The sequence below is a fragment of the Anopheles marshallii genome, chromosome 3 (assembly GCF_943734725.1).
Source record: "Anopheles marshallii chromosome 3, idAnoMarsDA_429_01, whole genome shotgun sequence".
In the NCBI taxonomy this organism is placed as follows: Eukaryota; Metazoa; Arthropoda; class Insecta; order Diptera; family Culicidae; genus Anopheles; species Anopheles marshallii.
In genome coordinates this window covers 15,183,436-15,248,544 of record NC_071327.1, presented here as the reverse complement: position 1 = coordinate 15,248,544, position 65,109 = coordinate 15,183,436, and the positions used below count along the sequence as shown (strand labels likewise).

At 45.2% G+C, this 65,109-nt stretch overlaps 10 protein-coding genes across 11 annotated transcripts; all 10 read left to right on the top strand.

Moving 5' to 3' along the window:
• The first annotated feature begins 10,254 nt into the window (after positions 1–10,254).
• LOC128711306 (protein timeless) lies at positions 10,255–17,684 on the top strand. Its single transcript, XM_053806173.1, has 14 exons — positions 10,255–11,125; positions 11,249–11,592; positions 11,646–12,178; positions 12,264–12,405; positions 12,751–12,969; positions 13,068–13,136; positions 13,234–13,457; positions 13,597–13,795; positions 13,867–14,488; positions 14,572–14,772; positions 15,011–15,125; positions 15,989–16,051; positions 16,339–16,572; positions 17,591–17,684. The coding sequence occupies exons 1-14, from the start codon at positions 10,255–10,257 to the stop codon at positions 17,682–17,684; spliced, it is 3,930 nt and encodes a 1,309-aa protein (XP_053662148.1).
• Positions 17,685–41,113: 23,429 nt separating this feature from the next.
• Positions 41,114–43,864, top strand: LOC128711068 (uncharacterized). Its single transcript, XM_053805933.1, has 2 exons — positions 41,114–41,218; positions 43,016–43,864. The coding sequence occupies exons 1-2, from the start codon at positions 41,114–41,116 to the stop codon at positions 43,862–43,864; spliced, it is 954 nt and encodes a 317-aa protein (XP_053661908.1).
• A 1,213-nt stretch (positions 43,865–45,077) lies between these two features.
• LOC128711772 (trypsin-5-like) lies at positions 45,078–45,890 on the top strand. The gene has a single exon (XM_053806659.1). The coding sequence runs from the start codon at positions 45,078–45,080 to the stop codon at positions 45,888–45,890; it is 813 nt and encodes a 270-aa protein (XP_053662634.1).
• A 1,037-nt stretch (positions 45,891–46,927) lies between these two features.
• On the top strand, positions 46,928–47,701 carry LOC128713467 (trypsin-1-like). The gene has a single exon (XM_053808328.1). The coding sequence runs from the start codon at positions 46,928–46,930 to the stop codon at positions 47,699–47,701; it is 774 nt and encodes a 257-aa protein (XP_053664303.1).
• Positions 47,702–48,354: 653 nt separating this feature from the next.
• LOC128716001 (trypsin-1-like) lies at positions 48,355–49,110 on the top strand. The gene has a single exon (XM_053810923.1). The coding sequence runs from the start codon at positions 48,355–48,357 to the stop codon at positions 49,108–49,110; it is 756 nt and encodes a 251-aa protein (XP_053666898.1).
• Positions 49,111–50,347: 1,237 nt separating this feature from the next.
• LOC128715999 (trypsin-1-like) lies at positions 50,348–51,172 on the top strand. The gene has a single exon (XM_053810920.1). It carries the CDS (start codon positions 50,348–50,350, stop codon positions 51,170–51,172), a length of 825 nt encoding a protein of 274 aa, XP_053666895.1.
• A 1,530-nt stretch (positions 51,173–52,702) lies between these two features.
• Positions 52,703–53,527, top strand: LOC128715997 (trypsin-1-like). 2 transcript variants are annotated; one of them, XM_053810919.1, is made up of 2 exons: positions 52,703–52,774; positions 52,826–53,527. In XM_053810919.1, exons 1-2 carry the CDS (start codon positions 52,703–52,705, stop codon positions 53,525–53,527), a joined length of 774 nt encoding a protein of 257 aa, XP_053666894.1. The 2 variants fall into 2 exon arrangements, with proteins under 2 accessions (XP_053666894.1, XP_053666893.1); XM_053810918.1 differs by having other exon boundaries at positions 52,703–53,527.
• Positions 53,528–54,800: 1,273 nt separating this feature from the next.
• LOC128716000 (trypsin-1) lies at positions 54,801–55,625 on the top strand. The gene is made up of 2 exons (XM_053810921.1): positions 54,801–54,887; positions 54,939–55,625. The coding sequence occupies exons 1-2, from the start codon at positions 54,801–54,803 to the stop codon at positions 55,623–55,625; spliced, it is 774 nt and encodes a 257-aa protein (XP_053666896.1).
• A 706-nt stretch (positions 55,626–56,331) lies between these two features.
• LOC128710941 (leucine--tRNA ligase, cytoplasmic) lies at positions 56,332–60,080 on the top strand. Its single transcript, XM_053805805.1, has 3 exons — positions 56,332–56,346; positions 56,435–59,795; positions 59,872–60,080. Exons 1-3 carry the CDS (start codon positions 56,332–56,334, stop codon positions 60,078–60,080), a joined length of 3,585 nt encoding a protein of 1,194 aa, XP_053661780.1.
• A 634-nt stretch (positions 60,081–60,714) lies between these two features.
• On the top strand, positions 60,715–61,235 carry LOC128710983 (thioredoxin-like protein 4A). The gene is made up of 2 exons (XM_053805849.1): positions 60,715–60,792; positions 60,885–61,235. The coding sequence occupies exons 1-2, from the start codon at positions 60,715–60,717 to the stop codon at positions 61,233–61,235; spliced, it is 429 nt and encodes a 142-aa protein (XP_053661824.1).
• The last annotated feature ends 3,874 nt before the right edge of the window (positions 61,236–65,109 follow it).

The following is a 65,109-nucleotide window of genomic DNA, read 5'->3' as shown; positions in this document are numbered from 1 at the left end:
TTTATATTGAATTTGAGGAAGGTGCGACTAGCGTGCTAAGCTTTTACACTCAGATAATGTACACTCAAGAAAGATTTTGACCTTTAAACATATTGGTACCCCATCTAAATATACAGAGTTGTTGTTGTGACCTTCGTGGGGGCGGACTGGTACTGCATTGGTATCGGTGCCAGTTTGCACATGATAGACTCAGTCCAAAATCCCACCTGGACCAATTCGCCGTACGCTGGACTTTTGATGGGTAAATGAATTCAAAGAAAGCTAGCAGATGGCAGTCCTGTCTCTAGACCTCTTGAGGTGGTCTTGTGCCGATGAGGAAGAAGAAGTAGTTATGACGAAAATCTCACTAATTGGTATGAGCTTGTGAACGTGATCTCAACGTGATCTTGTATCCAATCAGCTTCTCCTTCCCATCGCATTAGTATATGTGTGAGTACAGAAGGATTGGAACAGATCAACGTGCGCTCTCTGTGTTGCTTCACGATTCAATTAATCAGCATTGCAAAATAAAGATTGCGACACCCGGGTAGTGCCCCCCACCACCACCGTGGCTAAGAAAGACATTCTTTTGCGTTCAATCCGTTCTTCGATGGCGTGAAAAGATATCCAACGCCTATATCCGTTCCATAATGCATAAGGCTTCGATGGAGCGCATTCTATTATCCTTCGTTGTGAATGAAACCAAAGGAAACCCTCCACCAAGCGGGGCAAAAATATTGTTCCTTTTTTTTGTTACGATTTGAATGCGAATTCAATCAACCGTCGTCGGCATACCGTACCGAGAACTCGTTACTTTTCGTGCTACAATCTGTCCTACCGTTCCAATGGCGCTTCGCGATAATAAGCCTTTTTGTTCGTTGCGCATCTTCGCCGATCGCTGGCTTGCGACGAACGGAAATGAATCCTTCCAATTACTAACCCAACCCGATACATAACTCCCGCGTGTATGGGTGTTTTTTTTTTGTGTCCGCCACCAAGGTACATTCGCGTGATCACTACAGCCAAGCCAGTCCTGAGGTGTTGTGATGTAACCTGGGTGTAAGTTTCCCAACGTGAAGTGCGATAGGTAGTGCAAACCGTAGCGAAATGATGTTTACATTCGTACGGAGCACTCGTCCACACAGCAATTCGCACACCGGAAATAGGGAGTGGAGAGACAAACTTCAGCGACAAACGACTACGGTTTTAACCCCGTTACCCCGTTCTACCCTGCCTATGCGCGCGTGGTATCGCAGATGGGACGCATGTCGTCGACCGGCATGTGCCCGCAGCATGGTTCGCATGCTTGGGCGATACCTGGCGAACCGGGCGGAGGAGTGGATGTCGTTGTTTATTTTTTTTTCACCCATCTTCCGACGCACGTGCGTTTGTGTGTGGCGGGTTTTAGCCTGCCAACGATAGGTATATAGCCCGGATAAATGCCTACCGCACTGCCGGGCTGCTTAAGCGCCAAAGATGCAACGACTACAGCTGCGACTACAGCACAGTAGACGTGTGTACGCTCTCACTTTGCCATTAATTCCATTGCGAGGGGGAATTTTTTTCTGTTGTTTTGCCCCATTCGATTCCGATAGTACCGTCTGCCAATCCGCAACAGGACCCGGAGGACGCGGTACGCAATGGAGACGGTTTTGGGGAACATGAACTGGCCCGATCGCACGTTGCCGGCCCACGTGAAGCGTTCCAACGAGCAGCGTCGTTCTGGTGTTGGTGCGAGCGAGCGCATTAGTGGTAGCGGTTGTGTTTTGTATACGAGAGACCCATTATGTATAAGTGCCACTGCCCGGCATCTTCAACCTACTGAAATGGGAATGGAATTATTTTTGCACACTCGTACGACTAACAAACAGTCGGGATAAAAGTAATATTAATCTAAATATTTCATTTAATAGTTTATATTATTCCAATTTTTCAGGTCCGCTAATATAGCTTACCTGATGTAAATATAAAAGAGATGTACAATTTAAAAACTGTTTATAAATAATTAACAACAAAGCATATTCTCATACTTGAAAATACGAGACACATTTCATATTTAAATTGGAAATGTTTGGCAACATGCGATGCGGTGCGTTCGCCTCCATTAGGTAACGACGCGCGGCTGTTGCTTTGCTTGTACATAGGGAACGCGTTCCCGCTCTCTACACACGCTCGCTCTTTCTCACTCTCAAGCGTTCCCCGCACACGGGTCGCAGGCGCCCGCGCACATCTTATGCCCGCGTTTATCATCCGGCAAAAAAGAAGGTACATGCTGTTGCTTTCTCTTTCGTGCGCCGGAATTCACAGGATACACATCCTGCTGGATATACACAGGGCACAGCATCCACGCTCCGGACAGCACACGAACCAATTCCCACCAGCAAGTGGTCGGTAACGGTTGTGCTTGTACGGCGGTTCGTATCCAGGTTGCTTCCTTCTGACTATATACAGCACGGTGCGTATCAGCAGTCACACCGGCACGCAACCACACCGTTCCCAGTTGCGCATCAAGGGTCGCTAGAGGCGGAAGTTAAAACTCGCTACACAACACAGTCAGTGATCAGCGGTCCTCCTAGCAGGAAGGTAACAACAGTACAGTGTGTGCGTGTGTTGTGCGGTTAAACGATCGTCAAAGTGAAATAAATATAGAAAAGTAATTTCACCAATTGGAAAAAAAAATCAACAATTAACAAGTTTGAATTAAAGTTTGTTGCAATCATTCCATCACGTGGTAGTGCACGTTAAACGGTCTATACAAAGTGAACCACTGATACGTATTGTGTTGGGCAAAATGCGGTGTACTTTTATACATGGCAAGTGCAATAACGATACACGGTCCAAGGTTAACAGCAGCGTGAATAGCGTTCGATCGCGATAGAATTTGTGCATCGCTGTGTACGTGTGCATTGCTTCTCCACTTGAAAGTTCGCACCAGACCGACGACGATCACACTGATAAGTGGATGTTGCCCAAGTGCGTAGTGCCATCGGTTTGCAGTGTGCCAAAGTGTCAATGTAGCGGCCATAGGTGATAAACAACACAAAGAACACCCTGTGCAAAAGTATTTGAAATCGTAACAAAAGATCTCGCTGACACATTTATTTCGACTAATTCTTACGGCTGATGCGTTATCTGTGTGTTACAAGTAGTGTGTGTGGTTGACGTTCTAACACACTCCCCGGGTTGAGGCACATCACGTTTTTCAAGCCGCGCTGCATCGTGAGTTGGTTGGCCCGAGTGCGATCAGATTCCCACCGACAGTGGACGGCGTATCGGTGTGTGAATAATATGCCCCTCGTCGAAGCCCTGCCTTAAGCCGACGGCACCAACAGCGCGAGGGGGTGTACGCGGTAGTGACCGACGGTGAAGAAGATTGTGCGCTGCTTGGTGGCGTGTAACAGACCGGACAGCGGTAAAGCGGCCGAGTTCTAACGTCATCACCGATTGCACACACACACACTCGAAGCAGTTGGAGTGAGCGGTTCCCATTGTGACTGTGGCAGGGGCAGCTAATGAAGGTAAGTAGATGCACATGCACCGCCCGGTGCCAGCACGTTATCGACTAATAGTTTCGTGCGTACTTGCACGAGAGACTGGGGTTCCGGCGGGGACTATGGGGTTGTGTAACCGTTCTAAGCACTATGAAGCGATCCTGGGCAGAAGGGTGAATGGAGTTAGATCGCCGATCGGTACAGGGTGTACGATAATAACCCGCTCGGTGTGCGGTTCTTCGCGAGCTTTGGTTGTTTTGCCTTTAAATGAGACTCTTTCTTATTGCACACTTCTCAATTCTTCTACTGTCTTTTCTCACATTCAAGGTTTGTAATGCTCTTTCTTTTGATCTTCTGCGTTTAAGTTGATTAAAAAGGAGCTATTCCGTATTTTCAAATCTGTAACTCCCTCCCCCTCAATAAACCTCATCTTAAGAGAAATTGCCAATTTCAAACGTCGAAAGTCATAAGATGCTTAATTGAATCAAATCCGCTCGTTTCGTTTTCCACCAGAGCATCGCTCGACACTTTAATATCCTTGAATGTCGGGAAGTGATGGAAGAATAATCGAATTGAGTTAAAAATCAATGTTTAATGTTACAATCTGCTCGTTTTATGCCATTTTAGGAGAGAATCTTTCGGCATTTTAATATGCTTGCATGTTTAGCACTAATTGTAGAATGTATTAATTGAAGTTACTACATTTTACTAAACAACGGCCTTATACAGAAAACAGTACATTATCGAATATCTTAGGGTACTTTTAGTACATGAATTCTTATTGGGCACATTTTTTGTAAATTTTTTACAGTTTTCCCAACAAGGCTGGATAAGAGTTTCCCAACAGTACACACAATTTTTCCGACTCACTGATTCAACGATAAGACACATTACAAGATTGGTAGAAAGAATTCAAATGACATTGTTTTGAACGTGTCCATTGGCAGCGAAGTGAGGTATCTTGACGCACTTATCGATCTAAAAGTGTGAAATTATCAATTATCGTTAATTCCATAGCAAACAAGACGTGAACGTTTCGCTCCAGGTTGTAACGCAGCAAGCAAACCTTCATTATGTAAATTACGCATAAAAAGGTTTGTGTTTACTTTCTAAATCTTTAGCAAAACAACGTTAAGAATCGAGTAATTTGTAAAGGGTACTTTAGGATGGAATCTGCCCAGTAGAGAGCCCAAAAAAGTGTGTCAAAAAAAATGCGAATAATGCTGCCATAAAAGTTCTTAATTAATTTTTTTTTTAAGCCATACCGTTACGTGAAAATATAATATTTCATTTAAAAAATCGAGAATTCAAATAACACTTTAGCCTAACCATTTTGCATGTGCTTCTACATGCAACTGGGGCACAATAAAAAGACAAGATTGGTTTGGTTTTAATTATGCTTCTTTTGTCTTTAAATATCCATATTGAAAAGGGAAAAACCTCAGCGAAAACCGATGCAATGTAATTAAATGCTGAAGGGACTCGCTCTTTTTCATGCATTCGACACAGTTAACCACACAGCAAAATGGTGCTTCAGGTTTTACCCACAAAAAGCCATCCGAAACCCATTTATGACAGGACGCGCAATGTGCAACCTCAATGAATAGGGTTTTCTTGTATGAGTTCAGAACATTTGTATGGGATTTGCTGCAACCATTTTTCCACCGTCGCACGGCTTCCACGGAAACTGTGTAATCAAACGCGTCACCATCGTTTCCTGTCCTTTTGCAAACAGAACATTCCATTCCGACAACTGGAAGCGAAACCCTGCAGCAAAATTCGCACTTCGCTCGGCGAAAGCGAAGCAAGCCACGCCAGCAAACCTAACCGAAGGCATCGCAAGTTGACTGAAGCGATCTGTACTGGGTTTTATCCACACCGCCATGCCTCCCACAGAAGTCTAGCAAATTCGCAAACAATCCAACAACTTGGGGCAGGATTTAAAAATAAATAATATTTCCCTCACAACAAGTCGTGGTTTTATGTTTCTTTCCCGGGCTGTAATGTTGTGCAATCTTTGCTCCCACTCGAGACGACTCGAGAAGCCCCAAGGGATTTTTGTTTGCGATTTTTATCAACACGTAACGAACTGCTTTTTTTATTCGTAAATACCATTCTGTGCTGCTTTACAGACCGTAGGTTAATAATAGCGATTAAAAGTTTCATACCAGACCGGATAAAAGTCTGCCCGATTGTTTTCTCGGGAAGAAGAGTGATTCAATTAATGCGTGCCAAAATAAACGTACGATTAAATATTTAATGAAGTCGTTTTGGCGAAATGTCACCCGAAAAACCCCCACCTATCGTTCGCTTCTACGACGAAACGTTGGTGAACCGATAGAGAAGTTTGAGAATTGTTAATTCGAAGTTTTGCTTTAATTTACACAAAACATTGCAGCCCATAAAAATGTGCATAGTAATTTCTATTCTAACGCGGACTAACTTAGAGTTAACATTTGTCGACGCATTAATGAGCGGTGTCTTGTTTGAATTGGTTGTAGCGAATGAAACAGTGAGAGAGAACGAAACCATAAGCATTATGGAATCGATTTGAACATCTTTTAACTCCTCCGGATTGTCCGAACCAAACCGACAGCTGTAGCGAAAACGTGACACACTTCCACAGCCGCTGGTACCTCTGCCCACACGAAACACTTGCCCTTGCCAGTGTAGCCGCAGCGTTACGCATGAATATCGGGGACTCTCCAAGAAATTGGTTTGGAAAAGAAAGAACCATGTCCCGAACGAACAAGCACTTCGAACGGGATAAAATTTGAAAACTATTTTTGAGTCGCAATTGATCGCTACCCTGAGCTGTGTGTATCTAGCATAAGCAATCTGTCTTCGTACCTTTACCGCCACATAGCCTTCGGTGACTTTGGGGTTATTTGTAACGCACTCGATGGGCATGCATATTGCATATTGCTAGTTTCGAAAAAAAAGCCCACCCAATCGCCCATTGATGGATGAAACCGGCAGCATCTGAAATTCAATTAACGCTTTAGCAATGCACAACACGGCGTTACCAATGCAAAACTCCATCCCTGTCCGCGTCATGGAAGTGTGTCTCAAAACATCCCTGGTTGGATTTGGAAATTAAAGTAACTTCTTGCGTGCGAGAGTGGAATGCTTTTGTTGAAAGATGCTTGATGCATATATTTGAGCAGAACAGTCAACGGTACTTACTGTAACAATAACATATTTGGCTGAGCAAAACAATGGAAACGCCCAAAAGTAACATTGTACTTCCATAAAAATCATCCCACATGTCGCTTGGAGGTTTGTTTTTTTTTTTGTGGGAAAAAGGTTTATTTGTTCATGAAGTAGCCTGATTTCACATGACTGTTTGCTTACAGCACAGTATCGGATGTGTGCATTCCAGCAAAAAAGGTTGAGAATATATCATGTACAGTGGAAAGGATGTACACGAGACACCGGCAAACATCCTTGTTGCTAGAATAACATATCCTTCCCCGAAGGTAGTGTGATAAGTGTGATTGTTTGAATTCCATTGAAGAGCAAGAAATGTAAATTCCAATGCACTTTTTTATCAAGTATTTTGAGTAATACAATTTAATATGAAATTCAGAATAATCAAATGATCTTTTTGATAATATTGAGCTACTTGATGTCTGCGCGCATAGTAACGCATGAATTGCCGACAGAGGGCGCTATCGTCGGGAGAAGGGGAGATAACATGTCTCTAAAAAATTGTATAAGTAATAACACATCTTTTTACAGTTAATATCCTTTTTTTGGGGCAGTAGGTGTTTTTTTTTTAGCAGTGGCTTGTTTGCAGTGGCCTGTTTGCATCAAATGACATGACTAAATTGACATTGAGAATTCCATTTCAATCTGTGAAAATACAACAGATGCATCCTCAGAGGAACCTCCCGTGATAACCTGTCCTTGTGCCGTTCTAGTGCATCGGTATGTAACCAATTCAATCACACTAGGTGGATCGTTTTGCGAGAAAATTGTAATATAAAATCCACCACGAGTCAAAATAATAAGTTAAACGTTCAAACGCATAACACATCTACCGGCCGCTTCGTTATGGCAAAACATTCCGCCTGACTGGACACACCAGGCCAGCTTGCATGGTTGCAGCGGAAATAACACATTCACACTGACCATTGTACGTAAAGCCCTACAGCACCCAGGTCCAAAAACCGAAATAGTGCCATACTTACCACTCGTAGTGCTCGCCCTATTGTTGAACGCAAGTTACTTTTCTTCACAGGAATTCCATCTCGAAGAAAGGTTATTTCTGACCCAAACAATGCACTATTTACAACACTTCTCCCCAGGGTGTGCGAACCGCATTTCTATGAAGCTCCACCTGTTTTTGCTATTTTTCATCCATCAACGTGATCAGGTCGGTGTTAAAAACGAACTCAGCGGAAAAAAAAAGTTTTGTGTTCTAAAACAGAACTTCTCCAGCTGCCTCGTGAATCTGCTGAGTAGTGAAAGTGCAGCAAAAAAAAAAAAAAAAACATCCCCGGACGAAGCCTTTTCCCAAAGTTGTGGAAGAATCTTTATTTGTTCGGTTTGTTTCGGTCTCACCCCCTGAGCACTGTGCAATGTTGTGGCTAATTTCAACACTTGAAACTTTTCAACAATGGTCGTTGGCTGGTCGTACGAACACCTCCATAAGACTCGGTGGCAGAAACTTTTTCAAAAACACCTGACAGAGTGTGTAAACTTCGTTGAAAAGATCTATTCTTCCTCCGGAGCTCCTTCCAATCTCCATTGCGCAGCAACTCACAACAATAAGGTGAAAATGTAACACAGTGAAGACAGATGTCTAGTACATTCCTGTTCGTGGCTACTACTTCCCGGCCATGTCTGCACGTGTTCAACAGAGTGTTCACTGCGTGGTGCGTGTTGATACGGAGGTTGATCAAACCACGAGGTTGACATTTTGTGTGGTGATATCGGTGGAAAATTTTCCACATCCCAATGCTCCCTTGTGCAAATCATGGCGCGATGGGTTAACGAGACATCATGGAGAGCCTCCCATGGGAGTTAGTGAATGTAATAATCCCGATATCGATTGTTGCTCCAATGATAATCCTCCACAACGCCATAATTTTCTTCACCACTTTCATTAGCCGAGGTGGAATTGGAGACGAACCCGTTGGGGTGGTGCCGAACGGAGTACTTTTGGCTCACGTTGCCATCGCTGAACTTGCTCGTGTGCCACGGGACCCGTTAAGGAAGAAGGTTAATACATTTTCTTACAATTTCTCACCAGCACCAGCAGTGTTTGTGTGGGAGTGATTATGTACCGAACCTTTAACGACCGATACGGCAACGAGACTACACAGCAAAACCAGAAAACAACTCATACATTTCACCCACCAACACAGGAAACCGAAACTGGATTAGGGCCCCGTCGGTCGCTTCCTTGTTGGAAGCATGTCTACGGCTTCGTTGACTCACATACGGTGGACAGTGGAAAAGCCGGAAAAGGTCACCGTGCGCTAACGTAACTCACTCACGAAGCACGCTCGACGCCAGTATGCCACTGACCGCTGTCCAGCGCACGGGAATGTGTTAATAAAAAAAACCTACCCCGAAAAGCATCCGGTAAGTGAATGTATGTGCAAATCCAGATCCTATTATATGTCTGCAGGAGGTGGCACCTCCCACCCTCAACCGTGTCTTCAGCTAAAATGCTGCCAAACGCAACCCAACATGTGACATTTCGGAGGACGATCCACGGTGGCGGCCGTAAGGGGGCCGTATTTGAATTTTCGGATTAACATATCTGATCGGAATTTCATCTTCATCTATCTCAACCGATGTCCGAAACGATGTTGTTGCGTTCGGTCCCTTTGGACAGATGGGTTTTTGGACGACGGAGATTCCGTGGCATGATGGCAGTGACATACATACCACCAAGAAGCTAAACATGTCTGCAATGCCATTTTATCTCATCTCTTTAGGAATGAGCTGTGTAGAGGGATATTTCAAAGACATGGAGACATGGATTATGACATAAATGTACTACCACTACCAGCTTCTTAATTTCGGTGACGTTAGAAGATTGTGTAATAACGTAACGTGGCGTGGCGCTTATCATTACCGTTTGCCCTTTTTGGCAAAAGGTTGGGAACCATGGTGGGTGAACGCGGTGACTAATATGTGGCGGTGGCGTGATAAATATAAACGTAACATGGTTCCACGATGGGCATGATTGAGATGGTTGGCGAGGATGTTTATTAGGCCATAAATAGCATTAAGGAGGAGTGCGTGAAGTGATACAATTTATCACGCCATTTCATTGCCAATATGTTTTCATTTCATACAAGTGTTTCTATTTGTGTGTTTGTAGTAATACTTAAAATCATAGTACTCTTGATATCCTTTACACTACAACCGGACATTTGTTTTTAGTCGCATTTATTTTGTTATTCATTTCTCGTCTTATGTCTTTTACTTTCATATCTCCACTCTTCTTTTTAGCAAGCGATTCCAATGGATACAAAACCTCGTTTCATTCAATCAGATCCTCGCTCCCAAACCAGTAATCTTCAAACGCGAACAGATTATCCTTCAAAGGACACTTAAAGAAATTCGCCCGCACAGTACAACACCTGTCGCTTGGATACTTTAGTCGTATTTTTTGTTTCGTTTTAACCCATAAATCTCCTCGTAAAAGACCATCCAATTAATTTCGAATCCCATCCACCACCCATCCATCGAACGTATTCCCCACAGTCCGTACGGGGGAACCTTTCGGAAGGTAATTCGTTGGGAGCGAGCCTAGGTTGGAAGCATGGAATGGCTGCTAGCGAACCCGCAGATCAACAGCACCTTCGGTTCGCTGGGCACGTTCGAGGACGATGTGTACCACGTCAGCGAGGACTGTCTGGTAACGCTGGAGGAGATCATCTGTAAGCTGGCGGTGGAGGATGCGACCCTGCGAACATTTCGCCGGGCGATTGGGTTCGGGCAGAACGTTAAGAACGACATCGTGCCACTGCTGGTGAACGCGAAGGATGTGAAGATCATCGACACGACGATCCGGTTGCTGGTGAATCTGACCGTGCCGGTCGAATGTTTGCTACCGGTAGACCTTGTGTCGAAGTCGGAGATCGGCCGGCACACGATCTTCGAGCTGAACAAGCTGCTCATCACCAGCAAGGAAGCGTTCGTCGACTGGAAGACCACCAAGGCGGTGATCGACCACATGAAGGGTATACTCGAGCGGGACACGAAGCTATCGATCCAGCAGTGCGACAGCGTTAACAACTGTCTGCTGTTGCTGCGCAACATCCTGCACGTGCCGGAGATGGGCACGGGCGTGGGTACGCATGCGGGCAGCTTCCCGACCGCCGGTCATAACACCTCCTTCCAGAACCAAATCATCTGGAACCTGTTCACGCAGAGCATCGACAAGCTGCTGATCTACCTGATGTCCTGTCCGCAGCGTGCCTACTGGGGCGTCACGATGGCGCAGCTGGTAGCGCTGATGTACAAGGACCAGCACATCAGCACACTGCAGAAGCTGCTGAATCTCTGGTTCGAGTCGACGCTGTCGGAGAGCTCGGAGGACAACGAGAGTAACACGTCGCCGCCGAAGCAGTGCAGCGGAGACTCCAGTCCAATGCTTACGTCCGACCCAACGTCTGACTCGTCCGACAATGGTGAATGTCTACGCCGGGAACGTACCGTTTCCGGGCAGCAACCAACCGAACTGCGGCACAAGCCGCAGCACCAAACGCAGAACTTTGAACCAGCCGGACTTATGAACGCTGTTTGCATTTTAGGCAGTGGCAAAATGCCATCGTCCATGAGCAAGGAATGTTCGTCCGAGGCGCCGCAGGTCACGCGCATGGTTGCCGACTACCCGACCCAGATCATACTCTCGCGGGCGATCAAATCCCACCAGATGTACCACCAAACGCTGAAGGCGAACGCGACGGACGGGTGTATCTTGGGCGGGACGACCTGCGGAAGCTGCTGCAATGGTGGTGGTGGTGGTGGTGGTTGTGGCGCGAGTGGCAAACCCTCCTGCAATGTTGCTGGCATGCACCATCAGCAACAGCAGCTGTGTGATCACCAGAAGACACCCGCCTGTGCTTCCGATGGGCAGGAAGTTAGCCGAAACTTTGTATGTTCTTGTGCACTGTGCTGGGTTTATAATTTATTAACTTTTTCTTTCAGACCAAAAAGTCCAAAGGTGGCTCCAAGGTTTTTGAGTCGTCGGGCAGCAGCGGTTCGTCGGGCATCTTTTGCAAACAGACGGTGGCGGCCGCGGTCGCATCGGTCAAAGATCAAGCAATGAAGGAGTGCAGTAAGCCCCATAATGGGTCACAGTCGTGTCAGCAGCAACAGCAGCAGCAGCAGCAACAACAACCGCAACAATTGCAATCACCTCCAAAGTCACCAACATCACCATCCCAACAGCAACAGCAGTCACAGACGCAGCAACAGCAATCGCAACAAACGCAAAAACAAATACAAGTGTCGCTGTCGGAGAACTCTGACTGTGGTTATGGTACGCAGGTGGAGAAAGAGTCCATCTCCACCTCGAGCAACGAGGACGACAGTCCGCACCAGAAACCGATCCATCAGAAACCACCCTCCAACCAGAAGCAACGTTTCAATGCGGCCAACAAGCAGCGCAATCCCGTGTCGGTGCAGGAGAAGAAAGAATTGCGTCGGAAGAAGCTGGTAAAGCGGGGCAAGAGCAACATGTGAGTACTGTGGGTCACCCATTTCGACACGATTACATTACGGCAAACGTTTTCACACTTTTCCTTCTGTTTCATGTGCCATCAGCATCAACATGAAGGGTCTCATGCATCACGTCCCCACCGACGACGATATATCGCACATCCTGAAAGAGTTTACGGTTGACTTTCTGCTGAAAGGATACGGTTATCTGGTGCATGAGCTGCACACGCAATTACTGTCGGATCTGGTAAGTTTCCGGAGCAAAGTTTAATTGATGTGGTACAGCGTACGAGGTGGGCGTACGATGGCCACACACATGAATGCTTGCGGTGCGATTTAATATTCAGTTCGGTTGAGTGGCACCGTGCAACACTTAGGGTTGCTGGAGTACACCGCTGCTTGAGCATGCATCGTAATTGCGAAACATACGCCTCAAATCTGGTGCTGCTCCAAGATGATGGATGAAAATACGTTATACTTTAGCTTTCCAATAAGACAAAAAAAGTACATTTGTTGAATTTCATGATTTCATGATGCTAATAATCCGGGGCGTTTTTCTTCATTTGTTTCTCGCCGTTTGGTCGTTGCTCAGCAAGTGCAAATCGACACGTCACATTTTTTCTGGCTGGTTACGTACTTTCTGAAGTTTGCCACCCAGCTCGAGCTAGACCTGGAGCACATCAACAGCGTCCTGTCGTTCGACATCATAAGCTACCTTACGTACGAGGGTGTGATGCTGTGCGAGCAGCTGGAGCAGCTTAGCAGAGCTACCGAAACAGACATAAAGCCTTGTTTGCGAAGAATTCATCTGGTAAGCCACAGCATTCTGCAGCAAAACATTTCGAGTGGCCCATTCTTATTCTGGAACGATATACCGTCCCGTTTATTGTTCCTCCCGCCCCATTGCAGGTTGTAACGGCGATTAGAGAATTTCTGCAAGCACTTGATACGTACAAGAAGAGTACACATCTGACAAAGGTAAGAATTTGGAGGATCTCCTCAACTGCCCACATTCGCTGGAATTCTTATTTCTATTTACCATTTCCTTGTGGTTCACACGTAACCCACATTACAGGAGGACAAAGAGAAGCTTAAGCTGCTGCAGATTCAGATCAGCTGCACGGAGGATTTGCGATGCCTGTTTGTGTTGTTGCTTCGGTGCTACAACCCAAACATTCAAAGCCGCCAGTACCTGCAGGATTTAATCGTGACCAACCATACGCTCCTGCTGCTGCTCGACGGTGTACGAGAACTGACCGCGGATGGCGTACCGGGCGACATGCTGGGCCACATCAAACAGTAAACGAACACACACAAACCATAGCACAATTGAACCACCAATGGAAGGCCGTTTTCCGCTGGGAAACATTTTCCCGACTCTAACCGATTGGTTTTTTTTTCTTTCTTTGTACGTTTCTTCATTTTGCGCTGATTGCAGGTTCGCAACGGTGGAGATAATGCATCAGTACGGGTTGCTGCTGGAAGACTTCCGCGAGAACGGGGCATTCGTGAACGATTGCATCTTCACGATGATGCACCACGTGGGCGGCGATTTGGGTCAGATCAATGTGCTGTTTCAACCGAGCATCCTGAAAACGTACTCACAGATATGGGAAACGGAGTACGAGCTGTGTGACGTAAGTAGATGCGTGCGTGGACAATGTGGGTGTGCGTTGTAAATATTATCAGTAACACATCTGCATCACAGGATTGGTCCGATTTGATTGAGTACGTCATCCACAAGTTCATCAACACACCGCAACCGGCACCATTGACACTGTCGACAACACTGCCGGAGATCAGTACGCAGCTGCTATCGAGCAATTTGCTCGTTACCTGGACACAGGAGGAAAAGGACTCGCTGCACTGGTACTATGTGCAGTGCCGTCAGAGCAAGTGCGTCGTGGCGGACATTTTGAAGCTGTTCCAGGAAAATGGTAACCAGCAGAAGACGCGCCTGTCCATCATCGAGCAACTGCTCGAGCAGAACATCATCACGCTCATCCAGTACGACGATCTGATGAAGGTGGAAAATCCGGACTACGAGCGTAATGTGCAGACACCGGCCCTATCGGTCGCATCGGCCGACTCACCCAAGCCGGAGGACGGTGACTCGAAGTCATCATCCAAGGCGGTGGACGACATACAGGTGTTGCGCGACCGGCTCCAGAAGGAAAACCGTGGCAAACTGATCGCCTGGCTGCAGAAGAGTTTGCTCGACTGTTGCTTCGTCAAGTTGAATCTGCTGAGTGGCAACGTGTACGTGACGGCAGGCATTGGTGGCAATATGGGTGTGGTCGTGATGGAGCCAGTGTCGTACCATTGCATCTGTAAGAATTAGTTGGAGTAGTTAAGCTACGTCTGCTATTTATGCTCACATCCTCGCCGACTGTTCTCTCTCTCTCTTCTCCAGTGAAAAAGAAATCCATCCCGGTGGTACCATGGAATCAGGACCAGTTTGCGATACTGTCCTACCAACCGTTCATACTGCTGCTTCACAAGCTCGGCTTCCATCTGCCGGCCGATGCGAAGAAAATGTTTGTGCGGATTCCCGAATTCTGGACGGCGGACATCCTGTACAACATCGCGCTCAAACTCGGTCCGCTGGATAAATGTAAGTACGGATGGCTGTGGGCGTTGGCGTTACGACCCACCGCCGCTCTATCGTTACATCATTCGCAATTACCCCGCATTTCCGGGGCTTTTCCACCCCTTTTGATGAAGTTGTCAATAAACGTCTTTCTGTTTTTCTCTTCTTCTGTGTTTTTTTTTTATTTACTGCATACCGGCTGGTGGACGCACGACGCTTCTATCTCTCTCTCTCTCTCTTCTCTCTGTTTCTTCCCGTACAGCGATTCTTAAGTTCGATCTCAAGTACCTCAACAAGGTTCTTTCGATGGAGAAACAAGCTAAGGCCGACCCTTGCCCGCCGAACGATGCTCGGTTAGAGAACTTTGGATTATCAAGGTCCAGTTAGCCAAGTCATACACCCATCAGGTTAACTACTTTCAGTTGATGTTTTAGGACCGCGTCAGGGGGAGCGCATGGCTCTGTCTTTTGAGAAGGCGGTGGGGCGGGTTGGTTTCGGGGACGGTGACACGAGCGAGCGCAACTTCTGACCACGCGGGCACCTCGCAATACCGTGGTACGCTGCGCACACCGTTTGATCCGTGCACGGATCGGACGGGTTGCGTGTTCGCGCACGGTTGGGCTGGTGTCTGCGCTTAAAACTATCATATTTTAGTAGCATCTTAGGTTTCTCTTGTGTTCTTGTTTTGAATGTTAGCGTTTTGTTTTTCACGCATCTCACGCATTAGATAAGTGTGTAGCTTTGTTTGAGTCAAAAGTCGTCTAAGAAGAGCTAGGTTTAGCGATGTACAATTCATTCCAGCGCTAGCAAATTTCACACACTGCATGCATCCTTAGTAATAGTGCCCAACTCGTTTCTTGCTCTTGCTTCTCCTCATCAGCTGGCTTCTCTTATTCGACGCGTACGATGGATTGGTGTCATGATAATAATCAAATTTCACTACCTTAAGCCATTCAATTGGCATTATGCACAAACTGAAATGAAATCGAGCACCTCGCCCGTTATTGAATTTGGAGAAGTAATGACTTCACTAGATCATTGTTAATTGCCCAACAAAAACACAAGTAACATCTATCATCTTTGGCAAGTTTCGACAATCCCGCTCGCCAGGGACAAAACTTCCAATCAGACCACAATCCATCAAACCAGTCAGTTTAGTGTGTTACCAGCTGCGAAACTGTGTACCGACTAGCAACTGCTTCGACTGATAGCGTTCCTTCCCACTCTCATCCCGATACAGATTCAGCCCTCAAATCACAACTAACTGGCTCGATGTAGTGATGCGCAGTAAGACTGTGCAGAGGTAAGCAAAAACCCGAGAAATCCGTCCGGAAAATACTCATTAGCGTAATTGCTACCAGGCCGCATGTACGACGGTGGCCCCCACATAGAGTGTGTTGATTTCATTGGGGAGGGAATGTCAGAATACAGACACATCCAATCGTTCCATCCGCGCGGTTCCATTCATGATGCTATCTTCCGTGCAAATTGTTTCGTCCTTACCTTCCATTTTTGGAAGATAGTAAAACGGAAGTGGTAACGTTCGGCCAGTAGTACAACCGTATCTGTTCGTTTTGTATTATCCATCAGCAAGCGTAAACTGGATCTGCCCGGTCCGTCAAAGGTTATCGAGACGGCCAACGCTACCCACCCGAGTGCGACGCTGAAGACGGGCGGAAAGCCACCGGTACAGACGAAAATGCTGCACGACCTTTCGATCATTGTCGAATCGAACGATGACGACGATGACGAGCTGCCGGCGGACGAGGACGATGGGCTGGACAGCTCCGAGGTGCCGGTGCTGGAGGAGCACGATGTCGTCAGGTAGGTGGTTCACTTACCAGCGCACTATCAAACGGTGGCGAGCGGATAAATTATTCCGTTCGGTCAATTTTCCAGCGCGAATCAATTTGTCCAACACTCCGAGCGCTTGTCGTCGTCGTCCATCACATGGGGTGGTTTATGCGAGCGCATAATGCTTGGGGACATTATACGGTTTGTGAAGTGTAAGGTCAGCGAAGGCGCGGTGGTACGGTGTATGCTAACATGACTTTGCTTTCACATAATGTAATACATTTTTAAAACGGGCAAAATGCAAGCTTGTTAGATGATTGAATGAGGCGGACAAATTATGCCACTCGAAAGCGACTGGAACATGTGGCACGAAACATGGGTATGGTTGTGTCTCTGTTCCAGGGGTTTTAACAGAGGTTTTAAGAGGATGCAAGTTTATTTTTCAAAGTTTATGAAGAATAAGTTGAATGCAAATATAAGGCAAATAAATTTTATGAGTGAAAAACTACTCAAAATCATCAGGGATTACTTTTTGTGACAAGTAAAAGGTTTAACTAGCTTGAAAACCCTGCGGAACGTACCTTCGTTTGGTCCTCCCGCTCTAGAAATAGAATTTCAAAGCTCTCGCACTAGGACTGAAACGCTGTGTGGCGTCGAATAGAAATGTTCATTTAATGGTGATTTATTTCCAATAACCATCGCGATGCTAGCGACCGCATATGAGACGTCATTGGTCTCTCTGGCGTATAGCACGATTCACGACCACAAGGTTTACCATTGCAGCTGCGGTAATTGATTGCCCCTACGGCAGTGACTGTGGGCCCTCGGCAGGAGAGAACGTACGCCCGACGTCCTCCAGTGTCGAGGTGTCGTGCCGCTGGGTTGTGATAAATCCCCGTGTAATTGAGTTAGAAACCCTCAAATTTGTATCGTTTAGTTGAGTTCTAGCACCTAGTAAAAGTGAGTTAATTATCGATCTATTAATAATCCGATTTTTTTTGTCTTTATCGTTCCCGCTTCGTGTCGATATCCATTCTGTTCTGCGCAGTGCCTGTGAGACCGCTTCTGTCGCGTCGGATCTGACCCGCATGTACGTAAGCGACGAAGACGACAAGCACGACATTGTGCCACCGATTTTGTAAGACAATTCAACCACTAAAACGTAACGGCAACAAGTCATCGAAGAAACTCATCGACGAAACGTTATTTAGCACCTAGTACACACCATTTCCCGTCATGTTGTCTGTTTTACTGTCGGATATTAGTGATTTTTCTGGTTTCATCATCATCATGCATCACTTTTTCCGAAGTGCAAAAAAAGATTCTTTCTCTCAACATCCAAGTGTGTCCAATATATAACGCACACACTCTCAAAAACACGTACATATTATCAATCAAATCAGAAGCTTCCTAGAAGCCAATTAACTCTCGTTCATCCAAAGCAGCGGACTACTTATCCAACTCCAGGAATGTCAAACCAAAGTTTTACGCAAAGCAAGAATTCCGACAGCTAAATAATCCATACCACGTAGAGCGCCTGCAAATAAAGCTTCAATGTTGAGTGTTTGTTCGCAGTTAGTAAGATTAGATGCAATTCAATTGCATTCTCCATTATTTTCTGAGGCGATGGGGGATGGATTGATCCGGACCAGTGTATTGTTTCCTTTGCTCTATTATTGAGCAATGAAGGTGATGAAATAGATGTAAAAAAAAACTTACAATCCTACACAAGGACATACAGATGTACTATCTTCATGTTGATCACTGTTGCTCTCGATTGGCTGTAAAATTTCAACGGGAAACAAAATGGACACTCTCACCCGCTAGGGTGCTGGGGGGATAGAAGGGAAAAAATCGTCTAACGATACACCGAAGGAAATGATGTTAAAGTTAAGTGTGTGTGTGTGTGACACAAAGTCACTGAGAGCCGAGAGCTTGATGGGGTTTAAACAGGAAGCGGAGGTTTATAAGGTTACCAACTACATTAGGTATAGTGTTATTTTAAGGCAGATGCAAACTGCGCATACCCCTCCAAATCTGCATTGACGTTTTATGTCATGTTGTTTTCCATTTGTTTTTTGTTTGATTATTGTTTCAACATGCCGAACCTGTACGCGTCCGTGATGATTGCCGGCCACGCCCGGAGGTGACAGCATGTGTGACAAGACTGCATAGGAACCAGGGGAACCAATCAAAGTGCTACTTGACAAACGTTCGACACACGGTACAAATCGTTTAGCGCTAGGAGGAAGAAAGTGTGTAGTGAGTGAAGAAAAAGGAATGGTAGAGAAATTGTTTTGCTAAAAGTGTTCCCGATCGATCACTGTTTTGTGTAGCAGCAGTGGTAAAACTGGTTCGCCAACAGTACCGGCCCGGTGTAGAGTGAGAGAGGAACGCTAAGGCAAAAAGTCTTTTGATAGAGCATCCGCTACGGATTCGCTTCTCAGAGGCTGTGCATGAAACAGAGAATCAAACAAAAAACAGGAAAGTAAAGATAAATCGTACTAAGAGCTTTTACTAGTGCACGTTTGCATCTGGACACCGACGTGTGTGCCAAGTGCATTGAATAGTTTATGTACAACTGGTTAAAAATAAAAGATGAATAAATGTAGCTATTTGTGGAAGCAACGGGAGTGGTAAATACGCCAAAGAACTGTTCCGAAATAAGCATCGATAAAGGGAAAAGTTGGTAAGTACAGAATTGTGTGTACATAGTTGTGAAACCTCACAGTATTATCACATCAAATTGCCTCACGGTAGAAACGCTGTAGATAATTACCTATTGGGTATTTTTTTTCATTATTTTAAAAATAAGTACTAACAATATTTTTTTAATACCACTCAAATTGACAAATTTTTAAAAATTTGGAAAAAAATATCATTACATTAAATCACAGCTTCGCGAAAATATTTGGTGCAAACACGTGAACACTCACCTCAGCACCAGGTGCTGACGAAGCCTCATTGTCTCATCATGGATCCGAGGCTCGAGGAGACATTCTACTCCACTAAGCACAAATTTTATGTCCGGAGGAATAAAGGAGACAAAATTCTACAAAGTTTGCCCAGAAATACAAGATTTGACAAGCGATCAAATTAAATAGTGCTCGTCCGTTACATCGTTCGTCAGTTCTTTGATACCGGGATTGTAAGCTGAGAGATGCAAATCAATAAATGTCTACAGATGCGCCTACTTCGTCTGTAAAAACAATTAGAGTGTCATACTATCCGCTGGTCTGATTCAACCTTGTGCTTTGTATTCATTTTTTTCCTCGAGTGACACAAAATCAAGTAGCGTACTTTCGCTCCTACTTACATTAATCCTTCAACCGCGCTGGAATTAAAGACCATCAAAACAGGGCCAAGTAAGCACCAGAGAATCATTCCTAGGAGCTCAAATCTTAAGCAGACATGAATGAAATATGAGTTTTCGTACAGAAGAATCTGTATTCAGAAGCTGTATTTAGAGAACATAATGTACATATTTAAGCTTAATGTGTGAGCGTACGGATATGGGTTTAAAGTTGAATGAAATAAATTTGCCATGAGCTTACTTAAGGGCTGTATTGAAATAACTGAAAGTTTGAAAAGCATCGATCACGCAGTTAATCTTCTACAGCATTTCGACCGTAATGAAATTTGATATGGGACACCCTTTATTCTAAATCCCAATATAAAATATGTCTTTGCTGTTGTAGAAACATTAAATATCTATTTAAAGTGTTAAGCTTTAATCACTGTTGCGGTTTGTCTACAACAATCTACAATTATTTCAAGAGTAAAAAGCTGGTTTAATCCGTGTTTGACAACACTGATACGTAGGCATACGTAGTCTGATGATCAACAGTTGTTATAAATATTTTAAAAACTTGTTTGTTCATATCACAGTATAGCGAGGTGCGAATTACACCCCAACGACAATGATTAACCGTCGTGCTAAAAAAAAACGCCTAAGATGATCTTGGAATTCATTTCAGTTCAATCTTACGATAACTTCAATAAATTATTCGATCGACAACCTAACGACAGCATGCACGTGCATGCCATGAGTCATTTTGCAAAGAAAAAAAAACAACAAGCGTAACTCAACCTGACAGTCTCGCTCCCCCGAAGGTAAAAGATCCGCTTTATCTGATCGGTTCGCGACAAGCAATTTCTTCCATCTTTCGCCACGATCGCCTTTCGCCGTTTTGCCCCTGTGTAGACACGCTCGCGGGTGGAAACAAAAATTTGTTCCACTGTTCCACTGCGGACTTGGTCCAACGTCGAACATGTGTACGAAATTGAAACTTCAACACGAATTGGCATGCGCAAATCGAAGTGCCACCGCCGTTTGGCCGGTGTACGACCGAATCAAACGTGAACTCCCCAGTGACCCCAAGCCGAGACAGCCGCGTTGACCGGTGGCCATGTCTAATTGAAAAGTCGTGACCGATCGATGTACGCCAGGTCGGACGCGTCCAAATGTCACGTACACATCTAAAATCGCATGCTAATGACCGTTGTGCCTGGGGTAAGTATCGGGATAGGCGAATGCGAATACAGCTCCCAAAAAACCTCCAGCTGGCCGAAGGGGTTGGTAACGGCACTGCAACCGCTTGTGAAATGAACCACCGAAATGGTAGCGTTTTCTGCAACGGGAGCAACAGGACACTGGCGTTGAAGTTGGCTGATGACACGATTAGGCCAATCGGCGATGTCAACACTGCTAACGAGCCCGGTCGGTTGCTTGGCGATCAGCGATCGGTTCAACTAGTGGTAATAACGACGTTACACCACACACATGACCCCTCGATGGAGGACTGCAGGTTGTTGCTACAGTTTTCCTTTTCACTTTACAAGACAACCCCGGTGCGTTCGATATGTTGTTCAATGATGCATAAAAATAGGTTCAAAAAAAACGTTACACACAGCCAACAGCTTCTTTTGTTCCCACAAAACACAGCATCTGTTTTCCAAGCGCTAAACGAAAGGTTTCGTATTGCTGAACACACCCCAGTGGGGGTGGGGCGATATTTATGATAGCACCCCAGTTCCACCGCAAAACCATATTAGGGCAATTAACTGAAGATCAAGATCACATCCGACAAACTACCGTTTTTTTTTTATGTTTCCACTCAGTCCGACGCATGTTCGCATCCATAATTCATCGCGGCTCATCACGCGGCTCGGCAACGGTTGCACAATCCGCTCGATGGGGTCGCGTTTCATTGCGAAGAAAGCGCACCCGGCGGGTGAACTTGAACTACACGGTCGTTACGGTCGACCGGCCATGTGTAATAGGCGGCGGCACTTGTTGGCACCAGTTGTGGTCAGTCCCCGAACGCCGGTGTCGGTTGCAAATAGTGCACGTTCGGGGGCATCTTCGCGGTTCCGGTAGAGCTTTTCAGACCGCAAGCTTAATGTCCCACATCCTGGCCACGGGTTGCGCCACGTCGAATCGCTTCGAGCCATCACCATCGTACCACATTTAGCTGCTGGCGGGCACAGAAATTCCGTCAACAGTGGGTTTGAGGTTTACGAAAAGTGGAAGGTTAGTTTTCGGATATTGTCACGGCACCTCGATCAAGGTGTTTGAATGCCATAAGACCGCGTTGACAGTGGCGAAGGCCACTCAAGGGTGCTGTTTGTGCCGGCGGGCAGATAGTAAAATAGAGAATGAATTAAAAAGAAAAAAGAACCACACTGAGAATGGGCCCCGTACCATGGAAGGTGTGACGTCCGCTGTACAAGATGTCACGAGATCGCGTGCGTGTGCATGCTGCCCCGTGGTAGGAACCTGTCGGCGCGCGCACGCCGATCCGTTTGCTGGCTACAATTAAGTAGAATAAATCAACCAACTTTCCCGATCGTGGTTTGAAGGGCTGCTGCTGCCTGTGCGTATGGGAACATTTGGCACGATCGGCCCTGCTCGTCTCAAAGTGAACGTGGCTGCCGTTCCATTAGACCAATGCCGTGCCTCTTTAACGCCACCGTTCCATTGCACAACTTTGAATGCCGACCCGGGGCCCGGACGATTGACCGGGGGGGTTCACTTTATTAATACCTCGCCCGATAAGCTCTGGAGCTGGTGCATTCAGCCTAATGTGCTCATTATCTGGACGCGAGACCCCACGTCTCGGGATTGGTGGGCTTGTCCGGTTTTGTTTAGGTTCGACATTTTATGAACTGTTTGACGCTACCGGGCGAGTGGGGTGCCTCAGAAACGAAATGGGGGTTGGAAAAAAGGGCCACCGCAGTTCAGTGAAATGAGTGGTTTCCTATTGGAGCTTATTAATTTTAATGGCACCTAAATACGACAGGCGAGTCAATTGGGTAATATTCGATGCTTGCTGATTGCTGATTAGCGACTCCAATATTGGAAAATATAGGAGATTTACACGAATGGTTCAATTATTTATGTTTACATTTAATGTTTGTTTATATTTTAATGACTTTCCAGAACATTTATTAAGGTACGTTTTACTAATGAGCAACTTGAATGAGGCAAAAATAAAGATATCATGAAAAGTATGGAAAATGTATTTAAAGTGCCTCAGAAGCACCAGTATTAGTTCAATTTTCCACTCGCCACTCGCAGCAAATTTCCACTCGCTTGAACATTGAATCGCTTCGCCACGAGTACATTCAGATGCAAACCAACTACAAAAAATAATAAATAAAAACGCACATAGAGGGCAAACATCAAAGAGCTAACCTATCAAACCAACTGTGTGTTATGGTACGTGTAGCACATCAAACGATGTTGCAAAAATTAGTTTGTTGGTTACTTTACAAAAAAAAAAGCTGGAACACCGCGGTCCATTGTTTAAAACATAATGCGAAAAAAAAACCTCTGCACTTAATTCGCCATTTTCAATTACTAATTGTTACCAGCATCTATTACACAAGCGTTTCTGTCCGCTGCGCGTCAATCTGTTGCTTTCCCCACGCAAATTAAACCATTTCCCCGTCCTCCATCAGTCACATTTTCGGGGCTCCCGAACACGAACAAGCAAAACCACCTTCCTCGCGGATTTAATTTTAGTTTTGCGGGCGCGAATCATATCACCGCTCAAACACAAACAAAAACAAAAAGCCCAAGCTACGGAGCATACTAATAGCATCGTTGGCATGATCATGATTTTGCACTAAATTACCGTGAACAAGCTTTGCATGCGTGTGTCATAGCGCGCCGGATGCGTTTGATGTTGGGTGTTTTGGGTCGGATGAAAGATGCAACATCGTATTCCGTTCCGGTTCGGTCCGAAATCAAGATCTGTGTCCCATGATGGCACCCGCTTGGAAATAGTTTCCAGTGCGGAATATCGCCACTATCGCGCTTGCAACCAAGCAACCTTGGTTGCCCATGGTAACTTCGGTAATGGTGAAGCTTTGACGGTGTCTCAGCATGTCTTAAACGCGTGTGTGCATGCAACCCGCTAGGTGATGGGCCCGGTGGATTGTGGTTGACAAATTTGGCCGTTGCCGGTGTCGGTATATTAAATGAAGCAGTAAATTAATGGGTGGGTCCAAACCATGGGCACGGCACGGTTGCTTTGCCGCCACATTAACTAACCATAATGTGCATGGTAAGGTATCAGCTCCAGAACAAAAGCCACAACCATCTTTTGCCTGACGATGTTTTTTTTTGTTTTTCGTAACTAGTTACGGAGATTCCCACGCAATGGGTGATAAGCGTGAAAGTGAGTTGGACGGTTGAGGCGCATGTTTTTAGACGCGTTTCTGTTAGATCGAACCTATGTAGTAGCATTGGGAAGCTAGATTGGCTTTAGATGATCAAATATCTGAAGTAATTGAGGTAAATCTGTTGTCATAAAGGTATCTACGACAACTTCCCAAAACTGATCCACTTCACTGTAGAGACTCATTTCTCACATGTTATATTTATGCATGCGCAATACCAATTTTAAAAATATGACAAATGAAAAATTGTTTTATAAATGTTCTGTATAAAACATAGATGTGCAATGCTTAATAATCATATTTGGTGTATTTACCATGTTTTTGGTTGGAAAAAGTCCCATATTGTGGATATAATAGTTCAGTGGAAATCTGGAATTGTGAATTTTTGTATAGAAGAAACTCTCGATTCGATTAAACCCCTCCCTTGACAGATATTTCAAGCTTGACTTTAAGTATTGACTCAGTTTTTGTTCTTTCATTTTTTCCAAGTCGTACTCCAGTCATTCCATTCCAGTATGCCAGACATGACGAAAGCCCTACACACTGTCAAACAAATGATAAGGGATCTTCTGACATTGAGTTTGAATTGAAATGGAATCATGTGATGCTACCTTTTTGGGAATATTTTTATCTGAAGCAAACTTTATCGGAGGGATAGAAGATAGCCGCTTAGTCAGTGGCTTATTTAACCTAATAGCCCACAGTTTATTATTCGAGGTAACCAACATCAATAACCGATTTCCAATTGCACAATAATTCGTGCCACGTCCAAACATCTTTACTACACATCCTTCATCACCACATCACACCACAAACCAACTCGCGTTTTCATCGACTTTCCCGCGGCGGCTGCTTAAAGTTGAAAATCGTGTCGAATCTATAGTGTGTCTGTGTTTTTTTCTCTCTCAGCCTTTTTATTCCACGACCCGCACACCGTGTCTCGTGTAGGCGTCGCGCTGACGAGGGTTCAAGGGCTGTTTATGAAGCCGACGCAAGGCAAAGTGCACCCGGTGGCTTACGACTATCGTTCGCCCATCTGCCAGCTTCCGTTGAAGTACACACATTTCCGTCGGCGCCAAAACACCCCACACACAAAACCGTCCCACCGACCCACCGCGACACGGTTGATTTAGTCTGCCCTGTCTTCACACTGTTCTTTAAATCCATCCGCAACGCTGGAAGCCACCGAACGTGAAGGGTTTACAGACAAATTAATAATTTATCATCGCTTTTCTCGTGCAAAACCGCCCGCTGATCGATGACAGTCGCCATTTAGCCGCACGGTGCATCTATCTGATCGGGCCGGGCTGAAGGGATTGAATGAATTCTTGGGAAACAAACGAACACATCGCATCCGACACACTTGTTAGCCACCGTAAAGCGATGGGCGCACCTGAAAGTGTTATAGTTTGTTGATGTGTTTTTTCTTTCGTCTTTATGTCTCACCCTTTAAACACATCCCCCCATAGTGACTTTGCCGTGCGGACAGTTTTTTTTCTTCCTTAAGTAGTTTTGCTCTCAACACTTTAACACCCTTCTCGGTGATGCAATTCTGGCCGACGAGATGCAACATGGTAAAATCGTGCCAAAACACTTCGCGCGCCTGGAATCGGGGCGATGGGCGATTCAATTTATGCCAATAAATGGGTATATTGTTATGAATGGTAAATTGCAAGGAGAAAAAAAACTCGCGATGTTTATCTTATGAATTGGTGTTTAATTCTCCTGTTATGCAGTGTCAGCAGAGCGATGGTGCTTGTTGCAGAAGATTGCTCGGGGGGTAGTTAAATTGTGCAAATAATATGTCACTCTTGGAATGGAGAATGGGCCGGGAAGGCCAGTGTGAGCATAACGGAGATGAATCAACATATAATACGCCCGCAAATCCAGAACCAGAGCTTATTTTGCAAATTGGAATTGAGAGATGATCTGTTCGTTTTGTTTTTCATTTCATTGACTCTTTGTGGTTGTTGGGAATGGTTAAATCCCCGGATCTAATTGCAAATTCAACCAACAAATATGAGCTGTTTCAAATAGTACAGCTGGTAGTACAAGATTCAACAACACGCCAGGTCTTGAATACTTTCTTGGCAGATATTTTGCTCTCATCAACAGGCTATATTTTCGTTTTATCACTCTTAGAGATAAATAAATAACAATTAATATTTCAATATTTACATTACAGGATATATATTTATATATTGGCCTGGTACAATATATATTAACCCATTACAGGAGCCTGTTCAATTTGTACTCTTATATGTTGCAAAATCTTTCAATACTTTCTTCATCATGATTCTCGAATTACATATCCGTAATTTTGCAAAGCTTTAAAAATGTGTGAGTTCGGAAATCCTTGCACTGAATCAAATACAACTTTCAAGAGCTTAAGAGAGAAGGAAATATTCCACATCCGTCTCCACGTACGGTGTCCCACATCAAACTGCATCACCGTATAGGTGTAGCTTAGTTTAGTATATTTGCATTTTATATTGGCAATGTATTTTAATCGTTGTATTTTTGAAAAGCTACGTCGTGAATAAATTTAATGGAAACACATGAAAAATAATTACATCAGCATCAGATGATGACGAACACTTTTCCGGACGGAACAATTTTCCGTCAGAGTTACTGTTTTTTACTGCCATGCAAAATTTTGATGTCCCAAAGCTCCAAAGTAAATATTGAAGCAGAATCTTAAAAAAAAAATCCTAAGAATTTGTTAAACGGTCGGTTCATATGATAGTAGAAGTGTTTGGTTTGTTAGTACCGGGACTGTAAATGGAGTGAGTTTAAGGAAGATGTTTCCACCTTTGACTGCTAAAATGAATTGAGGAGTTTGAATTATATAGCCATATTTAATTATTTATTTATAGTTCGTTACACTAATGTAGACGTGCATGAATTTTAAGAAGAAAAGAGAATTTCCGTACAGAAAAAGCTGCAACCAGATGTTACACAGATCCTAATGGGCGGGATTAAGCAAAAGGTGCGAGCGTACTGTTACGGTATGGAATTTGCATGTAATAAATGTGTCGAAAGCATACCATTGAGTTATTTTTGATTGTCCAAAAGTTAGAAAAGGATCGGTCATTTACGTTATTTTCTATAACGTTTTCTTTGCAATGCAATTTGGTGTGGGACGTGCAACTACGTCGCTCAACTTGATAATATTTAAGTAATTATTACAACTTCACCTCCACACATCCCACACCAAATCCGGATAATGGTTGAGATCTAGAAAATAAATACCAAAATACAAAACCAAACTTGTCAAGCCAAGGTATACAAAAATAGTCAGATGTTTATCGCCGAAAGTTGCTCTTATGTTCTGAGCACCGAGAAGTCTCTGTAGAAATTCTCACAGTTTACAGCATACTGAGCTGTAAACCATCCTTTCAAACTCCAAACCATCTCCTTCCTGTCAGGCACCATTCGTCAAAGTTTTCCTTATCCAACATAGTTGAATGCCAGTAAGGCGCTTACGGACGACAAAATGGATCACGTTCAAAGCATCTCATCACACCGGTCCAACTATTTCTAATAAACTCTCCTGTTCACAGCCGATGAAAGCTCTACAACTTTGTGTCCCACGAGGTACTATTACCCGACAACACCAAAAAAAACCCTCACACTGGAAACATGAGTTCCCGCTAATCCCTCTGCCAGCACTGTCATCGGGGCATATTCACGTTACCAGCCCGGTAAAGTGTCAACCTTCGAGTTCACACAAGTTAGGTCACGCAAAACTTTTATCCCGCTGCAACTATATCGGCCACGTTCGGTCAGCAAACACGTGTTCACATCTGTGTATATGCTTTTGTTTTGTTTTATGTCAATTTCTGGTCCCTGATGCCTGGTGGAAGGGCAACCCGCTCAGCAAACACTGAAAATGGAAAGCCAAAGCGCGATCACCCTTTTAAGCGCAATCGAACAAATTTGCCTACACCGACTGTTCACAGCGTGCCAAAGAGGGCAGGACCGTCAAACCCGCTGACCGAAACAGGGCGACCACTCGAAAGGGCTCGCAAGGGAAGGTGTTTTTTTTTTCTAAACTGTTTGTCGCTCCCGTTTATAAATACAAACTAGTAAAAGCAAAATAGCTACGACACAACAGCAACAAAAAAAAATCACCTCACTCCACACAATGGGCGACGAAGGGCAACCCCACTTGTACGTGTGTGTGCGCGTGTCTGTTCGCAGTAATTGACAGTGTTACCTTGAGAGATCATAATTTCTTTCTAATTCCCTTTTTTTTTTTTCGCCCCACCGGCGCAAGGCTAACGGAAAGTGAACGCCCTTTGCCCTGCGATCGGGTTCCATCGCTCCAGTCCCGGTTGATCGGGCGACCCTAAATGGACGCTCTGTTTATACGGCGAATAAAAGGGTTTTACAAGATCATTACACGTCGCGGCGGAGGGCGCGAAAGGGAAGGGACGGTGATTGGAGTGAGAGATTATTATTGCCCTACCATCATCATCCTTTGCCGAATGGGCTCTTGTTTTGGACGCGGGCCTCAGACTTAAAAGGTCATATGCATGACGCGCACCAGGTTCGGAACGGTGCTGCAAGACCGAGGGCGGCTACAACCGCCCTAGGGGCACCGGGAGGGCAATGCGTCGTCGTCGTCAGCATCATCGCCAACCAGCGCACGGATGATGTGACCTGCATCGAGCGCAACAAAACAAAACATACCCCTTGCTGGAATCGAAAGCAAATCGAAACAAAAACTGGTCCACTGGGGCACCAGACGAAGCCAGGCTTACGGAGGCTTCGTTTTTCCCACCGGCCAGCGGTGTTAGTTCTAGTGTGTGTCTAGCTTAAGGGGCTTAAGGTTTAAGGAGATGTTTACGATGGCAATGGCTAAATTAGATTGCTCGGACCTCTCCCAACACGCTCGCAAACACAGCACTGCGCCGAAAGATGCACTGCGCCCGTTCCGTCGCCATCCTTGTGCAAATGGTGAAGAATTAAAAGCACCAGATAGATCTACAATAACATTAGAGAAAAAAACACAACTGCCCTACTAAATGGTTGGCTCACTTTGACTTGGTTCTGTCGCGTCGGATTCATCGCAGCAATAAATTCTTCTTACCATGATCGGACACTGGCGGCATAAGTGCAGTAGTCGCCTTTTATTGCCTTTTAAAACGGCGGCGAAAGAGGAGTAACCCGTGCGGCACGAACTGGTGGTGATGCTGTGGCGCTTCTTTTTGCCACACTGTGCACCGAGTAAGTGGTCCACATAAAACAAATCCAGTAGCAGCAGTAAGTGAAGCGTTTTGTTGTTTTCGAGATTATTTGGTGTTTTGATGGGGTTTTTTGTTCCAGCTATCGTTTACAAGAGCAATGATTTGTAGTCGTGGAGTGAGCCGCAGCAAAGTCACACAGCAGCTGTGGGAGCTGAAGTTAACCTTTTTTTGTGCTGCTAAGAGACACGCCTCTGTTAAACCCTGTGTAAAAAAACTGAGAAGGTACTTTAGGAGACAAATGTTCACCGAACTGGTCAAATAATGGACAGAAGTTGTGTGTTAGTTGGTAGGAAGAAAAACAACTTTAAACCCGTCAAGTTGTATAATTTCCGCTTTATTTGTGATTGTGATTTGCAAGAAAAGCATTTGATTTTTGAACGTTTACTTAACATCGCTGTTGCAGAATGTTTCGCAATTTGCAATGCTCAATTTAAGTGTGTCTCGAGCGCAACGGCGAGCGCCCGGGGTGATAAAATAAATTAAAACCCTAATCAGTACGGTGAGTTATTGCTCGCAAAATTGAGCAGACGACGAACCCCCAGAATTGCAATGAATAGATAATGGCACAACTTAATTATTGAGATATGAATGCAATCATTAAACTAATAGAAAAAATGCATTAAGTTTGCACAACGTTCTGCTGAAAAGATTACATTGCTTTAGCGACTTGACAATATGTCCACCACGGTTCGAGTTTTCCCACTGTGCAGAACCACACGCGTCGCCCGTATCAATCACAATTCAAACGATAATCTCCCGGCCCCGACGCACAGCCAAACAGTTTATTCCAACGCTCGTAGAATGCTTTTATTAATTACAACCTCGCCGTATTAAAGCAGAACACGGTTGGACGAATTTGGTGCCGAACGATTTGTTCACGCCGGATTCGGTAACATTTGGCACGGCCATCAAACGGACGGAATGGCCATCAGGCGGTGCACCACCTGTTGTCGCGTACCGAGCGAAAGGATCGTGTACGATCGGTGTGTCACCGGGCCAGACACGGTGGCACCGGTTACGAATCCGTATCCGTATGACCTTTACCACCCCGCAGTGCCCCGATAGTGTTGCCGAACGGTCGTCAAACAATCATCAACTAGAAGAACAACCGCAAAAAAAAACTGCAACCAATGAAACGATCCAACCATCAGTGTGTAGTGGCAGTTGAAAACAAACCGATTCGATCTAATCGCAAAAAAAAAAAAACGCTAAAGTCCGGGGTGCGTGCCAATTTTCGATACTGAAAATCCAGCTGTTTCCGTTTTGTGCGAAAGTTTTAATTGCTTTTTGGCAAGGTTTCGTCGTGAAAAAAAAGCAGACGATAATGCGAGGGACGGGTTAGTGGCAGTGGTTGGCAAGGTACGGCTCGCGTACCGTATGCCTTTTAAATTTGACTCTTTGTCTCTGATGATCTATTCCACACAAAACTTGTTAGAATTTTATATTAAATCAACCTTTTGTCTATTCATCAGACTTTTTTATATACTAAACTGGCGCTAGAACCGATTCGTTGGTTTGGCTTACTGCACTGGAATCCTCTTACCCGGTCACGATCGATTGATCAGAAATCGATCATCTGCACGGCCGTTTTTGCGCATCAAAGATATCACTGTATCACAATTAGAACTCCCACGCCACTCTTCTGACCACGTGGAGGATCTAAAAGGACTTTGCGGGCTGGGTCGTCCGGTGTCATTCTCATGACGTGACCAGCCCGCCGGAACCTGGCAAGCCTAATTCGCTGTAGAATAAATAGCATGGCTCATTGAAGTGGCTGCTTAATTTGGTTCCACACATGCGTGACCACAAGTCGAATATATTTCTAAGCATTGTTGAAATTTTCCGTAAGAACAATGATAATTTGGGACTTTTCGTTATCTGTTGCGTTCGGTTGTCGTGATGTTGTGTCGGTTGTAATTTAAAATATATTCTGAAGTTTCGCCTCACAATATTGAAATTTAAATTAAAAATTTGATATGTTGGCAGCTTTTAAATTGATTCGATGCTTACGAATTATTTGCCACTTTCCTCTCAGAAGCTTGCTGACCACTGGGACAGGATATATGCGGTGGTTGGCAAGGCATAAGCTAAGTTTGATTGTTTGTCTACGTTTGTTCGCGATGTGGGACGACTTTTCCGCCCAAAAAAAAAAAAAAAGGTAAAATATACCCGTGTTCGGAAAAACGTGATGATAACCTAATTTACATAAACATTTCCTGACGGGGTCGAAGTCCTTGCTTGAGAAACGTTATCAATATTCATTACTGGGCGGCGTGTGGTACCCGTTGCGTGCCGACCAAACGGTAGACTAACTTTTAACCCTAAAATGGAAAGATTTTTTTTTTGTCTGAAGATAGGAGAAAACCTTCATAATTTACAAACGATAAGGGACTTCGACCTTGTTTTGACTAGTCTCCATCGTCACATTTAACACGTGTTGCATATAAATGGGAACTTGATGTCTTGGTCAAGAAAGGTCAATTACAATTACTGTTATTAGTGTTCCACATTGAAAACATCTTCAGATGGAATTTACGTAAGCACATCTCGATACTCGGATCATGGTTGGATTTCAGCAATGTTCTGAGAATTTTTTGGCAAGATTAGTCTCATAATTGCATCTGTCCTCTAAAATCTTTAAAATAGCGATTAGACACATAAAGATGGCTCTGGTTTAATCAGATTTACCCTTGCCTTGACATCGAGCGATCAAATTCCTTTCACACAGTGTTCACCGTTGTGCTGCAATAAATATTTCACACCAATTGTCGCACATTCTCTCGCATCATTCCTTTGGCAAGCTACTACCATGATACGCATACAAACTCGCCTGTCTCGGTCGGGTTGATTGATTGTTTAATTTCATCCGTTTGCAGTGCGAAACGGTGGCACACGAAAGCTGTGGCGCTTCCACGTATCGCCCGTCGGTACATCCGTCCGTGACATAACACCGCCCAGATGCCACGACATCTCCATCAAGCTACGTTCTCGGTGGACGAGTTGTGTTTTGGGTCGTTTTTTTTTTTCTCTATCGTGACGTTTGCTCTCACGCACTAGAAAACACACGGTGGTATGGTTCGCGAAAGCACCCGTACCAATCTGTCGCCCCCTTTTTTTTCTCAAACGGCCGACCTGTCGGCGATGTCAGCCACGGCGACATTTGATGGTTCGAAACGATTAACAGATGAAGGTAGATTTTTTTTTTCGAATTCCCCTTACGGGGATTGAGCCAGCACGGCCTCAAGGAGGCAATAAATCGTGAAGGGTCCCCCGAACAAACCCTTTTACCGCGCTTCTGTTTGCTGGCCATAAATGGGTTATTATTCACAAAAGGCATCGCACTATCGCGCTAGATGTGCGATGTTTGCACGACAGATCGTAATGGGTAATGGGTGCGGATGGACATAAAGATTGTCGGTGGCTTCTGTATCCACCCATTTCATTACACGAGCGTGTCCGAGGGATATTGATAACTTTAAACACCGTTTAAATGGAGAAACATCATCTTATGGTAGATAAACTACAGCAAGACACCCAATTGCCCTAATGACAGAACCCACACAGACTGATCGACAAATTGAATATTATCGTTTAAATCCTACCGTCGGTTTTGTTGCTCACGGAAAGCAGCAGTTGATGGTTCATAAAGTATAAAGGAGCGTGACCTTTAAATGGGCCAAACGAAATTGCTAAATTGTGAATTTTGTAACCCTCAAAGGCACCAGCAAACGTGCCATGGTAAGCGGCCTAAAACAAAAGCATAACATAATCATAATCATCATTTGTCTTCCAAACTGCACGAAAGGATCTCCAACGGGAACCGTCCGTCCGTTGCAAGGGAAGCACGGATCGCGGGCGTCAGTCCATCGACCTGGGTGTGATGAAAACCGTTTGTGCGAAATAATAAAAAAAAACACAGAGGCCCATTTTTCTCCATAATGAATACTCCCCCCGTTTTTCGTGGATTGAAAAGGTTTGTGCGAAATAAAAGTTTAACCATAATAAAATGCCGCCACCAAGCCGGCACACCGTGTTTGACGATCGTGTCGATGAATGAAAGACTTCGATGCACGGCTGGGCGACGAACGCGATCGGCACTGTTGACGAATCTTTTGAGGCCGAGCCGACCCGAAACGAAAGCAGCAACCAAACCGATCGCTGACTGATCGCACCACACCGCCGGACCCCTTTGTCACACACCCGGTTTGCCAAAACCCCGGCCTCTCACCGGCAAGGTGCTGCAGACCAAGCAAAGGTGCCCACCGTGGCAGGCAGCAGGTGGTATTAGGGCGGATTTTCGTACACGGATCACGGAGGCACGATCAGAGCAAATAAAACAAAAGACATCTACCATCGCCACCACCACCACCACCACCACTGGGATTTCCACCACGCTTGCCATCTCCAGCGCGCGGCGCGTTCTGCTGTGCGAGATCGCCTTTCCAAGTGATCCTGCGCACGACTGTCTTTTGGGTCGGTGATCGGTTCGTTTCCCCCCCTCGGTCGGAAAGGAGGGGCGACTCACTGCACGAGAAGCAAATCTCGTAAAAGAGCCCTACGACGGTGCGCGGTTCAACCTATTATAAAGTGAACTTGTTTCGGTCGGATGTTTTCAGTGCAAATTTGTACGTCTAGCATTTAGTAGCGCGGGCTCGCGTGCATGTGAAGTGAAGTTTGACTAGTAGACCCCGGTACGGTGGTACAGCAGAACGGTCATCAGTGATCCAATTTTCTCCACGCGTGAAAGTGTGCGGCTGATCTTCGGGCGGGACGAACGGTGTGTGATAATGCGTGATGCATGAGCGTGTCATTCTTGAAGCGTTTTTGTTCGACAGCGCGTAGCACACGGTGAACATGAACCACAGTGAAGTGCGAAGATATTTCAAACGAAAGTGAATCGTGTACGCACAATTGGAAGCAATTTTATGTGAGATTTCATGCTACATGTACTGAGCAATGCAACATCAAGTGACACAGTGACGAATTCCGCAACTCAAGAAACTCTTAACTCATCTCTCAGATCCAGTCTACCTGGCCTAGATCACTGCTTGATCACTGACCTGCTGCTGAATCGGTCATCTTCCTTCCCATCATCCTGATCACCTCGCTGGGCACCTCATAATGGTAACATTGAAAACGGATAGAATTAGTGGACCGTCCAAAGACAAGACGAACATGACAACTCTGATGATGCTGGTGCTCGTGCTCGATCGCACCTTTTCGTGATCAATGGGGTTTTTTGCCTGCCTATTTGCCTGACACTGGGAAACATAGACCTGCCCCTCTACAAATAACATAATGGGAAACATATAAAGCTATCTCGCACCCGTCATCAGCAGCGCTCACCGTCGTGAGCAGCTCATAAATCATATTCAACGCTCTCGCATGGAAGCAGCATCCGACACCTGGGACAGGCTGTCGAACGGCTGCGTAAAGCACATTGTTGTCGATCACGTGCGCCATGTATGGCTTTTCGAGTGCAATTGTGAGCTTCTTCGTCCACGCCGAATACTCGTGACTCGTTTTGGGGTAGGTCGTGGTTACTGCCAATCTTCAGGGTGAGATTGTTGTGTGGATGCTTGCTCGGGGAGGAGTGGATTTTATCTTCCACAACTGCCACGAGCTGCAGGCACGTTAATGGAGTGTCACTGCAGAACGGGTGTTAGGTAAGCGAAGCGTAATTTGATGTTGCACCTATGCTGCAAGGTGTGCGTGACCATACGGATGTTTTGCGGGGACAAAACGTTCAGAACTACGCACGCAGAACCTTGCGTTTAGTGAAAGGGCCAGCAAAAGATGTAACGATTGGATAAGCGGCCACCGATTCGCCAATAGCGTGGTATTAATACCCTTTTTCAACCTACCCCAACCGGTGCGTTATCTGATGGAGATGACGAGGCGCGATACATTGGTTGAAATATTTAATTCTTGGCCGTGTAAACGGTTGTCCCAATTTATTGCAACCTGAGACTCGTGGTGCCGGTCGTTATCAGATAAACGAGAATGATGTTAAATTTGTCACGTTAATCTGTCGGAGATGGACTGGTAAGGAGCTAACATTTCGTCGTATTTCAATCGTTTTGAACTACGGTTCTGACTACAGTTCCGACTAACTTCAAAAATTTTTGTTGTGGAATTCTTTGAAAAGCGCAGTCAAACATTCATTGTGTAAGGTAATCAAATTACGCACCAGGAACACACCCGTCCATCACATGCTGCAGCATTCATCTTGCATTGTAACGGTCTTGTTACGAGCAAAAAAAAAATAAATACTCCGACATCAAAGTACCGGAAATTCCATGAAGGACCCGGAAGGAAATGTGTCAACAAATCAAACGTTAATACTGTCGCGTAGCAAAGTGAGATAAATTTAAATAATGTATTCGCTTCCCAAACAAATCCGTACCGAAACATCCAATCCAATTAGCACGGCTTCCCCAAAAATCACACGCCCCGTCAGGGCTAATGTCATGTCGCATGTGTCAGGCAGCGTGCATCAATCGCAGCAACCCAAATTTCATCCCTTCCCGCAAAGGATGTGCGTGTCGTGGGTGTGCAGAAACGATGCCACTTTTTTTGGCCATTTCCGCACGTTTTGTCAGGACCGTATTCGATAACCCTGAGCAATGACGATGGTGAAAGTTTTCGGTTATTGGGATTTCCCAACAAGTCCTTCAGACAACCTCAACACCATACAATACGATGTCGATGGCGGTGCTTTAAAATTCGAACCCAAATGTTGTCCATTCACAGATGTTGGTTAGACGTGACAGAAATGTGAAATTGGTATGTTTTTATGGACAAAAAAATAAAGGTAAAGCAAACTTCCAGTTGAGATTTTCCTCGGGCCTCATAAATTCATCACGCGCTTCCTCTCCATGGACGGTTTGTTTGACCAAAAAAACCACCCAACTTTTGGCGGTCGTAACACGGGTGTTTAACCTTTGGAAGAAAAATAATTCTGAACGTGTGTATCGACACGAAAATATGATGACGATAGTACAGCCGACCGGACAAGAAAACTTCGTCAGCGTAACACAAACAAGCGTCGAATTGGGCGATTCGCCAATTTGTTCACGCTTTGGTAAGTTTTCCCCACCATCCCGCCAAGGTCGATCTTGCGAACCTGTGCGTGGAGGGGGAGGGGGGTAAGGAGGGGAAGTAAAAAAACAAAACGCGAACCACGAGATTTATCCAGCGTGTAACGGCTCCGTTTCGGCTACCGTACTTGGGGCCGTAGTATGCGGCCAAGCGAACCGTAGGGCAGATACAGCTGCATGAATAATCATCACAGTTCACCCGAAAGGCGACCGATACAATGGCGCACGCTGAACGTTCGATAATTCAATTTATCGCCTCAACGGTCCTATTGGAGTGGTTGCTCGATGGGAAGCGATGCGATTCGATGCAATCCAGTCAACATTGGAGAGCAACATTGGAAAAATCAACAAACGATGGTACAGCAGCAGCGCTGCAGCTGGAGCTTTATCTGATCTGGCTGGAAGCTGATCGCGGTCAGACGATAGTGCGATAAATCTGGACGACCTGATGGGGTTGGAAGAATGAGGTTACCCATGCTGGGGCAAGTTTCCCCAACGGCCACTATTCCAGCCCAGCTGCTGATGATATTATGACGCGATTTAAATGATGTGCCCCGGTCCAAACCCGTGAAAAACCCCGAACGAAGCCCACGGTGTGGAAGCGGCGAAAGGGTGGAAAATATTGATTATTTTTCATCCTTCTGCAAGGCTGGATTGTAAACTTCCCTAGCGTACCAACAGTTGGGCCATGGTTTGAGGGGGCCTCCGGGGACGGATTGAATTACATTGTATCATTATCGTGTTTGCGGTAATTTTTTTTCTTCTGTGCGGCCTCTTGAGGCACGATTCCTTTGGCAACCGTTTAAAAGGGCGGCTGCGATGCGGCTTTAAAGTGGCGGTCCTAGTGTGCAAGCTATCATTGGATAACGACCGGATAATTGAAGGTCGTAAATATTAGCCTGCTTTGTTTGATTTGAGCATTAGTATCGATTGTAAATTGGGACACTAGCGGCGTGGCGATGACTGTTGGTGCATGTGTGCCGATACATTGTTGCGCCCATTAGCAACAGGTTAACGAATGGTTTGGAGTGTGTTAGACAGCTTAGCAACAATAATAAACAATAATTCAGGCATAAAGAATAAAAATTGGTAGTTAAGGAATACTATTTAATTGCCTGAAATTTAATGTTTTCTGTCAAAAAGTCGCTTAGAATGACACATACCTGCTAGAGTCCCCGAAATGCACGGTACCTCTAATACGCGAAATTGAAGATACACGGTTTTTAGGACGTTTTGACTCACCTGAGCTAGATTTTGGCACTCGTTTTAAGCATAAGAGCCATAGTTAAAGGTTAAAGGTTGATAAGGCCTGCTAATTTGAATGCTAAATATTTGTTCCAATTTTTATGTATTGATTTTGCTCCGGGGCTCGACATGCGCGGAAATTCGAGGTACTCGGATCTCTCGTGCATTGAAGTGGTCCTCTGTGACGGTGTATCTCTAGGGATGCCTAAATGTTAATTTTACGTTGCATGGCTTAATAACTGGGAATATTGTATTAATATCAAATTTATGGGGGGAAAGTATTGAAATTACAGCGTTTAAATGTGGAAGATACGAAGATACATAAACCGAATCCGAAAATTCTCCAAAAACAGCAAATTGCTTATAGCTGACATAAAATTGCTTGCCATAATAAGTACATTCAGTCCCTGAAAAACATTATTAAAGCATACCGCTGTAAAACGCCAGAGATCAGTGTATGTCGAATTCGGGAGTAAAATCGTTGACACTTGAATGTTATAAATTTGGGTTTCTTTCTTTGTTCGTCAGATGTTCATAATTCATGCGACTTTTTTTTCGTTAAAACTTAAAAAAAATAATAGGAGAAAGGATAAAATAAAAAAAAATAGTTTCCATGTATTAGAAGGCATTATAAACCAATGCTTTTTATATTTATGCTTGAATTATAGCACAAATAAACTAACTGAGCAGTCAAATTTCATACACCACATAGAATATGTACCGTGTACCTCGAGAACAACCCCTATAAGTTTTTTTAGTCGTACAGTCCATATCGAACTGACTGTTTCAGGTGAAAAGTTACGATGATTGATTGAAAGCTCACACTTCTACCAGAACGCTACTAAGCCATTCGTAAAAGAGTTGCTAACAAATAAAAATAAAATTCTATCACTAGCCATATGAAATGTATCTTACGAATTCTACTGATTAAAACGTGTAATCTAAATGACGGCTTCTGTACGTTTCTGCTTTCAATCACTCTTCAACAATGTTGCTAATCTCAACGAAAGCCTGCACCCGTTTTTGAATGTAACCGCCCCGATGTTCGATGTAATATGATTGATATCCATTCAAATCCACCATTTCAACACCCATTCGGCACGCATTACAGCTGCGAAAAGGGCTCAATGGAAGTGAAAAACAAACAAAATATAATTAAAGCTCGCTATTCGTATCCAAAACCCACCCTGCAACTTCCCCCCCCCCCTCCCCCTCCTGGACCACGTGTCCCTGTCCAAATGCATCACAAACCTATTCAGACATTCTCTACGCACCTCCAGCAACATATCGCCACCATCGCCGAGGCTCGCCGTAGAATGTACGGCCCCCGGTTGGGTGTGGACGGTACAGATAGTGCGACAAACCGCACACACACACACACAAAGAAAAGAATTAGAAACTCACGCTCGCGCACATTTTACTATCACGTAACCCCTGCACTGGGATCTGGTTGCGCGTATTCAGAGAGAAACGCATTGAAAGCTCCGCTGGAGGTGATTTACGTGACACATTTCTCACCGCGCGCACTATCTGCTCCGCTGCTGGCCAAGCGTCTGGGTCGGGGTAGCAATGGGAGCCATTTATGAAAATCGACTCCATCTTCGGGGTGTCAGAGGACAGAGTGCACGGACTCGGGCGGCTTGCGTTAGCCGCATTTCACTGCGCCCTAACAGCGGATCGTCCGGCTGCAGAAGTAAACGCGCAAAGTAAACACCATCCAGCGGTAGACGAGATGAAACAGGGGGAGGGGGGGAGGCAAAACCAGCTGGTCTTGCCCTCCGACAACAGCTGCTCCATTGCCGGGGTGGTTACTCACCGCACGCAGACAGTAGAACCGGTGCTGTCAACCACGTGTACTCTACCGGTGATTAACCCGTCCGAGTTCGAGCATGATCGCCGCTCCGGTCATCGGTCTCTGTCTGCGGGACGTCCTACGTCCCTCATCAGATCGCACATCTAGATCCCTGACACACGGCGGTACCGTTTGTTCCATTCATCGCCGACCGGTTGACGGTTCTGCAGGTTGCAGGTTGCTTTCGCCAGCGATCGTCAGGGAAAACAGGACGCCAAAACTGGACCCGCGCGGGGAGGGGGGGTTTGGTGCGTAGCGATAAATTCAATCGGCCCATTACGCAACGGACCGCTGGCCCAGTTTTGTGCGTTCCACCGCGGACCAGTGCACTGAATCACTTTCGAACCGGGCGTACCAATCAGCGCACTGGCGGTTCGATCAGTTCGCAGTGGGTCAACGAGCTTCGGTGTCCAAGAACATCCAACGCGTGGAAAGCAACCAGAGTCTCCTTTGGTTTCAATGAATGAAAAGCTAACCGACCGAGCCAGGAGTTACTCAATTACGGCAATTCCAACCTCCTTAACGTGCGGGACCTCTGCTAAAAAGCCGATGCATCTGCCAACCGTCACGATCTGTTGTGCGTATGCCGGTCACAAAACGCACCACGTACTTCCATGCGCGTTCTGGTAGCCCAAAATCGTGCCACCTGACCTCACCATTTTCACTCCACACGGTCCTGGTGCGATTGTGCGAGCGGTAAATACACGCGTCACCTTAATTATCTACCACGAGCGTGTGTGGAGCGGTGATCTGAAAGGATTTTTGCACAAAGTAGCCATTCCGTCTTGGCTTGGTCGCGGTGTTTTGTTTTCCACGACCCTTAATTGACTTCCAGTGCGCGCTGACTGCCCGCCGGGCCATGGTCTGCAACTTCACCGTCGGACGGGACGCGCTTCATTCCGGAGCGAAAGTCTCGGCAAACGGATGGTTGCGGTTCGAACGGTTCGCCAGTGATGAAATAGTCAATCAAAGTTAATCACATCGTCGGGGCACGCAATTTCTGCGCGACAAACGGCCATGCGGATGGTTGGTGAGTTGGCGGTGCCAGTGAGAGTGCCTCTTTGGGGGTTTTTTGGGGTGCTTCGGATGGTGGTCGTTTGCAAATCGTTACCTTCAGCCTTTATGCGGTGACGAATTTTTATGATCATAATTGCAACTGGAGCATGATGTTTGTTACGCTTGCTTTTCAATCGACCATAAATTCGGTTGTGGACAATTGCAAATTTGGGCCACGTGCATTTTCGCGACATGACACAATTAACGCTTTCAAGGCCAGACACGTGTGTGCACATCTATGCATAGCGAATGGTCGAATGGCTCGACGTCACCGAATCGTGAGGTTTGCGGTGGAAATGCTACAATGAGACTATTTTTCAAAACCATATTTAGCATGAAGAAGTATGTGATGTTCGCTCTTTTCTATCGGAGGGCGGAAAATGCATTCTGCTCCGCTTAAGCTCCACATTCCGGACATCCATAAAAAGACACGTATCGCACCCATCTACACAAACGCTGCCAAGTTCCAATCGGATATTCCATCCGTTCGTGCCCTAGCGAACCCTCTCTTTAACAGCCACCTCATTAAACGTAATTGCAGCGGCAAAGCAGCCCGGTAGAAGCCGCTACAACCTTACGGCTAAACACGAGCACGACGTGACGTACCGCCCTGGGTGGGTTGTTAGGTGCTGCATTACAACCCGATGGATGGGTGCAGATAGCAACAGTCAGGTGCAGGAACCGTTCGCATCGCGCTTCCACGGCGGTCGTAAATGAAGATGTGAAACGGTGTGTCTTCAGCGGCACGAAATCATGATGGTTCAGAGATCGATCGGCGATTGGGATATTTGATCGCAACGCTTCAGCTCAACGCTCACTGCCGCTCGGTGGGAATCGATTGCGACGGAGATTTTGGGATTGGTTACGGTATTGTGGAAGCATGCCACATTTGGCCGATTGTTGTCGTACGCAATAAGAAGATCACGTTACATGAGACACAATGCAAACATACAGGGTGTTTCACATGGCAGTAATCTAGTAACCCATGGCAATAAATAGAAACTGTCAACAGACAGAGCTTCATGATTGCCTAATAGAAACGTCTATTCATTTCAATTTCTATCCTTAACTGTTGTTCAGTAATTGATTGTTCATATTTTGAAAACAAAATTAAATTCCATTACTACTACTAGATTATTAGTACTAGTTCGATTCTCAAATTTAATGAGCTGTCATAATGGAAGACGGGAAACATAAACCAATTTGGGCGTTAATTTGATTTGGGATGTCTCACATAGCTTGTTTGGAGAGGATTTGCATGCTCTTCTCCTGCATAATATAGACCAAACGAATATTTGTAATTGATAGGCTGATAAGCCACATGCGATAATCCCTAATTGCTTGATATGAACTAGCCCTACCATATGAAACACCCTGTATTTCTTTAGTTAGGTGCAGTAGTAACATTTTTCCCATCAAATATCCTTCTGCTTGCAGCATATGAACTGGTAGGAATCCTTGCATATTTCCCAAATGTTCAGAAAAGGTAGCAATAATAATCGCTTCACTGAAGAGCATTGGTTGCGCGTGGTAGGAATGCAATTTTCAAGCATATTGATTGGCCATGGAAAATACTCCACCACGCGTATCGACGAGTCGGCGTACAGTCCATATGCTTTTTCTCACGAATATTCCTGCTCACTGAACCGCATTTTGTATTAACATTGCCTGGTAATGGCCACATGTTTCATATGTACTTTCATGGAACACAAATGCAACTTGGCTTTTGCTGCTGTGAGTGTTGCAACAAAGCTCAGTATAATTATGGAAAGCAAATATTAGGTTGGGGGAAAACAATCATTAATTTTATAAAGGTTTAAACACTCGAACAGCTAATTACGTGCAATATTGGTTATGTTAATTCCATTCAGGCATTTTTGGCGTTAAAATTGCACCTCGTGCGGGAAGGTCCGTCATCGAAAATGTCGACAAATGCACAGAAAAAAACCGAAGTTGACCTGTATGTTAGTCGTTCTAGCATCGTCTATGAACTAAAGATCAACTATAAAACAGTTTTATTTATTAATATAAAATGGCCAGATATGGCCAATCGAAGAACTGTTGTTGTTCGTCAAGACAACGCGAGATACGCCTCTAATGGCTCGTAATAATGTAATGTAATAAATAATGTACTTCATGCCTTCATGCCATGAGGCTAACTACTAAATTGTTTATTACCCTCACGCCTAAACCTAATAAATAAGCACAATTGCTCTTTACTTTACTACGATTGTTTTGTTTCTTCTACCTTTCATGAACAAACACCGCTGTTCCACCGGCAGCCACCGTTAGCGACATGCTTTCTCCTGTTCCTTTTGGTTCTTGCCTACCACAGCGGTGTATCGGCGAAAGGAATCAAGCAGAAGCGCCTCGTCATCGATCTGAGAGATCCTTTGCTGACCGTCACCGATCCGTCCGTTTACTTTCCCCGGTCAACCGTACCCACCACCTATACGTCCACGCCAACCTTCTACGGCTCGTCGCACGCAGCAATTGCCCCGTACAGCCATGGCCACACGCGCGTTGTGTCACCGCTCAAACCGACCACACTGTTCAATGAGAATCTGTTCCAGTACTCCAACTACGGTTCACCGTTTCCCTTCCTGACCGGCAACCACCTTGGCCTGGGCGACGAGGACACCTACATTGCCGACGGGCGCATCCTCAAACAGTACGCCGTGATGGAGTTCCACGCCGAGGAACAGGAGCGGAACCAGTACCATCAGCAGCAGCTGCTGCACGGTTCGGGTGCGTTCCGGACGCCTGCCGGCACACCGTACCCGACCACCGCGTACTTCAGCAAGTTCCCCCCGACGTACGAACCACTGTACGGTACGACCTTTGCCCAACCGCTACCTCAGCTGCCGCCGGTACTGGACAGCTTCAATCCCCGGTTCGGTGTGCAGCACGAACATCAGCGGTCGCCCCTGCTGACCAAAAACCACGGTCCGATCGCACTGGGGTCCGGTTCGCTCGGCTACATTCACGGCCCGAACGGCGTCACGGTGGGGTCCGGTTCGCTTGGCTACATTAGCCACCAGCAGCACCGGGAAACGTTGGCCGAACTGATCGAGCGCAAGAAATCCAAACACCTACCGAGCCCACTGACCTTTGGCCATAATCATAACTGAAACCGTGCCCGCTTCGGGACAGCATTTTCGTCGAGCGATATCGATCGATCGCCCTGTATGTGTGTGTGTGTGAGTGTTTTTGCGCAAAAAAATTTAAAGCGTATGCTGTCGCGGTACCAGGGTGCAATGCGCCATACGATGATTGTTGACTGGAAATGTGTATCATTACGTTGCGAAGGTAGGCGTGTACAGTGCAGGGCACGGAAGGCTTAATGTAAATACGAACGAAAGAGCGGCGTCCATGATTCCTATTGCGATGCAGGAGCGTCCAAACATGCGCCGTTGCACTGTTAGTGGCGAATTATTATCGTTTCGTTGTTAATAAAGTGTAAACTAAACTATTTAAACTAATCACTTATGTGCAGTTTTGTTTCTTTTGTGCGTCTAAAGTAATTGGGGGGTAAGTATAAAAAATTGAACAATAAAAGAGCTGTAGAAAAATGGTCCGAAGCTGAGAATGTAATATTTTAGAAAAAGTGATAAATTAGACTATTTTATTTCATGGGGAAAGCAACAAAATAACTCTGAGAAATTGAAGTTCTTATCAAACATTTTTCCGTAACTTCAAAACAATCAGATGAGCACGTGTTATCTGCTAATCCCAGCTACAACTTTAATGACGCAAAAATGTGAGGGAAAATCCTTCGACCCGTGTTATCGCTTTCAGGCACTCAATGGACTGGATTATGGTGACGCGTGATGCTTACAAGTCTAAAAGCCAATTAAAAGCAAAAATCCAGACTCAGACTCTTGAGGACCACACGTATGTATCTTGCCGACTTTACTAATGGATAGTGGGTGCAGGGACTTGATTGATTGTTGGTACATTTTTTTAGAGATTTTGGACCTCTCGGATCACTTCCATCTCTTAGGAGAAACAGTAATTGTAAGGGATAATAGGGAGGGGAATACTTCGGATAAGGATTTGAGGTGTGCGAGTTGATTGAAGGTAACTTAAGCCTTTGAAACCTCCGGTACATCAGGGTGCAGGGACATTATAATGCTCTCACATGAACATTTTAGTTAGAAAAAGAAAGCCCCAATGTATCAACTGCTGGTTGTGAGACTTTAAGAATAGAACACTCCTTTGGAGTTGTATATCTTCAATCTTTGTTTAACGTCGTTATCAATTAATCCATCGAACTTGAACTGCTACCGTTCTCTATAAATTGTTTGCGTATTCTTTCCATTGGCCATAAAACTGTTGGACAGAATGGCGAACAAGTTTACGTGCTTTCCGGTTGCATTGATCGCGCTGGTTGTTTGTGTACAGGCAAATAGCCTCGTGCATCGTAATAGACTTACACGACCAGTGCTCAGACTACCGTCTTCGGCTAAACGAATTGTCGGTGGATTTGTGATCGACATCAGTGACGCGCCGTACCAGGTGTCACTACAGTACGGCAACGAGCACAACTGTGGTGGATCGATTTTGAACAAAAAGTGGATCCTGACAGCAGCGCATTGCATCCACGATGAGTCATCATCAGAACTGACTGTGCGTGTGGGATCGTCCGAGCATGCATCCGGTGGCAACGTCATACGAGTATCACGCGTTGTATCGCATCCACGCCATGGTTCCGGATTCAACAACTATGATATCGCCCTGCTTGAACTGAAGAGCGAGCTCATCTTCGGCAACAAGATTCAGCCGGTCGTTCTACCGGAGCAGAATGAATCAGTTGAGGAAGGAACGATGGGTACCGTGAGTGGTTGGGGTATGACGCTAAGCGAATCCGAATCCAACGATGTGCTTCGAGCAACGAACGTACCGACTGTGAATCAAGAGGAATGCAGCGAAGCTTACCAGTCGTACGGTGGAATTACTGAGCAGATGTTTTGTGCCGGATACAAACACGGTGGCCAGGACACATGCCGGCAGGATTCTGGTGGTCCCTTCATTGCCGAAGGGAAGCAGATCGGGGTTATCTCTTGGGGTCACGAATGCGCTCTGGCAGGATATCCGGGAGTGTACACACGTGTGGCTAGTGTACGCGATTGGATTAGCGAGATCAGTGGAGTGTAGGCCACATACTTTCATATTGTAATTTAGAGTTATCGTTATTTAATTATTCTGGGATATGTCGCCAACGGCAAAGCTCTGTGTAATTTGCAATGTTTGTGTATTTGTGCTCTTTACTATTCTTTGTATAAGTCGAAACGGTAGCAAGAATAAATCAATTCACTTACATGATCGTTTTTAAGATGAAGTAACTTTAAATATCTCTAATTTTGCACTAAATTAACCAGAATGAACACTGAAATCCCTTGATAGATAGGAAGTATATGATGATTTAAACATGTCCTACCATGTGCAGACATTCAAACAAATAGCCATTCAAAGGAACTGTGTGTTTGAAGCACGTGATAGATAAGAAAAAGATACTTTTTTTGCAGAACAATGACCAATCTCAACGTAACCATTTTGAAGAGGATATATAGGAGTGCCCCGTCAGCGTTCTGCGTCATCATCAGCCTTTAGCTCAACTTAGGATAGACGAACCCAGAAGAACTGACCGGTAATAACCGCTAAACAGCCGCATTTCCACAAAACGGCAACTCAGATAGACCCGAATTCATATGTAAATCCTAATGTCATCATCTTTTGTTAAGGAGATCTCTACCAATTGAAAGAATGGTAGGAGACTTTCTTTCTGGATATGCCTCAGATCAACCAGATCTTACCGACGGAATGTGCTGCTTGAAGCGGAATTTCATTTTATGTAAAATGTGTAAAGGAAGATTAAGACGAAAGGTTGTAAACTTAGGCTAGTTAGAATTTTTCATGTTAGCGAGCCACTACAGCTAATTAACGAACAACAATTACGAAAACATTCCACAACTAGTTGCTAAATTCCATGAGCGATTTCCACCATTCCGTCGAATGGTTGTATACCCTGGGAACAATCACACAATGGGTAAAAAAAAATTAACGTTAGCTGGACAACGAACTCTGGCAATGTTTTAGGCTAGCATTGTTAGATCACTGTCCAAGAATAGAATCTTTATTCCATATAAGTAGTGGACAGTAGTTATCTGCTAAGCACACGAGTTTCGGACACCATGTCGAACAAGATTGCAATCCTTCTGGCTGTTCTGGTTGGTGTAGTGAGCTGCGTACAGGCAAAAACCTTGGTGCTGCCTCGGTCAATTGTTGGTGGATTCGAAATCAACATAACCGAGACACCATACCAAGCGTCGCTACAATACCACAATAAGCATAATTGTGGAGGCTGTGTACTGAGCAATAAGTGGGTCCTAACAGCAGCTCACTGCACAGTCGGTAGATCAATCAGCAATCTCGCAGTACGCGTAGGATCTTCGAAACACGCATCTGGTGGAACCGTTGTTCGCATTTCACGTGTCATAGACCACCCGAATTACAACAATGACAAAACCGACTATGATTATTCGCTGTTGGAACTGAAAAGCAAGCTCACCTTCAGTGATGCCGTTCAGCCGATTGCTCTTCCCAAGCAAGATGAATCGGTAAAGGATGGAACCATGGCGATCGTGTCTGGATGGGGATATACAATGAATGCGAACGAGTCTCATGCCGTTCTACGTGCTGTAAAGGTACCGACCATAAACCAGGAAGATTGTAACGATACTTATTTGAAGAAATTTGGAGGAATCACTGATCGTATGCTGTGCGCCGGATACCAGCAGGGAGGAAAGGACTCTTGCCAGGGAGATTCGGGCGGTCCTTTGGTGGTTAAAGGAAAACTGATCGGTGTCGTTTCATGGGGCGACGCATGTGCTGCTGCTAATCAGCCGGGTGTGTACGCTCGCGTGGCCTATATTAGGAATTGGATTAGAGAAAAAAGTAAAGTGTGAAACGTAAGGAAAGGAAGAAACAGTTAATAGGGAATTGAAATCATTCCAGTAATGTGAAAAAATCAACGCCACTATCCTCAATAATTCGACTCAACACATTACACCCAGCCAGACTTTTGTTTGCTCGATACTAAAGTGTCCGTTATGAATACAAAACGGAAAGAGTTTTTCAAACATTCAATGTAATCGTGTGAATCTATCAACAATGAAATGAAATTACCAATGTTATCATGTGGTCTAAAAAATAAATAAATCACTTCAGTCATATCACAATCGAACAAAGGGTTCACAGCCACGGTATATAGTACACTTTTCCTCAGCTGACTAGCTATAATAATTATTTTTAGTTAATCTCTTATGCTAATCAGCTTCAATGAACGCCGGATGCGGATACATTCCAAAGCTAGTTGCTAAAATCGAAACGCGCTTTTACGGTTTCCCCAAATAATTGCACCTTTCTATGATATGGTTCAAACCCTGTAAACAACCAAGCAACGGGTAAAACAAACTCACGCAAAGTGGAGAACGATCTCTCGAAGGCGATATCATCAGCTAATATTGTCAAATCACTGTGCAAGAATAGTAGCACTCTACTCTATATAAATAAATCGTGCATCAATTATTCTGCCCCAATCATACGAGTATCGGACACGATGTCGAACAAGTTTGCTATCCTGCTGGCATTCCTGGTTGCAGTAGTTGCCTGGGCACAGGCAAAACCCATGATTGTTGGTGGATTCGAGATCAACATCGCCGTTACTCCGTACCAAGTGTCGCTGCAGTACTATAATCGACATCGCTGTGGAGGCTCTGTACTGAGCAATAAGTGGGTCCTGACTGCAGCCCACTGCACAGTCGGTACCGCGACCAGTAGTCTCGCCGTACGTTCAGGATCATCGAGGCACGCATCTGGTGGAATTGTTGTACGCGTTCAACGAGTCATCGATCACCCGAACTACGTCGACGGCACCTTCGACTACGATTTCTCGCTGCTGGAATTAAGAGGTAGGCTTACCTTCAGTGGCGTCGTCCAGCCGGTTGCTCTTCCCGAGCAGGATGAACCAGTGAAGGATGGAACCATGACAACCATCTCTGGCTGGGGAAACACCCAGAGTGCTGCTGAGTCTAACGCCGTTCTTCGGGCTGCCAACGTTCCGACCATAAACCAAAGTACCTGTAACAAGAACTACGAGCGTTTTGGAGGAATCACCAGTCGCATGTTGTGCGCCGGATACCAGCAGGGTGGAAAAGACTCTTGCCAGGGAGACTCGGGCGGCCCTCTGGTGGCAAACGGGAAACTAATTGGTGTCGTTTCGTTTGGATATGGTTGCGCGCGTGTTGGTTATCCAGGAGTGTACTCCCGTGTGGCTATTGTGCGGAGCTGGATTCGTGAAAACAGTAAAGTGTAAAACGTAATTTAACGCGTTTTCAATGATAGTGTAGAAAGCAAACTTCGATGAAATAAAATTCATTTAAAATAAAATATACCATGTTCAACGGGACGAAATGACAACCACGCTGCGAAAGATTATCGTATTTTGTTATTTGAATTGTTGGGTGTATTAAGGACGAATTGGTTTTGAATCTTGAAATTTTGAATTTGGTTATAATGGCCTTTAAACACTTTAAAACGACATTTTCTTAATTTATTTAATGAAGAATTGAAGCATTTAATTATTGTCTGTCATGTTTTTTTAAACATTTCACATCAGTGCAAAATAAAAACCCACTACAGGCATTAGAAAACAATGACGTAAATAGCGAGGGGAAAAGCCATCGCAATAAACTATGTGCGTCATGTAAGTGAAAGATAAGATAAAGACACGTTTTTGAAATACAATGACAATTCACAACGTAACCAGTTTGAAGAGGATACAGCAATGTATATATTACATACATCAACATATTAGTTAAAAAATATTAGTAAAATAAAATTATTAAACTAATGGAGAGTCAAAAAAAAGCTTTACGACTTGAATTATCCAATGCATTTGAGATTTGAGGTGGTCCATGATTTTTGGAGTACCGTCTTCTATATAGACAAAGCATAAACTAATTATGTCTTTGTCCTCCTTCCTACAAGATCAGAGTTTTGTTTATGTCTTTGTCCTCCTTCCTACAAGATCAGAGTTTTGTTTACATAAAATCGTAGGTACATGATAAGCTCTAACGAGGCAATATGTTGAAGTTTTTCTCTCTGGAAACTACACTTTTTGATAGCAAATAGTCTTGAAAAATGTCCAACCACTTTTAGTATCATCGAATCAAAAGTAGTACCACGTACAATTTACGCATCGGATTATCCGTATCAAGTAAACATAAATCATACTACGATCGTTTACTTCCCTCAACATCCGATTACTCAAGTACAAACGGATGGGATTCTCCAACATTCAATAAAATGATGAGATTCTAACCCGAGTGAAGTGAAATCATCATGGTTATCATGTTCTTGACAAAATAAATAAAACACTTTAAGCGTCTAATAATCGAATAAACAACGAAAGTGTAAAAAAATGCACGTGGACTGGTCAAAGATCGCTAGTGATCTTATCAGCTAATACCATCAAATCACTGTCACAGAATAGAAACGCTATATAAATAATGTACAACTCCTCTGTACTAATCATACGAGTATCGGACACGATGTCGACCAAGATTGCAATTCTTCTGGCCCTTCTGGTTGCGGTAGTTGCCTGCGTCCAAGCCCAGGCCGATCAGCAACCCCGGTTCGTACGACCACTCCCCCGATTCCTGCCAAAGCCACAGTATGGCGTTGGGCATCGCATCGTAGGAGGATTCGAGATCGACGTGTCTGAGACTCCGTATCAGGTGTCGCTGCAAAACAATAAACGACACATCTGTGGAGGTTCCGTGCTCTCCAGCAAGTGGGTCCTGACGGCAGCTCACTGCACTGCTGGAGCGTCGCCTTCCAGCTTGACGGTGCGTGTTGGATCTTCGGAGCACGCGTCCGGGGGTAAAGTCGCACGCGTTGCACGCGTTGTGCAGCACTCGAGCTACGACGACAGCACAACAGATTTCGACTACTCGCTGCTGGAACTGAAAGACGAGCTTACCTTCAGTGATAAGGTGCAGCCAGTTGCTCTTCCCGAGCAGGATGAAGCAGTGAAGGATGGAACCATGACGACCGTGTCTGGTTGGGGAAACACCCAGAGTGCTGCTGAGTCTAATGACGTCCTTCGGGCTGCCAACGTACCGACCGTAAGCCAAAAGAAATGTAACAAGGCTTACAAACAATTCGGAGGAGTCACTGAACGTATGCTGTGCGCCGGATACCAGCAGGGAGGAAAGGACGCTTGCCAGGGAGACTCTGGCGGTCCGCTGGTCGCTGACGGAAAGTTGGTTGGTGTCGTATCGTGGGGCTACGGATGTGCCAAGGCTGGCTATCCAGGTGTGTACTCGCGGGTGGCCACTGTCCGCGACTGGGTTCGTGAGAACAGTGGAGTGTAAAATGTGTAGCTACTTCTGATGTAGAATGGCTTGGTGTGAATGAACTGAAATAAATTTTGTAAATTTATTGTAAACCTGATGCATTTGCACACATGTTTTCATTTATTCTTATTTATAAATTATATTAAATTATTATTTTAGATTTCAGGACATCAGAACTCTTGAAATCTTAGTGGTTTTTCATACGAGAATTCTACCACCTAGATGAGAAACCAGCACTGCTGCATGTTTTCTAGTTTTCCTATTATGCACAGCTAAAATTTGATAACGTCATCAGTTAATTTGCAACCGCCAACACGAAAACACTATGGTAACCGTTTTAGAGATTTTGGTCTTTGAAAAAGAACCTGTAGAAGACGTACATTATGTTGTGAAGTGTTTGCCAAGACCAGTTTCATCTGGTCAGCAAACAATCTCCCAGGAGCAGTGCCAAGCAAAAAAAAAAACATTTTTGAATAATAATTTGAAACGATCTATCGAAGATCTCCTATCTCCTCCCTATCCTCACCTATGAAGAGGATGGTAGGAAGCTGATTGGAGAAGCTGATAGGAGTCGTCTGATGGGACGCAGGATGTGTCCAACCGGGTTATCCAGGAGTGCATTCGCGCGTGTCCAGTGTACGCGACTTGATTGTGGAGTGTAAAACACTGTAAAATATGTTTTAATTAGCATGTACAAGAACAAGAACAAGCATGTATAAGAAACGGTGATCATAAAAATAAAAATGACACGATATTGTTTATCACAATGGGTTTTTAGTCTTGTCTTTGTAGAAATCTATTATAAGAATATTACATAACAAAACTAATAGAAGAAGGAATATGGTAATGTCTTAGTATTAATCTCCTCAATAAATTAGTTAATTTAAACATATTTAACATTTTTTAAACAAACATACTTCCTGTAGAAGCTAAAATTGGTAAAATTACATTAATTAACCAACTCCATAGGGAAGTTTCGCTGGTTTCACACGACAGGTCCGGAACAAAATCCCATCCCGTCTAATCCCCCATACGCACAGAATAGACTATCCAGTTACAAATAAATAAAGTCAAAGAAGGCCAGAAATAAAAGACCTTGAACTCTTGAGGATGTTTTGCCTCTAAATAAGCAGTTTAGGACATTATTAAGCGATTAATCATCCTTACAAAAATGATCTTACAAATCTTCAGCTCCTGCTTATCAGACACATTTTAGACATGTTTTGTATGTTGACCATGAAGATCATGAGTATGGTACTTCAGTTTTGATGGGATTCTCCTCCACATGCAAGCAATTTTATAAGCTAGATGATATGAAGTGGGAAGATTTGTGATCCACTCATCGAAACAAGCAAGCACATTAAGAATTTCTCTTGAGGCGGTTTTTGTTTTGAAAACTCAACTCTGACGTAGAGGTTCGTGTGGACAATAATTGATACTGCTATCAGCTAATCCTGTCGAATCATTGCCGTAGGCACTAGATCGGACAATTGTGGCGTATAAATAGTGGGCAGCTTCTGTTCACTAATCATACGAGTATCGGACACGATGTCGACCAAGATTGCAATCCTTCTGGCTGTTCTGGTTGCGGTAGTTGCCTGCGTTCAGGCACAAGCCTCCGTGCGACATCGGTTCGTACGACCGTTGCCCCGATTCCTGCCAAAGCCACAGTATGGCCTTGGGCATCGCATCGTAGGAGGATTCGAGATCGACGTGTCTGATGCTCCGTATCAGGTGTCGCTGCAATACTACAATAGCCATCGCTGTGGAGGTTCCGTGCTGAACAACAAGTGGGTCCTGACGGCAGCCCACTGCACTGCCGGTACCTCGACCATTAGTCTCGCTGTGCGTGTTGGATCTTCGGAGCACGCAAACGGTGGAACCGTGGTTCGCATTGCACGAGTCGTAGAGCACCCGAGCTACGACGACAACACCATCGATTTCGACTTTTCGCTATTGGAACTGGAAGAGGAGCTTACCTTCAGTGATGAGGTGCAGCCGGTCGCTCTTCCGGAGCAGGACGAACCGGTAGAGGATGGAACCATGACGACCGTATCTGGCTGGGGTAACACGCAAAGTGCCACCGAATCCAACGCTGTTCTGCGGGCTGCCAACGTACCGACCGTCAATCAAAAGGAATGCGAAAATGCCTATGCACTATCTGGCGGAATCACCGATCGTATGCTGTGCGCCGGATACCAACAGGGAGGAAAGGACGCTTGCCAGGGAGACTCTGGCGGTCCGCTGGTAGCTGACGGAAAGTTGGTTGGTGTCGTATCGTGGGGAGCAGGATGCGCTCAGGCTGGATATCCAGGAGTGTACTCGCGAGTGGCCAGCGTTCGCGACTGGGTTCGTGAGAACAGTGGGGTGTAAAATGCTACTCAACCGCATAAACGTCGACACTAATTTATTGGAAATGAATGAAAAAACAGATGAAATAAAAAAATTGAACTGCATGTAATCAAAAGTAATGGCACCATATCTTCAATTTAAAATGTATTCCGAAATATAACAATATTCACCCCTCTACTCTAAATATCCGGAACGCCTCAGCCCTTCCAGTCATCCGATATGAATCATTAAAAGTATAGCCAATATTGAAGATACAGGTAAATCTTCTGTCGTATGATTTTGATCTTTGGTTCTGTGTATATTTTTTATCAACCATCACCATCACCATTTTATCGAATGATTTACAGTCAATGTGTCAATACTATAAGCGAACTCGTTAAACAATCACAAGATTTGTTGTTATCTCAATAAACTACTGTAATAACTACTCCATCTATTGGTCCATTATTTTTGCATGCTCATTAAACGAGAGATTCCCGCTAAGCTGGAAGGAACCATTGGACGTCTGAGGTGGGTCCTAAAGACTATGGTCCAAGATTCGAAACCCAAAGTTGTGGTGCTGTGATCATTTCTCGATCATGTTTTGAATGAATTTGATCTTCATTGAGCTAATTTAATAATTTTATATGAAAAATTGATGAAAAATAAAACAAAATCTAAGCAATTCTTTAATTTAACATTTTATTTTCCGGGTCAGATATATACAATGCGTAATCTCGCACAAACATGTCTATTAACGTCATTGTGTGCGATTTACAAGTGTCTAGGAATGTGAACAACAGTAGGCTTCTTTAAGTACTACAAAAAAAATGTACTCCTCATATGTCTGGCCACGGCGCACGACCATAAGCCGCTTCGAGATCGTTTGAGGAAAACCCGCCAAAGAATCGTACTAAGTTAGTATTCGAAATAGTTGTCCAAAATCAGCGGGATCTTGCTAACGTTAGGGATTATTGTCCTCGAGTATCCGATAGTGGTCAGACAGCAATTATTTACTTAGCGCGATAAACAATCTTCAAGTACCTCTTGGTTCGGTTAGGTTTCTCCACCAAAGCAGGCACGTCTAACAGGTCGGCCAGTTTGAAGTGGAGATGATACCGTTATCGGTGCACTTTTCAGCAAAAATCTAAGACTTCTCAAGTGCGAGAACACTAGGACAGAGTATTCAGAATCTAGCGATCAACGATTGATATCGTTATCAATTAATACAACCGAATAGCAAGTTCAGTGCCATTAAATCTTACTATATATAGTTGACATTAACAATCCATTGACCATACGAGTATTGGACACGATGTCGACCAAGATTGCAATCCTTCTGGCTGTTCTGGTAGCGGTAGTCGCCTGCGTCCAGGCACAGGCCGATCAGCGTCATCGACTCGTTCGACCGCAGCCACGATTCTCACCGAGACCGAGGTACTCGGTTGGCCAGCGTATCGTCGGTGGATTCGAGATCGACGTCTCCGATGCTCCGTATCAGGTGTCTTTGCAGTACAACAAGCGTCACAACTGCGGAGGTTCCGTTCTGTCCAGCAAGTGGGTTCTAACAGCAGCTCACTGCACTGCTGGAGCGTCGCCTTCCAGCTTGACTGTGCGACTGGGATCCTCCAAACACGCATCGGGTGGAACCGTTGTCGGTGTTGCACGAGTCGTACAGCACGCTAGCTACGACAGCAGTAACATCGATTACGACTACTCCCTGCTGGAACTGAAAGACGAACTTACCTTCAGTGATAAGGTGCAGCCAGTTGCTCTTCCGGAGCAGGACGAGCCGGTAGAGGATGGAACCATGACGACCGTCTCTGGTTGGGGAAACACCCAGAGTGCTGCTGAGTCTAACGCTGTTCTTCGGGCTGCCAACGTACCGACCGTCAATCAAAAGGAATGTAACAAGGCTTACTCATCGTTTGGAGGAGTCACCGATCGTATGCTGTGCGCCGGATACCAGCAGGGTGGAAAGGACGCTTGCCAGGGAGATTCTGGTGGTCCCCTGGTCGCTGACGGAAAGTTGGTTGGTGTCGTTTCGTGGGGCTACGGATGTGCTCAGGCTGGATATCCAGGAGTGTACTCGCGGGTGGGCAGCGTACGCGATTGGGTTCGTGAGAACAGTGGAGTGTGAACGGTTCCTCACACGTACAATGACATCTGATAATTGATAACGTTTAAAGACAAAAGAGTAAAAAATAAAACCGCACAGTAGCAAATATGTAAAATGCCTAATAACGCATTCGGATGACCTAGAACATTAAAAACATCAAGTCCTGTGATTAAATTAATACTAATCGTTTTAGAAATGTATATATGAACCACCAGCTCCACAGATATAACGTGCCTAAACGAATTTTGGTACAAAGAACCAGTGATTTGCAATAAATCTTTAATTAACCAATAAACAAAAAAACTCTTTAATTGTATCTTATTCCCGCTAGTTTATCGGTAGAAAGGCTGGTTTTCCCACAACAAAAAAAGGAATTCCCTTCCGGACCGTTTTGCCACATGAAGATCTACAATCTCGAAGATTGGATGTTGGACCTCGATCCAATCTATGTTGGATACGTATCTCTTTAGCTTACTCGAAAAAAAAATAACATAAAACTTTTATACAATGTTGTTCAGCAACGATTTCTATTGAAACAGTACTTTAGTAATTCTGTTTCGGTATCTCGTATTGAAAATTCAACTGCCAAATCGAATTTCTGTTCGAGCTCGAATGACGAGCTGTCAAATTGCTGCTCGAACGGCTGTCAAAGTTTGCTGACGTTTTTATGCATGTGGGCCGGCGAGATAAAATAAACTTGGAATTTACAACACGACTCAGAACGGCAATGGCAACGGCGATGGTGAGTAATAAACGCAAATGCACCATATTGCATGATGCAATTCGGTGCATACTAATCGTAATCAATTATGCACATTACATCTTCGAAGGCGAACGAACGGAAGGGAACGTTCAAGGTGGAATACCTGCAGAAAATTGAACGTGACATCCAGCAACGTTGGCAACGGGACAAGGTGTACGATGTGGACGCTCCGAAGGAACCACGCAAGCGGGACGATGAAAAGTTCATGGTTACCTTCCCGTACCCCTATATGAACGGACGGCTTCATCTGGGACATGCATTCTCGCTGTCGAAAGCGGAATTTGCCGTACGGTATCAGCGGCTCAAAGGCAAGAAGGTTTTGTTTCCGCTCGGTTTTCACTGCACCGGAATGCCGATTAAGGCGTGTGCCGATAAGCTGAAGCGTGAAATTGAGTTGTACGGTTGTCCGCCCGTATTTCCGAGTGAGGAATCGATCGTAGTGGAACAGCCAGAAGATCGGGACGTCGTACCGAAGGATAAGAGCAAGGGCAAGAAAAGCAAGGCGACGGCAAAAGCCGGCTCGGCAAAGTTCCAGTGGCAGATAATGCAAAGTCTTGGTTTGGCCGATGCGGAGATTGTGAAGTTTACCAACACCGATCACTGGTTGGAGTATTTCCCACCGCTGGCTATACGCGATCTGAAGGAGCTCGGTACTCACATCGACTGGCGGCGTACGTTCATCACGACGGATGCGAACCCATTCTATGATTCTTTCGTACGGTGGCAGTTTAATCATCTGAAGGCACGTGGCAAGATTATGTACGGAAAGCGCCATACCATCTTCTCGCCCAAGGATGGTCAACCGTGTATGGATCACGATCGTTCCTCTGGCGAGGGAGTTGGTCCGCAGGAGTATACGTTGATCAAGATGAAGGTGATAGGTAAGCTGCCGGCGAAGTTATCGTCCGCGGTGGGCAAGCGGCCAGTATATTTGGTGTGCGGTACATTACGTCCAGAAACCATGTACGGACAGACAAACTGTTGGGTACATCCCGACATCAAGTACATCGCGTTCGAAACGGTCAAGCAAGAAGTATGGGTGTGTACGCGTCGAGCTGCAAGAAATATGTCCTTCCAAGGATTTACCACCGTCGAGGGTGAGCTGAAAGAGCTGACGGAACTCACTGGGCAGGAAATTATGGGCCTGCAGCTATCAGCGCCACTCACCTCGAATAAGGTGATCTACACCCTTCCGATGCTGTCCATCAAGGAGGATAAGGGAACTGGTATCGTAACTTCGGTTCCGTCCGATTCCCCAGATGACTACGCGGCCCTGGTTGACTTGCAGAAGAAACAACCGTTCCGGGAAAAGTACGGTATCACGGACGAGATGGTGCTACCGTTTCAACCCATCCCGATTATCGATGTACCCGGTTTGGGTAATCTGTGCGCCGTGTACGCATACAATAAGTTCAAGATTCAGAGCCAAAACGACCGCGAAAAGCTTACGGATGCGAAGGAGCTGGTCTACCTGAAAGGATTCTACGACGGAGTGATGCTGGTTGGGGAGCACAAGGGCAAAAAGGTACAGGACGTGAAGAAAGACCTAAAGCAGCAACTGATCGAACGGAACGAAGCGGATGTGTACTACGAGCCGGAAAAAACGATCATGTCGCGATCGGGCGATGTGTGTGTGGTGGCACTCTGCAATCAGTGGTATCTAAACTACGGCGAGGAAGTTTGGCAAAAGCAAACGACGGAACATCTACGCACGATGGAACTGTTCCACGAGGAGGTATCGCGCAACTTTGAACACTGCCTCGATTGGCTGCACGAGTACGCCTGCTCGCGTACGTACGGTCTCGGTACGAAGCTTCCGTGGGATCAACAGTGGCTCATTGAATCCTTGTCGGATTCTACCATCTACATGGCGTTCTACACGGTCGCCCATCTGCTTCAGGCCGGATCTTTCCGGGGAGAGAAACCAAGTCCGCTGGGCGTTACTGCCGCGGATATGACACCGGAAGTGTGGGATTATATTTTCTTCGCCGACGCGAAACCTCCAGTACAGAGCCGCGTCAAACGCGAAACTTTGGAGCAGTTGAAGCGAGAATTTAACTTTTGGTACCCGGTTGATCTGCGTGTTTCCGGCAAGGATCTGATCCAAAACCATCTGACGTTCTTCCTGTACAATCACGTCGCGATCTGGCCAAAGGAACCGACCAAATGGCCGAAAGGCGTCCGTTGCAACGGTCATCTGTTGCTCAACTCGGCGAAAATGTCCAAATCGGACGGAAATTTCCTCACGCTCTATGAAGCGATCGCAAAGTTCAGTGCGGACGGTACGCGTTTGTGTTTGGCAGACGCTGGAGATAGCATCGAGGACGCAAACTTTGTGGTAGCCAATGCGGATGCGGGCATCCTGCGACTGTACACCTTCATCGAATGGGTCAAGGAAACGCTCGCCTCGATGCCACTGCTTCGTACAGGGCGCGAGGATCAGTTGTGTACCGATCGGGGCTTTTCGAGCGAAATAAATCTACTAACGCAACAGACAGACGAGTACTACCGGAAGATGATGTTCAGGGAAGCGCTGCGGACAGGGTTCTTCGAGTTCCAGACGGCTCGTGACAAATACCGTGAGCTGTGCGTCACGAACGGTATGCATGCGAACCTGGTGATGAAATTCATACAACGACAGGCACTGCTAATTGCTCCGATCTGTCCCCATGTGGCTGAGTTTATCTGGTGTGATCTGCTAGGCAAAAAGACGTCCATCCTGCACGAGTCATGGCCAACGGTCGATGTGATCAACGAGTGGAATGTGAAATGCTACGTCTATCTGAAGGAAGCGGCCCATTCGTTCCGTGTGGCACGGAAAAATTTCACCCAGCCGAAGGGAGGTGGTGGCAAGGGCGGTGCTAGCAAGACACTGACCGGGAAACCTATCGGTGCTACGATCTGGGTGGCGAAAACATGCCCACCGTGGCAATCGTGCGTGCTGGACACGATGCGCGAACTGTACGAGCGTCAGGGCAATGAAACACTGCCGGACAACAAGATCATTGCGACCGAGCTAGGCAAGAAAGAGGTGCTGAAAAAATACATGAAGCGTGTGATGCCTTTCGCGCAGATGATACGCGAGCGTGTAGAAGCGGTCGGAGGGCCGGGGAAACAGGCAATGGATGTGATGATGGATTTCGACGAGCACGATATACTGAAGGAAAACTACACATATCTGTTCAACACGCTCGAAGTGGATGTATTAGAGTTCAGATACACGCACGAATCGGATACACCGGAGAAGACGCGCGAGGAGGTCCGACCCGGTGTACCGTTTATCGAATTCAAGGTTCTACCGTTCGTGACGGTAACATTCGAAAATCCGGTCGAACGGTCCGGCTTGTTTACGGTCAGTATGAATCTGTCAGATAAATGTACGAGCAAATCGTTGAAGGAGAAGGTTGCGAAGCAGATTGGCTTTAAAGGTAAGTGGTTTTGGGAGGGCTGTGATGTGGCTTCGATACAAACGATAAAACCTGTACTCTGCTGCTTTAATTTCAGCTGACCTGTCGGCTTTGGAAATTATGCGATATGAAGATCCGATACTGGGACCGCGCAGTCTACCCACGTTTCAGGACTACCGGTCTGGCAAGGTGACCATCGAGGAGGGAGATTTAATGGTGGATATGGAGAAGCAGCAAGTTCTGCTTAGCAATCACACCATCAAGAATATGAACATCGGTACGAATTTTATCTACGTTATCAATTGAGGCTGAGTGAGAGGTGATGGTTGCACGCTTATATTTATCTTGAACTACGATTAAAACACATTGGCCTGGTCGTTCTTCTTGAATAACAAAAATGGAATACATGAATCCTTAAACTGTTTTATTAAAAAGAAAACAAAATCGCTTTATGACCCGTCAACGCTACGACCTGATAACCTGGAATGCTTTTTATTTTAAAATTTAAATAAATGTAAAGAAGGCCAGATCCCTGTAGAGCCCTGTAAAGAAAGCAGCTCGGTTCATGGCACCCAATACAACAACCCAATCTGGTTGATTCGAGTAGTTGCGCACTGCTTGAGCTCGTTGGGATGTAATAAATCAAAGAAAATCAAATGACTTTGTTTAATATCATCGAGTATTTTATCAACTTATGATTAACAAGATTTATGGATTTGTTTAATAAATGAAGTAATATTTAAAAATATTTGAGATGATCCCTGATTGCATGGAAATTACACTGTGTCCAAATGTCAAACGAGAAATGTCAATCTTTGTTTACGTTCTGTACAACAAAAGTTTGTTATTGTTTCGGTGCAGTTTCACAGATTTGCACGCAAAAAGTGATAATTATCGTTTAAGATTCTTTAAAACTCGATTTAAAAGCACACATTTCGCGATGTCGTATATGTTAGCACATTTGCACAATGGCTGGCAGGTGGACCAAGCCATACTCTCCGAAGAGGATCGAGTCGTGGTGAGTGTTGAATGGCATAAAAAAATAACGGCAAAGACGCCGGACCTTGCTGTTTTAGACCCATGTCGTAAACCCTTCCCTATTCGCAACAGGTCATACGATTCGGACACGATTGGGACCCGACCTGTATGAAGATGGACGAGGTGCTGTACAACATAGCGGAGAAGGTGAAAAACTTTGCCGTAATATACCTGGTCGACATAACGGAGGTGCCCGATTTCAACAAGATGTACGAATTGTACGATCCCTGTACGGTGATGTTCTTCTTCCGCAACAAACACATCATGATCGATCTGGGGACGGGTAATAATAACAAAATTAACTGGCCGCTTGAGGATAAGCAGGAGATGATCGATATCGTCGAGACGGTTTACCGAGGGGCCCGTAAGGGACGTGGTTTAGTGGTGTCACCGAAGGATTACTCTACGAAATATCGCTACTAGATGGACTGTAGCGTGTTGATTATAATAAGATTATTTTTAAATAATTCTAGAGATGGTATTTCAATAACAATTTCTTAAAATCGCACCTCATCCGAAGTAATAATCTAGGCACTGCAGCTTGAATCAACTGTAGAGAACGGAATACTACACATCAACACCTTCGTGATAACAAAAACACCTTCGATTGGTTACTTTCACTTTAAAAGCTATTCTTGGTCTAGATCAGTTCGTTTGCCAACCTACCGTCACGTGCAGCATTGATACATTGTAAAGAATATAATTAGATACCGTATTCTGTTATTCTTAGCATTTCCGAACCCGATGGTTGTGTTAGAACGTGGCTTTTCTCAGCTCTGCTTAGAATCGTTCCAAATTTTTCTTAACTCTCATTCAAGTGGGTTAGCGAACATTCGGTAGAACCGATTCCGTACTGCAGTGCACGCCCACGAAGAAAGTTTTTCCTTATTTATGCGCATCTAACCTTGACCATGCTCGGGACTCCATCGCACAGCATGCGCCTACGGTATTAATTGATAAGCTCGTTCTCCCGTTCTCGTACGAGTGGAAGTCCGATCGCTGGAATTGCACCACACTGTGACGCTTTAACTACCACCTATTAAGAAGCTGTAGCGCTAGAACATAAAAATGATTTCGTGCAAGCCATATCACCACTTTCACCCCAAAATCCTAAAATATACCCTTTTTTTTTTTGCTAACAGGTTGAATGTTCCTGCTCGTCTGCAAGAAAATTCCTCTCGCCGCCCACGCCCCCTTTGCCTCCTGCTGGCACCCAAGGCAGCTTAAGCTCTCCTCGCGGGTGTCCACACCTGTGCGGCAGGATGAATAATTTAGAAGAAAATAATCATCGAGCATAAGCAAGCCATTGGTGTGGTGGTGACGAGCACTGGAAGGAGTTGGGTGTATATGGTGCCAGAAGCACCAGCCAACTCGCTTATGCTATCGTTCCGTTTACGGATCCTATCAGGTTCGTTCAAGCGGATGTCATGCGAACCGGGCTCCACTACGGGCGTTGGGTAGGTGCGATGTACCGGCAGAAGGAGGCGAAGGTTTCATTTCTTCATTCTTGATTTGTTCGTTCGTTCGGTTGCAGGCGGCATCCTTTCCTTTGCTTCTCGTACGCGACACGTTCCCTCCCCCCGGACGTCTCACGTCTGCATCTCACCGTGGCTGTTTAAGGTGGAAGACGTTTCAATTTACGACATCGTTCCTGGAACGTGGGATGTCTCCCCGGTGAAGTTGCTCGGTGGCCTGAATAGAAGAACGGAAACGAAGTTGAAATCCTCTGCCGCTCTCGTGCTTTCTCGCGTCCCGATGGCACCTGATCGGCTGTTCAAGGCATGGGACAGAGCAAGGGAACAAGACGGAACCATCTGCGCTACAAACTAGAACTACTCTCCGGGCAAGGATCGCGAAGGCTGGCACAAAGATGGACAAATGATTGTGAGTCTCTGTGTGTGTGCAGTACCCGTAGGGAAGGCAACACATCGTCTCACAAATATGCAACCAGGGATGGAACCGTGTGCGTGTGTGTACAGGGGGCCAACCATCCATCTCGTCGTCGTGCTGTGGAGCCCGGTGCCACCGGAGTATGACATTAGTTAAATAATCATGTCATGGCTTTTGTGCAATTTTCGCCATGAATAATGAATACCTGTAGGGCAGGCAGAAGTGATACCGCAATGCGCACACATCCGAGTGTGCTCCACAACACACCCACCTCATCCGACTTATGGTGAACTTCATCTTCTACGTACACATACACACACACGCGCGCGCTCTTTAACGCATGCAAGAAGTTTTATCGGTTGGCAGAAGGTTGATCGGTTTTAAAAATTTTGTCTGCACACACACACGTTCGTTCGAGTGTCGTCGAGTATTTCGCATACAGCTCCGATGAGCAGAGCAGCAGATGGAATGGAATGGGATGGGGTGATTGAAAGGGTATAGTGGTCTTGACTTACTCGTACGCCAGCTTAACCATTTGCTAGCGAAATGGAACGGTGGACGTACAAAAAAAAACGCTGAATTTACGACGATGTAACGATGGAACTAAATCAACCAGAACCTCCATTGACACATCGAGATGCATAAAAAAAAACGAACGAACTCCTCACAAAACCCCTCTGACGATCTTAGGGTAAAGCGCAAGAGATAGAAAGAGAGTAACTTACAGGTAAAAATCAATATTTATCATTTAGCAGCAGGGTAGAAGTGAGTTGATTTTTGCTGGAGACACATCCTTTTAAAGAGATGACAGGAAGGACCCGCTGATGCTGGGCTGGGCTGCTGTACTAACTACATTGTGGAGCCTTCTGGTAGCTGGAATGACAATCGTTCATGCATGCATTGAACAGTCAGGGACGCTTTTATGCACCACATTCAAACCATTCTTTCCCATTGGTACGCGACGTCACTACGCGCACGCTTTAAAGTCACGCACCATAGCAACCTATCAGGGAGGCATCGGAAGCGTCCTACATACACAGCACCGGTACCGGTTAACGATGTGTTGCCAACGATTTGATTCTGCTTTTCACACTCAATTGAACAAATAATGGTCTCCACGTGTTCCGCTCGAAGTGAACCACGTGGTATAGACGAGCGTATAGGAGCGGTGCAGCCGCGCGGTGGAATAAATTGCAAGTGCTTTAAGTTAACCTTTTACAACACACATTTGAATGCGTTTTTGTTGTTGTTTTCCAGTATGTTTTTTTTAATGTTTATGCTGTTACGATGACCTTCGATTCCGAGCTACGGTGAAATAGAGATGCGTTAATGGATAATGTTTATGGCAGGGTTTTATGCTGTGGGGACAGATTTGTTCGTTTCGACGGAACAATGTCGTAAACGTGAGAGAATTCTAATTCATTTCATTGAAATATTCACTTATTTTTGTTTAGTATGGTTTTATAATCTCTTTCCCTAGTACTGGTACTAGCTCAACATGACATCAAATGACCTCAACATGATTTCTAACTTCTGGAAAATGAGGTGCCCTTCATCACGGTTTTATTCTTTGAACAACTTAGCTGTCCTCACAGTCCCTCATGTCAGCTCCACATCATTGTTTCGCGTGTCGCTGGCTTTTACTGGGGTTTGAGTTTTGTCAACTAACCCTCATCGTGCCATGCACTTACCGTTACAGGGTACATGTATGTATTCGTCTAAAATTGCCCATCTCGACACGGCGGTCCTTTAAAGACTAGTCAAATTGAAACAAATTCCCTTCATTCCGGTGTGTGTATCTTTAACAAAAAAAAGGCGACGAAAGCGGAAAAGCTCCACTGGTGGAGAAAGAATTATCGACCACCAACACCGTATAAGCACCTTGACTTCGCCGGAAGGATAAAAAGGCATGAAGACGTTCGTTTCCAACTTTTTGCCGCGTATTATCCGACTGAAGTAAAAAAAAAACCCAGAGAGCTCCTATCCGGAACAGTACCCATTCCAGCACTGTCCTCGAGAAGAAGGATTAGAAACGGAATCGTAAGTCGTAAGGACACACACACACACACCCATGCATGCGCCCCCTTCTGTTCAATGTGCCAAGATGGTAACGGCTTGGTACGGAAAGGAAAGGACTCGTACAGAGGCGTTTACCGGGGGGGGTTAAACGGTACTCCGTCGGAAAATGCGTGGGAATGTGGCAACAAACTTTCTTTAATGGTATTGTCAAAGAACATGACATTCATGAGTATGGAGCTGTGTGAGAGTATTTTTTGTGGTTGTACAACGGTTCCATTAGCTGTTTGCGCGAACGGAATGGCAATGATAATTTTAAAGCAAGGATAAGAATATTGCTAGATCTTAGAAAACACCAAAAGTCCTATTTAACTCTCTTGGGGAACATAAT

Coding starts and splice junctions, on each gene's coding strand:
- LOC128710983 (XM_053805849.1), top strand. CDS start 60,715: ATGTCGTATATGTTAGCACATTTGCACAATGGCTGGCAGGTGGACCAA. Junction 60,793..60,884: donor CCGAAGAGGATCGAGTCGTG/GTGAGTGTTGAA, acceptor TATTCGCAACAG/GTCATACGATTCGGACACGA.
- LOC128711306 (XM_053806173.1), top strand. CDS start 10,255: ATGGAATGGCTGCTAGCGAACCCGCAGATCAACAGCACCTTCGGTTCG. Junction 11,126..11,248: donor GTCTGACTCGTCCGACAATG/GTGAATGTCTAC, acceptor TTTGCATTTTAG/GCAGTGGCAAAATGCCATCG. Junction 13,137..13,233: donor AGAGTACACATCTGACAAAG/GTAAGAATTTGG, acceptor CCCACATTACAG/GAGGACAAAGAGAAGCTTAA.
- LOC128716001 (XM_053810923.1), top strand. CDS start 48,355: ATGTCGAACAAGTTTGCTATCCTGCTGGCATTCCTGGTTGCAGTAGTT.
- LOC128715997 (XM_053810918.1), top strand. CDS start 52,703: ATGTCGACCAAGATTGCAATCCTTCTGGCTGTTCTGGTTGCGGTAGTT.
- LOC128716000 (XM_053810921.1), top strand. CDS start 54,801: ATGTCGACCAAGATTGCAATCCTTCTGGCTGTTCTGGTAGCGGTAGTC. Junction 54,888..54,938: donor CCGATCAGCGTCATCGACTC/GTTCGACCGCAG, acceptor TCGGTTGGCCAG/CGTATCGTCGGTGGATTCGA.
- LOC128711772 (XM_053806659.1), top strand. CDS start 45,078: ATGGCGAACAAGTTTACGTGCTTTCCGGTTGCATTGATCGCGCTGGTT.
- LOC128715999 (XM_053810920.1), top strand. CDS start 50,348: ATGTCGACCAAGATTGCAATTCTTCTGGCCCTTCTGGTTGCGGTAGTT.
- LOC128710941 (XM_053805805.1), top strand. Junction 59,796..59,871: donor GAAGCAGATTGGCTTTAAAG/GTAAGTGGTTTT, acceptor CTTTAATTTCAG/CTGACCTGTCGGCTTTGGAA.
- LOC128713467 (XM_053808328.1), top strand. CDS start 46,928: ATGTCGAACAAGATTGCAATCCTTCTGGCTGTTCTGGTTGGTGTAGTG.
- LOC128711068 (XM_053805933.1), top strand. CDS start 41,114: ATGCATTCTGCTCCGCTTAAGCTCCACATTCCGGACATCCATAAAAAG. Junction 41,219..43,015: donor TCCAATCGGATATTCCATCC/GTTCGTGCCCTA, acceptor TTCCACCGGCAG/CCACCGTTAGCGACATGCTT.